The following is a 60,948-nucleotide window of genomic DNA, read 5'->3' as shown; positions in this document are numbered from 1 at the left end:
GATAAGGGAAAAACACTAACGATTCATTATTTTTATTTACTTTGAAATTTATTTCCTTTGTTTTTTAAAAAAGAATTATTTGTGTTGGTGGAAGTTGTTTCTGCAAACTTGTAATTTTAATAATAAAGTTGGGAAAGAATGATAATATCTGCTCTCAATTTACGTGCTATTTACTGCTTGGGTGGTGTGGCAACATGGTATTTGCAACTGGTTTCAGCAGCCCGAAATTCAGAATCAGGTCATTATTTGCTAAATGAATAACAAATGTACAGAGGTCATTCTAATTGTGATGGAAGGTCAAGTAATTATGAAGATATATGCTAGTACATACACGTTCTCCTAACAGCTGACATCACTCTCATAATTCCAAGAACCTTGGGGTGGGGTAAGTAAAGAGAGCAGTTCGTGTTCCTGCCAGTTAAATGGAAATATTTTTCTCCGATTGCTTAAACTTATACACAACATGGATAAGAACTGCCATTTTACCTATTCTTTTTTTTTTTTTTTAAGAGAAAGTGATTGACATTTCAAGGTCTTGATTTAAAGCATGTGGGACATAAAAATTCCTCGGGGAGCTTTTGTTAAAAGACAGAAAAAAGATGCCACCCCCAGGGAATCTGATTCAGTAGGGTTGGAGTGTGACCCAGGAGTCTGTATTTACATAAGGTGCTGGTGATGTGGAAACTCTTTTTTTTAGGGTAACGGAAGGGAAACTTACTGTGTGTGTGAAGTGTGCCTTTACTACCAGAAGGTGGCTCCATAACATATTAAATCAGGTACTTTGCAGCTGACTAGCTGGAAAAATAAAGGCCTGGAGCTTCTCTCAGTTACCTTTTTTGGTGAAAGGGGTGGGTGGGAAGGGGGAATAGAAAAGGGTGCAGGAATATGGTGTGGTAGAAGGAATAGATGTACATTAAAGTAATTTTACAATCATCACTTGTTATTAGCTTCTCTCAAAAATATTATAGCAACACTGTGTTGTTAAAGGAAATCTTTAAATATACCAGAAACACTTGATGTCTAATAGCTATAAAAGGCAGAGAAGCTCTGAGGATCTTCCTGATCACCAAGCTTTCACATCTGGAGGAACAATCTTAGGGCTGTTACTGCTACATTCACTCTTGTTTCATGACAGAATCCCGGTTGTGGGCCACAAATACTGGGTGGGCATGAGGTGATGCCACATATGACGACTTCCTGTTTAACCTGCTGCTGCTTTCTTTTTTTCTTTTTCTTTTTTTTTTCTTTTTTTTTTTTTTTTTTGCGGTACGCGGGCCTCTCACTGTTGTAGCCTCTCCCGTTGCGGAGCACAGGGTCCGGACGCGCAGGCTCAGCGGCCATGGCTCACGGGCCCAGCCGCTCCGCGGTATGTGGGATCTTCCCGGGGCACGAACCCGCGCCCCCTGCATCGGCAGGCGGACCCCCAACCACTGCGCCACCAGGGAAGCCCTGCTGCTGCTTTCTTACTCAGGTTCTTAAAGACACTTGGGTGTGATCAAGGTCTGGGTCACAACCACGTGGTCTCTGGCTCTAGCCCTAATCCACAAAATAACTGACCCCCAGCTCCTGACTCATTCCTGATGTCAGGAATGTCTGAGGTGTATCATATGTGTTCACAAGGCATTATGCTTGGTGACCTCCCTTTCCATGGAGGCTCCTGAATAGCCTGAGCTGCTACAATGATGTCACTCTTCCTCAGGGTAGTTGTTGCTGCTGTCATCATGTTTCCCAGCACCACCCATATTGGTGACATTTCCTCATTCTACTCTGATCCTTATCACATGGTTTGGGGGGCTTGAATTGGGGAAAGGAGGTTGGGAATGAGTAGAGATAAACTCTGCTGTTATGACGCACAAAACAAAGCAGGCTTACACTCCCATCTCATCTTTCATTGATCTGGCTGCTCATTTCAGTTCCTCACCCACCCCACACCCTCCAGCCAGGAAAAAAAATTGTGAATGGGACATCGCTATGGAACTCAAAACATGGTACAAACTCTCTCATCTCCAGGCAATGTCCCTGGAACAAACATGTGTCTGGTTCTAATGCTATTCAAGGTCTGTTCCTTTCCCATCTAGCACACAGACTGGGAGGGAAGTCAGCACAGGGTCCTAGGTGTGGAGCCAGAGACAGCCCAGCCACAGTCTCATTAAGTCAGTGTGTTTCCTCTGAAGCTTTGAGGGTGCCTTCAGTCAAGCGAAATCCAGGCCATCTTGCTCTGCCAACCAGACATGTCCAGATGGAAAGCTGTTTAGGGACTTGCTCTGGGACCATCAGTACTCATTTATGAAATGATTCCGAAGAAAATGAATGATCTTAAAAATTTCCAGAATATAAGGTAGACTCCAAGAAAGGGTAAAGCCTGCAGTCACCTCTTCAGGAATTCAGTAGGGTCCTTGATCAAGTAATGGAGAAAAACATTTCCAGAAAGGAAGACAAAATTTGTAGATGTACTCATAGAAACAGGTTTGGTTGCTTATAATAAAAATGGATGAACAATCTGGTGAGACTTTCAAGTGATGAAAATAATTCCAGAGACAGTCAGGCTGTCCACTTGGGCCCTAGAGTCATAGATCCTTGGAGATAAGAACTGGGAACGAAGAGGCAAGCACCATAGTTTAGAAGGCCATGCATTTAGTCTCTGTGTGCCAGACCTTCTGCATGCTTTCTCACTTTTTTCCTGCTTAGATAACCGATTTCAATGATCTACCTGAAAGACTGTATTTCTCCAACAATTCTTCATTATGCCGGAGTTGTCTTCCTAAAATACAATGTCAACATTGTACTCCCCTTCTCAAAAATCTGCAATGGCCCCTTTTATCCATAGGAAAAAAAAAGGTCCCAACTCTTTAATGTACTTTGGTCATAAACATCCTTTACCAGGTTTTCAAAAATAATGGGTAACATATAATGAGAAGCCACTGGCACAATGATCAAGAGACTGGAGTCACAGCTCTGCCACTAACTAGCTATGAGCTCTTGGGCAGAGTTATGTAGCCTCTAAGCTTCAGTGTCCTTTGTAAAATGGGGATAGGAATAGTAGTTAACTCATTGGGCTCTTGTGATGGTTCAGTGAGAGTAAATGAGTTGTATTTCCCACACATCCCACGTGCTGCCACTCTTGTGTGTTTTCTGTTTCTCACATCTCCCATTCATTGTCATAGCTTTGCTTACATCTTCTCAGCTACGCAATCTCTTTCCCACGCCAAAACCCTCCACCCATTTTCCACTTGCAGAAACTTTTCTTAGAATTCTGGACCTGGCTTCAATGTCACCTCCTCTAATAATGCATCCTGTGGCCCCTCCCCCATCAAATATATACTTCCTTATTGTCCTCCACATGTACGTCTATTATCCCTTCATTCAGCTTCATGTTACACTTTGTAATTCACATATTTGATTCTCTTTTCTCCTGGATCATATATCATCTGAGGTTCATCAGTTACCAACTTTTATTTAACTTTTCTTCCATTCCTAGCACCTATCAAAATGATTTGTACATGATAAACACTCCCTTGGTGGTAAATGCTAATTAAAATGGACTTGCTTTAAAATTTCAGTCCTTCTATTAATTTAGTTTCCTCTCTGTTTGATAAATTTCATAAGACAGTATGTAAGAAAATAGTAACTATCCAAATTGTAAATATTAATTTTTATTTAAAAATTATATGGTTTTCCCTAAGCAATTGTGGCATAGTATAAACAGCCCACTCATAATTTGGTTTCCATTACATTATGTGACAGAAAAATTATTCTCTAATACTTAGAAATTCTTAGCTGGGATTTTAATGCACATTTATTTTTTCATTATAAAAGTGATATAAAAATATTATAAAACCTTGGAAAGGAGAGTGAAAACACAATACACATTCCCACCTAGCAAACGTGAGCTGTTTCCTAAGGCCTTGCTACTCAAGGTGTGGTCTGAACCAGGAGCATCAGCATCAGCTAGAATCTTGTTAGAAATGCAGAATCTCAGGCCCATCTCAGACCAACTCAATCAGAATATGGTTGCTTTGCACATTAAAGGTTAGAAAGCACTGCTCTAAGGTGCTACCTAGAACCCAGCAGAGCATGTTTTACCAAGCATCTCCCTCCTTCTAACAAATATTTATAGAACATCTGCTATATGCCAAGTACTGCACTAGAGGCTGTGTTTTCACCTGGACTGTGTTTCTTCCAGGACTCACTCAAGAATATATGGAGAGCGTGCTGCCTTCTTTTGAAATGTTTTCTTAGACAAACCAAGTAGTTTTGACTGAAAGCTGTCAGGTGTGCAAAACGTCTCATTGTGAACTCGTTCCACTTCTCTTGTTTTCAAGTTCTCACACAATGATGTCTCTAAGTCTAATGTTTAATGCTTTCTTATTCTGTGCCTTCCTTCCATTAAGAGCTGAAAAATAAGAAAAAAAAGTCACTGAAATTAACATTCCACAGTAAAGCTTAAAGAACACTTTTTGTTTGCCTTAGGCAGCTTTCATAAAATTTTATGTTGAGATTTAAAAAAAAATTTTTTTTAAGCTCAAGGGAAGCCCAGAAAGGTGACATTTCAAAAGTAAATCTTGGGATATTCCTTCATAGTGTGACTGGCGGGGGGAGGGGGTGGTGGCGCATTTCATTGACTAAAACAGCTAGGTGACATATTCCCAATATGTACAGCACTACACTGTAGTGCTCTTTAAGAATCAGAAACTATATGATAAATAGTGTAGACGTTCTTTTTAATAACCAAGGCATACTCCTCCACGAAACAAACAAACACAACTTTTGGTAATATTTACACAGCTCAAAAGGCTGAAAAAACAGGCTTAAATGAATGTTAATAATAGCCCAGAAGAGGAAATTTAATAAGATGTCAAAAGAGGGCACTATGCGACAGGAGTTATGTGTATAGGAAAGTAGCTGCATTGCTGATGTGTACTTACCTTGGAGATGAGGCGGGGCCATTCGGTGACAGTATCAGCGGACCTGCGGGTCTGTCTGTACATGAGCCGTCAGTCTTCTCTTGGCACACAGGCTGCTCCTTCCTTTTCCCGTTAAGCCCTCTTAAGTCACTGAGGCGCTGCCTGGCCTGAAGCCCTCCAGGGCCCCCCCGTCAAGGTCAGGGTGTTTTTCTTGATTTGCCTGTTTGCCAAGATGTTCTTATGATTATCCGTGTGCAAAGTTCTCTTATCATTAAAGACCCTATAGCTTACACCGTGGAAAGGGACCATTTGAAAGCGCAGGGAACACTGCAGAAAGCAGAGAAATGGGTTTCTATGCCTACAAGCCTCAGGGCTCGAGGATCTCATTCCAAAATGGGATTTCCAAATAGTGCCACCACATGAACTGCTCCCATAAGGCCACCGAACTTTGATTTCGTGTATGAAAAGGGGGTCATACCACCAACCCCCCCGCCTGCCTTATAGGGATACTCTGAAGAGCAAATGGGACAAAGAATTTGGAAGAAGGTTCCAAACAACAGACAATAAAAATGCAAAGTATCATTATTTCCTTCTCTGTAAAATGGGAATAAGTGGTGTGTACGAGAATCTTAATTAGGTAAGGGTTGAAACACAAACTGTCCTTGATGTTGTCGTGCAAATATGATATACTGCACCTTTCTCAGCCTCTCAGCCTCTTTACCTCTCATATTTCTGCTGCCTATGTGGTTTATTGAAAATGTAATACTCTCTGTGTAATTGTCATTGTGTGTGTGCGTGTGTGTGTGTGTAGGGGAAAGAAGGAAACGTATGGTTGCATTTAACCTCTGAGTGCTGACAGCGTGAAAGGCCAGTGGAAAGACCTGTCCGATCCAAGACCTGACTGGTCCAAGCGTGCAGGCTGCAGCGGCGGCCGTCTACACATTTGAAGGCCGGAGCAACAGAGCGAGGGAGGCCGGGCAGCGGAGGGGTGGGCGCCGCTCAGAGGGCGCGGGCCAATCGGAGCGCTCTCCGCCAGCGGCCAATCACGAGCCGCGTCTCCCGGCAAATCTGCCCGGCAGTGTGGGGCGGGGCCGCCGGGAGCCCGGGTGCCGCAGGTTACACTTCTGAGCGCCTTGTGGGTTACACTTCTGAGCGCCTTCTGGAAGCCACAGGGCAACGGAACCTGTGCGAGGAGCCGGTGGAGGGAGAGCAGGCAGGCCCAGCTTATGTGCCAGCCCAGTGACAGACATAAAAGCGTAAATCAGGCTGAGGATGGTGCGTCCGGGCGCTCACGTGTGTATAGACCCGCCGGCGTGTCTATCTGCCGTGTGGGTACCTGTAGTGTGAGTGGCTCTGGGCGTGGCTGCGCGTAGGACGTTCAGTTTCTGTTAGATTTATCTCGAGGGGCCTACCTTTCCCTGGCTCCAGAGGGGGAACGTAAGAAGTTTAACGGAGCCGAGTCTAAGCAGATTAAGGGAACAGCGGCTGGGCCGGAGAGGGTGCGGACTGCAGGTGCTGGGGGCTAGGGAACCACGTCTTTGCCCCGTCTCCCCCGGCAGAAAGGCCTTTTGGCAAGACTGGTGTGACAAAGGTGGCCCTGAAGTGCGAGAGAGCCCGGGCAATTATGATCGCTGAGTGAGTGGCCCTGGGCTGAGCCTGAGCCGTTGACTGATAGAAAGGGATGCTAGCAGTTAGGAAGGTAAGGAGGCAACTCAGGATGGGGACCATCTGCTCCCCCAGTCCCGGCGGGACAAAGACATTGGAGGTCTGCAATGCTGACTGGATGGCCTCGCTACCTCCTCTCCTCCACAACGTCCCCCTTTCCAATCTGGCAATCCCAGGTATTCTTCTATTCTTACTTGTTCCCACTGTGTTTGCTTCTGCCATTTTAGTGTTGTTAATGGGTTGGGCTGCTTTTCTATTGTGCTGAGAAAATAATTGTCAGTGACCTTAACTAAACCTCTTTCTTATTTCTAACTAAAAACTTAACACTGAAGCAGCTGCTGTAAAGAGATTTAAGTACGCTGCATGATTGGAAAAAGGGACTCGAGAATGGAAGCGCCATTTTTTGTTTGTTTGGGTCTTTTTGTTTTGTTTTGTTTTTACTTGATAGACTGATTCTAAGAACATTACCTTCTTAATGTTGGGGCCAGGGTATGTGAGGGGTGCGTTTCTTGAATCATTCAAAATAAAAAGAAGAGATCAAGGGTAATGAGTAAAAAGTCATTAACAATTGTAGATCTGGATCAACATTAACACTATAAAGTATTTCCTTTCTCATTCATTTGACCCTTCATAGCAGAGAAACAAGAAGCAGATTAGCATTTAAGAAGAGGTTCAGAACTAGGACTTAGTATAAAGACACATATTATTGTTGTTGGGAAAGACAGAAATTGAGAATGCAGGTGCTCATCACAAGCAGGCATTAGGTGTGATGAGGTGGTGGTGTTTGAAGCTTTGTCTATATATATACATGTGTCTGCCTGGCTGATCTAGAACCGAAGCCTTGAAAAGCACTTCTGCACCAGCCACTCGCTCTCTCCTGGGGCTTTTGTACTGTGACATCACTCTCATTAGATTTGTTAAGTGTGTCCTCTTCCTTCCATTCAAAAGCTGGTTAAAGCTTGGTTTCTAGGGAAGCAGGTTTGGACTACAGTGATCTTGGTTTCATGTGCTGGGCAAAGTCCTAGATTCTGATGCTTGGCGAGTACTCCCAGGAGCAGGGGAATGGACCACTGCCAGTCCTTTCTCTCACCTGTAGACATAACAGTTGACTTCACCCCTAGACTACCAGAAAAACTCCCAGCCATCCCTGGGAGCAGTCTGCTTTTTGGTGGCAGACAAGACGACCTCATGCAACCCCAGGTCTTTGCTTTCTATGCATGAGGAAGAGCCATGCTGGTTTCAGATGCAGCCTTTCCTTAGTCGCCTCTTCTTTTGGAGGTCTTCCAGGTTCATTGTCCTCATGGACTCTTGTTGCTTTTGAGCAAGGAGAGGGTTGCTAAGTCTCTTTATAGGTATGATCACTTGTGTTTTATCAGCCATTGACTACAGCTCCTTGGGAAATGCCATATGGTCATGCTTCAAAACAGGTCTTTTCCATGTTTAATCGACGCCTGTGGAGTCATCGCTGAAATGATGCACAGGCGTCTTTTAACATGAGTCATATGTCTTTCTGATGGAATTGTTTTGTCAGGTGCTACAGCAAATAGTATGTGTTTGCAAACAGAATGGCATCTTAGGCAGGCGCTAAATGGCTCTATCATTGGGGCATGTCTGGGTAGGCTGGGGCTTCCTCCTTCCTGTTGTACTTTGGACAGTTCAAACCACAGCAGCAGCTCTGCCCATGGTGTGGCTGTGCACTCTGACCCCATGACTCCAGAAAGGAGCTGGGCATTTGTTCTGCAATCTATAGGGTATCTCCCGATTACTAGAATTGCCAGAGTTTGTAGATAGTGGGGCCTGCTGGAAATTCTGTGGTTAGCCACCGTGGGAACACAGGAATTTGTTCACCCTGCTTTGTGAAGTCCAGTCCTTCTAAGCAAAAAAAAAAGTCCTTGACTCCTCAAAAGATATGGCACTCATTGCTATGAATGCCTTTTTCCCAGCAGTGGAAGGAACATGAGTGTATGTGTGTATATATAAATAAATAAATAAATATATATATATATATATATATATATATATATATAGCTCAAGACAGGAAAATCACATATTAAGTGCCAGCCATTCCCCCTCCTCCCCCACCCCTGCACCCCTGCCTCACCACTGGCTCTCTCTTCCCTACTTCAAGCTGAATATTCCCCGGCTAAGGACTAGCAGTCGAGTTCTGCCAAGACTTACTGAGAGGTTCTGAAATACAGACAGCATTCAGGAAGTGGAGGCCACCATCTTGCTCCCTCCTCCTCTTCCCCGGCATCATCACCTTCATCATAATAGCTATTATTTCCTGAGCAGTCCCATGCAGCACCCACTGGCATACATTACCTCAAATCCTTACACCTCCAAGATGGGTAGGAACACCCTCATTTTAATTATTGTCCAGAGAGGTTAAGTAATTTTCTCAAGATCACACAAGTAGTAAACAGCGGAGCTAATATTTAAGCCCCTATGTAGCTGGCTCCAAAACCCACGCACTGTCCCTGGGCCCCTAAGGAGGCCTTGGGAAGTGCAGAGCAGCTGGGGGGAGGGGGGCGAATTCTCTAACTGAAAACCAGTTTTCACAGACTATCCTTTGCAGCAAATGAAAGAATTTTTAAAACTAGATGTTTTTTGCCTGAGCAATTATAAATCACTATCTAGCTAGATATACACACAGATGTGTGTACATATTATATATCTGTAATATAAATATATAATTTTCATATTTGTGTATATATATATATATATATATATATATATATATATATATCCCTATATATATATATATATACTGGAACCCAGTAAGTTATTCCTATTTGGAATTGGAATCCAGTAAGTTTTCAATTCAAATTTAGAGCTTAGACCTATTCTGTATATGCATGTGTGCTTGCGTGTGCCACCCCACGGTGTCTGTAAAATTGGGTCAGCTCTGTCAGGGTGGGAGTACGGTAGGAGTGATGCGGGAAAGGGCAGGGAAAAGGCAGGGGTTCTGACATTAATAGCAGAACCGGGATGGAGTAAACTATGTCAGATCTGAGTGCATCTGCTGCATTTGCCTAAGTCATGATGGGAGAGAGCAAGTGTGAACTTGCACCTCTCAACAAAGCCTTGATGTATTATTTCACTTCCACAACTGTTAAGAACACCTGTTAAAAACCACTGTCACCCAAACTTATTGGCATATCTTGGAGAAGAACCTCAGAACAATTCTCCCTGCCAACTGTGTAGAATAATTGGAGACCTTAAGGGTAAAAACATCTGGAAACTGCAAAAGTCAGATTTTTAAATTAAAGCTTTGAACTCTACAAACAATTTTGCTGATGTTAGTGAAAACATGGTTTTCTTTATGGACCAAGGGACTGATAGGAAAAAATTTTTCAATAATATATACAGCTTTTCAATGAATTCTTCTCTGTATATTTTAGTGCTATTTCTCTCTTTTTTTTAAATCATGTTTTTTCCCTTCTTTTTAACAAAGGTAAACTGTTTGGTTTATTGGAAAGAACCTTGAACGTAAGGGTCTGGAAATTTGATATTGTTGATTCTGGCTGTGTGTCACTGTAGAAGTATCCAAATTTCTCAGGACTTAGTTTCCTCATTTGTAATTAAGATGTTGGATTAAATGAAATGTAGAGTCCTTTCCAAACTAAAAATGCTTTGATTAGTTGGAAGGGGTTTTTTTGGTTTTTGCCTATTCACCTCTAAACATAGAAGAGTGACTGGGTCATTTTTGTCTGAAGGTCATTTCTTTTATACCTCTTCAGAACAAGAAATGATTTTTGGCATGTGCAATCAAGGAATCACAATTGCCAGAAGGAAGCGAGGTCTTCTCACTTTAGCATCCTAAAATCGACTGTAGAGTAGTTCAAATCGAACAGACCCTGAGTACGTTTTAAGAAACCTCCATGCTCAGGCCTGTGGGAGACCCAAAGGTGGATCAAGCCGTCAAATGAGCTTACATCCTAGTGATAGAGAGGTTTACACACACACACATATATGTATATACATATCTTCACCATACAGGATTTTTTTTTGCGGTACGCGGGCCTCTCACTGTTGTGGCCTCTCCCGTTGCGGAGCACAGGCTCTGGACGCGCAGGCTCAGCAGCCATGGCTCACGGGCCCAGCCGCTCCGCGGCATGTGGGATCTTCCCGGACCGGGGCACGAACCCGTGTCCCCTGCATCGGCAGGCGGACTCTCAACCACTGCGCCACCAGGGAAGCCCTGCCATACAGGATTTAAAAAAACTAATTGGGGTGAATATTATAACAGAGATGTAAATAAAGTGTTACAGATACACACAGAATGGAAAGATTAATTTCAGCTTTTAAGAATAGGAACGACTTTGTTGAAAAAATGGCATTTGACGTGGGATTTGAAAAATGGTCCAACATTTCAAGGAATGTGGCCTGGGGGTCAGGGTTGGGAAGGGGGCTTTCCACTTGAAATAAGCCAATTAAGCTAAGGGATGGAGATATATTGGGGAAATGGCTGAAGGACTCCCTCTGCTGCCCCTTAGTAATGCTTTGTTAATATCTTTATCATTGCCCTTCTCCACACATTGTTATTTCTAGGTATCTGTCTTCTACATCGTCTGTGAGCAACTTGTACACAGAGAACATGGCTTATTTCCCTTTACAATCCTAAGTCCTAGTACAGGGCAGCAGCTCTGTCATTGGTAACTGCTGAGTGGATCCTTAAGTAAGGATGCTGGAGAAGTGGCTTGCAGCCACCATCATTTTCAACTGTGATCAAGGCTAAACTGAATAGATAGGTTAGGTTCTCCTTCTGGGAATGCCGTATGAAACACTCGGCATATTTTCCAATCCATTCCTTGTTATCTCTTGCATAATTTTCCCGTAGCTCTAGATAAGACGCATCCCTGAGCCCCATTAGAAATGGAAATTCTCAGGCAGAGTAAGATGGTCAGAAGGGTCAGAAGCAGATCTCTGTGTCACTTCTGCCCTAGGAACAGCTCTCTCACCCCGCATCCCTTCTGCCTGCCTTCTTCCCTTGTAAAATGTAAGCGTCTCATGTTTCCCGTCTGGCTGCAGCCTCAGCCTGCTCTCATTTCTTGTTCCGCTTCCTTCCACTGACCTGGCCTGTATCCCGACCTCTCCCGTTCCAGTGCCAGCCCTTGCTCAGACCTCCTCACGGCTCTCCAATTCCCGGAGCGTTCTCTGCTCTCATCTTGCTGATGACATTCCCTTCTTTCCTTTTTCACCTTTCTGGAATCCTATCCTTTTCCTATGCAGTCCTGCCTTTGACCACTTGGCAATTTCTATAGCTCTTCTCCTGTGGTCCCTCACTCACTCCCCACATGTGTGACAGGGAGACAAAATCATTATGGGGGCAGGACGTAGGGAATCGTTACTCAAATCCTGCTTCTGGAAGTTGGATCAGGTGCATCTCACAGAGATGGGGACCCAAAAGGGTGCAAGATACATTCTGGAACAAGAAGTTTAGGTGGGCTGCACTTTGGGGATATCACGAGCCATGAGTTGGCCCTAGAGGAGACTCATTGTCCTACAGAATCTGAGGCTGTGGAAAACCAAGGACCAAGCTAAATCTACCAGGACTGACCCAATCAAGAAAAAAACCACACAGAACCAAAATGGCCTCTTAAGTGGGAATAGGTTTTTGTTGTTGTTTTTCATTTTTTTTTCCTCTGGGTGGTCATGGTGAGGAGTAAAAAGAGGCTATGATTTAGTGTTTGCATTAGTAGGTTTCTCTTCTAAGAAGGTTCGTCACTTCCTGAGATCCTTTCCCTGCCGCAATCACACAAAAGCCACAAGGAACTCAGGAATCACCCATGTCTGTAAGAAGCAGAATCATGGATTGGTTTAGAGTATTAATGCTAAAGCCACACTGTCTGTTTTTGAATCCCAACTCTGCCCCTTACGACTCTGTGACCTTGGGCAAATTACTTAACCTCTCTGTGCCTCAGTGTTCTCTGTAAAACAGAGCTAATAATGGCACTACCTCATTTGGTTAGTGTGAAAATTAAATTAATTCATGTTGCACACTAAGAACAATGTCTGTCACAAAACAATGTGTCTTTTAAAAGATTAATCATGATAGTCATTTATTGAAAGCCTGTGTCTGGAATGGACAACAAAAACAGAGGTGTAAAATGCAGTCTATACCCTCAGGTAATTTGCAATCTAGTTAAGGAGCTGACCTTCCAATTAAGCCATGTGGCTCAGTGTTCTCTGTCTGATCAGATCAGGATAACTTGAATGGTCATCCCCTCAAGGGGACTTCGAGTTAAGGGAAGGCTACATGGAGGGTTGCCCAGGATGTGAGTACCAAATGAGTCTTAAATGCAATCTGAGGGCAGCTGATCAAGAGAGCCAGAAAATCCTCTTTAGCTACTTTGTCCTCCCATCCCTAGTTCAGCTGTCAAACTTTGTCATCTCCAGCCATCCAAAGCCTTTGGGAAAAATTTAAGTCTCTGTGACAGGACCATATTGCTAACTTTGCTTCTGCTCTCCTCCTGGCCCCATCACTTACCCTCTTAACCTAGTCATTTTGTTCCCAGATGAAGAGAAGGAATATTACAAAATGCTTTCCTTTAAACAAATCTTTTTACATGTATAACTCCTTCCCCAGCCGTGGAATAGCTTCATAGCCCCTCCAGATATATGCATCACCCACACATACACACAAACACACACACACTACCCATCACCCAACACACACACACACACAATGCGCACACACTGAGCCATGACCTTAGCCTCACCCTCAAGAGATCCCAAATTCTACTGCCTGCTATTGTTTCGCCTTCATAAAGATCCTGCACGACATGCCCACTGACGTTTCAGATCCTAGGAGCCTGCCGCTGTCACCTGCATTGCTGCTGTTTCAGACGAGCTTCTGAGGCTGAGGATTTGGTTTCTGACCCGTGCTCTGACCTGACCTCTACCCTGTGTGACAGGCTGGCTCCACATCTCTTCCCAGCCTCTAAGAGCTTATAACTGCAGGCACACTAGAGGGAATGGTGGTGAAATGCTTTAGCTCCTGTAACTTTGCCTTTGGGAAAAGCACAAACCACTTTGTAAATGCTAACTAACCCTAATTAGAGTTTCAAACCAGGCCTGTAGAGAAGGGATTATTTATGGACATTGTAATAGGTGGGTGTATTTGTGTGTTTGAAAAGAATTTGAACACATGTCAAGGACCAAATTTAAGTGGAGGAGAACTGTGACTAAATCTGAGTATTTACACGCACGTGGGTAAGTAGGAGTCCTTCCACTTTCTCACATCTATAGGAATGTGGGTTATATTGCTGAATGCCCATGAGACTCAAACAGTACCTGGGAGGATGGCATTAGGAGATCTCTAGGTGGCTTCCAGGTCACATGGGTTTGGCTACAGAGGCCTGCACTGCTCTCAGGGGGGTGTCTAGCTTGTATTATCTACGAAAGATCGGCAGTCTTTTTTGGATTCATTGTCTACTAAGCAGTTGACATTTTCTAAGAGAATAACAGGGTTTTAAAAATTAATTTCCAATTATTCTAGAACTGTTGGCTGGAAGGTATTATGTATTCTCTGGGGATAGTCTGTCACTATTTTTTTTCTCTGTACAGACCTAATAAAATCTAAATAAAGAAAAAATAGGAAGCAGTTGTACCTCGTAATGCAAATGTCTTGGAGTGTGAAGGCATCTGCATTAAGGATGGGACTGAGAAATCTTAGACTCTGGCAGACTGAGAGGAATATTTTATGAACATGTACGCTTTGAAGGCTTATATACTGAAAACAACATTCTTAAAATACAGTTGAAGCCAGATGAAAAAAACATGCCGAACAGATAAAGGTGAAGACAGTGTCCCTCTCTCCCTCCCTGGGTTTGAGTTTAAGTGATCGTCCTGGCAGGAGGTGTCCATATAGATCCTCCTAAGAATTATATGTGCACGTCGTGTCAGATTGGCTAAAAAAAATTACTGGTGCTTGTTTGCTCCTTTTGCTTCTTTTGGTTCTCATTGCCTGTACTTTAAAAACGTATTCATTTAAAGGGAAAGTATTTATTCAAAGGATATTTATCAAGTGCCCTTTTGTGTAAGGTGCTGTGTTAAATTAGGTGAATATGGAGATAAATAGGATTCTTCTCCCTGCTCTTCATGAAGTTCTGATCTTAGAGGAAAAGCCAAAATTCAAACACCATGGAGAAAAATGCATAGGGTACAGTAACACTTAGAAAACCAGTACCTATTCCATTACTGGTAGGAGGAGGAAAGCTTGGTAGATTGGGCTTCCAAGAGGAGATGACCCTTGGGTTGAATCATAAAAAGCACTTAGTGGGCTTCCCTTGTGGCGCAGTGGTTGGGAGTCCGCCTGCCGATGCAGGGGACATGGGTTCGTGCCCCGGTCCGGGAGGATCCCACATGCTGCGGAGCGGCTGGGCCCGTGAGCCATGGCCGCTGAGCCTGCACGTCCGGAGCCTGTGCTCCGCAATGGGAGAGGCCACAACAGTGAGAGGCCCACGTACCGAAAAAAAAAAAAAAAAAAAAAAAATTAAAAAAAATAAAATAAAATAAAAAGCAATTAGTAAATATCCAGGTGCTACAGGTAGAGAGAAGAGTGACACAATGCAGAGGTACCAAGGACTGAGAGATAAGGTTTACTTGAGGAAACCCAAGCATCGATTTCATTTAAAGAAAGTAATGGAGATAAAGCTGGGAAAGTAGGCTAATGAGCCTTATGTATCATGCCAAGATTAAACATTGAATGTTATCCCGAAGGCAAAAAGCAGCCACTGAAAGACTTGGTCAGGAATGGATTAAAAGCCCTAAAACAATAGCATAAGGGTGAGGAGAAACAAAATGGCCCATCAGTTATTAGAGATGCTGAGGGATAATATAAGAAATTCATTATTTCTTTCATTCTGTTGACTATATATATATGTTGATTACCTTCCATATGCCAGGCTGTCTCCTGGGCACTGGTGATTCAGTGATGATCAATACAGACACGTTTCCTGCCTTCAAAGACTTACAGTCTAGGGCTTCCCTGGTGGCGCCGTGGTTGAGAGTCCGCTTGCCGATGCAGGGGACACGGGTTCGTGACCCGGTCCGGGAGGATCCCACATGCCGCGGAGCGGCGGGGCCCATGAGCCATGGCCACTGAGCCTGAGTGTCCAGAGCCTGTGCTCCGCAATGGGAGAGGCCACAGCAGTGAGAGGCCCGCGTACCGCATAAAAAAAAAAAAAAAAAAAAGCTTACAGTCTAGTTGGAGAAATGGACATTTAATCAAACAGTCATAATACAATATGCTATGTAAGATGAGAGGTAGAGGTTACTGGTGGAAGAAGCCTATAGCCAGCATATCTTAAGAAGACTTGGGAGTCCAGGGAGGCCCCCAGGAGGAAGTGATGAATATACTGCAGTCTGAAGTATACATAGGAACTAGCCCCCAGGATAAGATCAGCAAGGCTAGGAGTGTCCTAGGAGAGGAAACAATCTGGGTGAAGACCTTGAAGAGAGAAAATGGCCCATTTAACAAACCCAAATGGTTCATTGTAGTTTATTTACCGTAAGCAAGGAGGAGGGGGCAAGGAGTAAAGTGGCAGATATTGAGAAGAGGTCTCATAAGCCATGTTAAAGTGATTTAGCTTTACCTTAACAGGTGAGGGCAGGGTGTTAAACAGAAGAATGACAGAGCAGCTTTGTGTTTTGGAAAGATCACTCTGGCTGCAGTCCACAAAGGTATTTGAGTTGGGAAGTACTGTAACCAAGGAGACCACTTAGGTTGCTGATGAGGTCATCCAGGTGGGAGGTGATACTGACCTGAGGAAGATAGTGACAGTGTAGATGAAGGAAAAGGGACAGACACAGGAGATATATAGGAGGAAGTACCAGCAGGACGTGGCGACTCATTGGAGGGTAAAAGAGAAGGTATAACTGTCTTGGGTAGCTGGGAGGCAGGGGATGGCATTCCCAGAAATAGGAATACAGGAGAGGGAGCAGTTTTAGGGGTGATGGAAGGAAACAGATATGCTTAATTTGGAACATGCTGAGTTCGAGGTACCCGTGGGACATTACAGAATTGGGAGAAAGCATAGTAGCATCCAGTGGAAATGATTTCAGAGCTAAATCTTACAATTTGCCCAACCCCCTACCCTCCCTCACAGCTACTGTCATATTCAATATAAGATGATTTGAGTTTGAATTTAGTGTCTTCATTTTTTTATGTATATATTTTTTGGATTTCAACTAAAATTTTACTTCTTTCAGGAAATCTGTCTTCAACTTCTGGTCCCAGATAAATGACCCTCCCAAGCTCATTTAGTGTTCTGCTTAATCGGCATGAATTCTGTCATTTGTTTCACTCTCTCCCCTACCGTATTGGCAGCTTGGGGTTGGGGCGGGGGAGGGGTTAGCTATGTGCAATACACCACAAACCAGCTGTGAAATGGAAGCTTTTAGTTACATTACCACATTATCAAATACGATTTATTTTACACATTGACATTCAGGGTTACACCAAGAGGCTTAGTAAAAGCAGGAGAATTTTGTAATAGAATGTTTAGTGTTAACTTTTTCTTCTACCCTAAACATTTTCCTGTTTTCCCTAAACCTTTGTATTGTTCTTTCTTTTGTGTTAAAAGGAAAGGTTGTTAAAATATGATTATCCCAGAACTTAGAAGGCTCATCAGGGGATGACCAAGTGCCCTTTGTGAGGTCTTATTTTACCAAAGATGACGCCATCTGTGCATAGACAGAGCAGGGTGATAATTAGCAAACTCGAGGAGGAATTCCTTATTAATGAATTACCTGTACAGTGTCTTATTTGGGTATTAGCATCTATTGGACATTTAAGGAAGAGAAAGTCTTTCAAAGAAAAATAGATACCCAACTATATAAAATGCCTCCCATACATGGGATTGAAAACCCTTTGACTCACATAAATCATAGGCTGTTGGGGCTGATTTGGAGACTGTCTAGGGCAATGAATTACCCTGATGCCCTGCAGAGTTCTTGGGAGGCTTGACTCCCCCTTGAGCCCCGCAAGGACACCTCTAGGCCAGAAGTGGGACTGTCTGGACAGGCCTTTAACCAGAGAAGCTCTACTTGCACTTGTTTTTATATATAAATACTTCATTTGACAACATTTCAGGTCTGAAAGCACCCTGAGAACCTCTGGTTTACTTCACTTTTCTCTAGCTCATCTAGCCAGTTGGGCTAGACCAGCTCTCCAGATTCCCAGGCTGATGTCTGTCCTCAGACAGTGGGGTGCCCCGTGGCTTCTCAGAACATGAAAAATACACTGATCAACATCCTCTGCTTCCAAATGTTCTGCCTTGCTTCAAACCACAGTTGCTTTGTTGCACTGTGAATAATTATGAATTAAATAGGCAACTGATTAAAAATTATATTGGCCACATGGCCCTCTCAGATTTTGCTGACAGTATAATGGCTATAATTCATACTCTCCCACATGCCCCATGGAAAATAATCAAGTATGATGGGTCAAGTTTATCCCGTTGCCTTGGCAAGCTTTAAAGATATTATTCTTTGGTTTGGAAAACTGCAAAGCAGTCCCCTGATCTTGAACCTTGGATCCATGTTGGCCATATTTTGTATATCCTAAAGATGCCTCAGCCTTTCCGCACTTGTCCATATGGGGTCAAGTTCTCTACAAATGCTGATTTTTCCCAAGGACCTAATTTAGGTGCGTGAGATGGGAAGCCCCAAGGAGATGTTATTAAAAGATAATTTACATGGGCTTAAGTTGGAGGAAATCTACTCTCTAGGACTTTTCCTTTTAAATTGTTCAATGCAGTATTTTATTCTAGCTGCTCCTTTAGTCATTCTTTCTCTCTTTTTATTTTTGTCCTCTGTGTTTTCCAACACATTCCTCTTCATTGACCCAGATAACTCAAGCTAGAGGGACAAATAGAGATAAATGGAACTGGTGATGTACAGGTGCTGGAGGAGAGAAGGTGCAGGGAGTGAACTCTGCCTATTTAAAGAAGATGAATGGACCAAAGAGAAGTTTGGGAAAGGATCAGGAGACCTAGGCTCATCTGCCCTAAGCAACTCTCTAAACAGCTGTACGTTTAAGTAAGCATGCTTGCACTTATTCTATACACATGTATTCAGTGCATACTGTATGCCAGAAACTTACTAAATATGGAGATATGGGCATGAATTAGACATGATCCCACCCTCAAAATCCCACAGTCAGCTGTCAGGGACAGACAGGGAGATAATTACCACCAGTGTTCCAAGCAGCACGGGGCAAAGAGCAGTTAAATCTGCTTGAGTCACAGCTCACAGACAAATGATTATGACCTGAGTCACATACAAGTAATTAAAATGGAAAGGCAAGGGACAATGAGATTGTTCCCAAGGACTCTAAGGGTTTTTTGTGGGTTTTTTTTTAAACAAATCTTTTGCTGTATTCAATAACCATAAGGCCCAATTCTCATACATATTTTTACAAATAAGTGTGTTCTTAGCTCAGGCCATAGAGATATTTTAATATGCACAATTGCAATCTGTTGAGATCAAATTTATTGCAATATTCATAGAGATTAAATACCTGAGTCATAATATGATATGCTTTTCTACAAAAGCTACCCTAAACATCTTCAGCCTTTAAGGACATGTTTGTTTTTATGTCTATTCTTAATATTTTTTTATCTTATATCTATCTTTAATTTTTATTCACACTGGAGGCAGTATAAAGAAGTAGTTCCGGGCTTCCCCGGTGGCGCAGTGGTTGAGAGTCCACCTGCCGATGCAGGGTACACGTGTTCGTGCCCCGGACTGGGAAGATCCCACATGCCGCGGAGTGGCTGGGCCCGTGAGCCATAGCCGCTGAGCCTGCGCGTCCGGAGCCTGTGCTCCGCAACGGGAGAGGCCACAGCAGTGAGAGGCCCGCGTACCACAAAAAAAAAAAAGAAGTAATTCCGAATATGGGTTCTGTTTTAGTGGTCCTAGGATCAAATCCTAGCTACTAGTTATGTAACCTCAAATAAAAAGTTTAACCCTCTGTCACACAGTTTTCTCATCTGTAAAATGGATATAATTATAGTACTTATTTCACAAGTGCAAAGTAAGAGGAAGCACAGTCCACGAGACCACCCTCACTCTGACACCAGTTGCAAGTTTGGGGGTCCTCAAGGTCACTCTTAAGTTTGATAATTTGCTAGAAGGACTAACAGAACTCACTGAAAGCTGCTATACTCAATTGCTATTTATTACAGCTACAATCAGCCACATGAAGAGTCCAGGGAAATCCCAAATGTGGAGCTTCCAGTTGCCCTCTACCCTGGAGTTGTGGACAGTGCTGCTGTCCTGGTGTTGACGTGTGACGATATGCACAAAGTATTGCTAACCCAGGAAGCTAGCCTGACCCTTGGTGTCCAGAATCTTTATTGAGGGTCCACATGGCTGATCTCAGCATCCAGCCCCCCAGAGGTCAAGCCTGTTCCCACATGACTCAAAACCCTCACCATAAATCTCATCCTTAGATTTTTTGATGTGGTCCCAAAGCTCTCAGGTAAACAAAGATACTCTTATCAGGTAGGATATTCCAAAGGTTTAAGAGATTACCTCCCAGAGGCCAAGGACAAAGACCAGACCCCTCTTTGGGCAAGGTTAAATTTTTTACTACGCAACCGATGTATTTAAGAATTAAGTAAGATGATGGTTACAATGGGCTTAGAATATTGCCTAGTACAAAACAAGCATAAATTTTTGATATATATCTATTATTATTAACAATCCTTTTTGATCCTACAGCATCATACTAGATACTATAGGAAATCTTTAAAAAAAATTAACAAGGTGTAATTTATAATCTTGGAGGAGAGATATTAAGTTTCAAGTAAAACCAACAAAAGCAGAATGAGGTTGAGTACCACAGTAAAGGAACAAGCAAACTGCTAGGGACCAGTAGAAGGGAGAGGTTACTTCCAGGCAGGGGTTAGGGGACAGCTGCTCTGGGAGGGCACCTGAGCGGCACTGAAGGATGGGGGTTCCGAAAAGGGGGGAGGGCATTCCAGACAGAGGGAACCACATGAATAAAATCAGAGATGGGAAAGCAAGGGCACCTTCGGGGAACAGAGAAGGGCTGCTATGGCCTACTGTAGAAGCAACAGGATGAAGAAATGGGAAAGCACTGGACAGACAGACTGGGAGAGCTTTTCAATGCGCTGTTGAGCACTTTATGCCTTATCTCATAGACTCTGGGGAACCAGTGGCCATCAATACAAGGCCTAAAGAACACCCTGAAGGAGAATATGCTGTCTCTTTTCATATCTCCAGTCTTTGAAACATGCTCCTTCCTCAACCGTATCACTCTCCCTCGCAATACCGCCCACTTCACTTGGCCAATTACAATTCATCCTGCAAGAAGCAGCTCAAGAACTACTTCTGTGCACACCTCCATAATGAAACACGTTATATGCCGTCAGGACCTGTTTTCCGCTATACACAACTGTGTTTTGTCATCTCTGTATACTCAGTGTCTGTATACTTGTAGAGTGGTTCAAAGGCAAAAAGGGAGAGAGCGAAAGAGGAGAGAGACATGAAATCTTGAAATATCTACAAAGAATTTGAAGAACAGATATTTCTAGTTAATTTAAAGAGAAACCAGGACATACAGAGAGAGTAATAGTGCCTAAAGTAAGACAAAGTCTTATAACTGCATGGCAGAGTCTTCTCAAGGTATCCCAAGGCTTTAGTAGTAATAGTAATAATAATAATAATGATAATAATACAACACTTATAAAGCACTTGCTAGGCGCCGGATATGCTCTACTTGATTTATGTGAACCCAGTTAATCTCTGCAACTCAGTGATGTAAGTACTATCATTATCTCCATTTTACAAATGAAGAAATTGAGGGACACAGTAGATAAGCGAATTGCAACAGAAATCCTGATAACAATCCTAGGATTGTAAAAACTTGGTCTTGCCAAATTCATTTAATTGCATCTGAATAAGAGACATTCGTAGAGTTGGAGATTGACCTAGCGTTGGGCTGTAACTTCAGTTCCTTGTGTTGGTTGGAATAAAGAGCAGTGTTCTTTTCATCCGAGGCATACGTTTCCACGCCAGGCCCCCAATGCCTGAGCGCCCATGAGGATGGTTGTGTTTGAAGGACTGCCTGCTAACCTGTTCTGGCTGAACAAGGCACTTTTCTTTTTTTCCAAGACCAAACGTCTAGGAGGCTTTTTATTGACTGAGAACAAAAGCTGCCCAGTGGTTTAAGTGGATTGTGTAGTAATCGCCCAGCAAGGCTCCAGCAGGGAAGACGTCTTTCTGCCTCTGGGCGGCAGAAAGATCAGCAGAGGCTTTTAGCAGGCGTGTGCTTGTCAGAACACTCCACTTCTGGGGTGGGTGTGTTTTCCTTCTCCTTCCCCTGCTGTGTGTAATGTACAAATTTCCTTTAAACCCATCATGTGGTGTGATTTACGCTGCTCCTTGTTGGATTTTCCCTCTTCCTTTTCCCTTTCCCCTGTCAGAGCTCCTGGCCTAGTCCTCCATGACCAGGAAAGAGAAAAACCCTTCTTGTTTTGAGGGGATCTAGCTGAGGAGCTTCCCTGGATCTCAGCCATTCAGCAGTTTGTCAAATGAATCTTAACGTAACCCTTCTCTGTGAAAACTTTCAACCCAAGCTAGGTGATTAGGAAGGTGTTTTTTTCCCAAAGTCCCCACAATAAATTCCATAGAAATGTCCCACAAAGCAATGAAATGCCAGTCATTCTGGAGTGAAGGGTACTGTCACCTAAATGCTAGACAAGAAATGAGCTACTGGCCAACGTGTTCAGTCAGCATAGTGCAGATTCATCACTGGCCAACCTGAGTCAGTGTGAAGGGAGAGAATTTCTCCAGCAATTGGACAAAATTCTCAGATGAGCCAAAAGTAAATAAATACCACTGTCAGGCTTGGGAATGATTTGCTTTTTGCAAATATGGTAAGTTAAATCTATAAGCACATATTCATCTTAAGTGTAGCAGGTATGAAAGGAACGTATCTTCTTTGCAGTGATTAATAATCCTTGTTAAAATAGGGTCATACATTCTTTTAATTCGCTGTTAATGAGTTAGAATCCTTCGATTCTTTAGATAGAAGAGACCCTAAAGCTCACTTCACCCCCCTTCCTAAATTTGCAAAGGGAGAAGTTGAGCTACAGTCTGAACCTAAAAGCTGAAGTTCATACAAGTGGTCAGAGCAGAACCAGCACTGGGATTCAAGGCTCAGAGCTGTGTTAACCACAAAAAAAGAAGAAAAAAAAAAATTGTGTCCTCAACTGAAAGAAGGTTAGAGTGCCCTCTTGTGTCCCTACATGGAAATTCTTCATGTCTTTACAAAATTTAAAATCACTTTAGTCTCTCCATCAATTTTACTGCATTGGGGTGAAGGTCAGACATGTAGCTCTAAAAACAAATCCTGTGATCATTATGTTATCGGAAGTAAGTGCACAATGCATTTGACCTACTTCATCAGTAAAGACAATAACATCATCCCTAGAGTAGTTTTGTGTGGATTCGGGTCTGGCTGACCTAGGTTTCTGTCCCCGGGCAGCCACTGGCAATCTTGGTAACCCTTAAACAGTTGCAAAACCAGTCTGAACCTCTGTCTCCTCATCTGTAAAATACAGATAATCACTGCCCTGCAGGACTGGCAGAGATCAAATGCTATCATGTAAGTCAGCCCAGCCTGACATTTGGTAAACAACAAACAATAAATTGAAATTATTAGTTATTTTCGGACGTGAGCCGCCACGAGGGATCACCAGCAAGTTCACAATGAAGGAACTGAAGTGAGAACACTGTGGAGTGAACAGAATGTCCTTGGGATGCTTTTAGCTCTTGGATGAAGAGGTTTCCATGAGCTCTGGGGGCAGAGGAAGTACATTTTTAAAGAAATAACATGCTAAATATGTGATTCTTCCAAAATAACTTCTTCCTTTAGATGGGGAAGTTTAAACAGAGCTAGGCCTAATGGCTTTCCCACAGATGGAATCTCTTTCAGAGGTAACACCTGGTCTTTGCCACTAAGGGCCCAGCAGTCAAAAAAAAAAAAAAAAATCTCTGCTCTGAAAGAAAAAGTTTGAAAACCGGATCTTGTTTAGGGCATTGGGCCAGTTCTTTAAGAAGTATTTTTTTTATTGAGAGGGTAACCATATTAAAATAAGTAAAGAACAGAGGTGAAAAACAATAGCTGGATGAATTCATTCTTTGATTTTCATTTTCCTTAAACTCCTTATTTTATGAAACAAGCTACCTTAGCTTAAGTGTTCCAGCAAAATGGCACTAAATTGAGTCCTTTTGCCCGAGTGAACTCTCAAAGGTTCCCTCCTCCCTCCAGCAATTCTCACAGCCGTCCTTTTCACACGTGTGGGAGGGAGATATCATTATGTACAATACAAGGAGACTTGACCTTTAAATGTCAGTGGAAGTGTGGAGTCTGGTGATTGTCTGTATCTTTCTTCCACTAGCTCATTGGAGAGTTGAGGAAGACAGTCCAATAGTGTGTAAGCACTTGGAACGTTAATTTAAGCCCACTAGGCTTAATACTTTTCAAAGGTCTTTAGTGCTGATTACCAAGGGAAACACAAAACTGGCCTGGGCTTTCCTTTTCAGATGTGGTCCTTAGTATTCCAAGTCTCTGATACAGCTCATAAGACTCCTGCAACCTGTCACAGAAGCACTTCTATTGTCATCATCCAGTGCATTTGCCATGCTTTGTTTTTCACACCAAATATTGTCAGTGATACTGTGACCCCAGATTCATCATCTCCTGGGCTCAGGAAGAGATACTGACAGAGTTCTCCCCTCCCAAGAGTTGTCCTGGTTTGTCATCTCACACCATGAACTGTCGTTTTCTCTGAATTTGTGATGAGGTTAAATGAATTAATAAGACAAACAGAATATGCACTCAAGTAGCTTTTAAGATGCACTCAATGCAATTTTTATTAAATTAAAATGTAATAGCCCTTAAAATTCAAGATTATGGGTGGACTTAAATCAATGTATTCCCAGTAAATACTACTATGAATATTTTGAAACAAGTTTCTGTACTTTGGTGATTACTATTTCAAGAAAAGAGGCATGTTTAAATATGGAGAGTAAGGTGGAGGGTGGGCTGGTATAAAATAGCCCGGGAGTTCTGGCCCATGCGGACCTTGAGTTTTTAAGATTTTTCATGACTGTTTATTGGGAAGCGGGTAGGGGCGAAAGGAACCCCTCACCTGTGCCCCTCTCTTTGTTTTCACCCAACCAGGGAAAAGGAAAGGAACGCTTGGGTTGGACTCTGTCATCCACATACTTATCCTAGATACCACAGTCGCTGGGAGGTTTATGTGGATTATCGCACCGCAAGAGCAGATAAAAAAAGCCTGCGCCGTTTGCTCGCCTCGCTCATCCTTTTGGGGAATCTGTTACTTCACATAAGACAAATGCAGCACGTGAGGCCGGGGAATTTATTACTGATGGAACGTTCATCCTCGGGCCCTCGTGTGGTTGCGGAGCAGCAGAGCTGGAGCCTCTTGGCGGCGGCAGCGTGCCGCCCCTGCTCGGCGGCGCATGCGCACGCGGCAGTGCCATAGCTGTAGACCCCCGCTGGTCGCGCTGTGCTCCCTTTGTGGACATCAGTCATCAGTCAAAGAGTGAAAAGATATCCCCTGACTCATACACGAAAGTCTCCTATTTGTGTGGATTAACTGAAAATACATTTTGTAGCTGCTGTAGTTACCTCGATAGCATTTGTGAAACAGTTTCTGATGTTCAACTCATTTTCTACTTTATGCTTTTGTCTTTTTACGCAGGGTTTTTCTCCTTAGAATGCCCCTAAATATCTCTGTGTCTTGTTTATCGATGCTTATATACTAGCCCTTGTGTTCCAGTTTTGTTTTTTTTTTAACATCTTTATTGGAGTATAATTGCTTTACAATGGTGTGTTAGTCTCTGCTTTATAACAAAGTGAATCAGCTATACATATACATATGTTCCCATATCTCTTCCCTCTTGCGTCTCCCTCCCACCCTCCCTATCCCACCCCTCTAGGTGGTCACAAAGCACCGAGCTGATCTCCCTATGCTATGCGGCTGCTTCCCACTAGCTATCTATTTTACATTTGGTAGTGTATATATGTCCATGCCACTCTCTCACTTCGTCCCAGCTTACCCTTCCTGTGTTCCAGGTTTTTTTGTTTTATTTTTTGTTTTCTGTGGTACGCGGGTCTCTCACTGTTGTGGCCTCTCCCATTGCGGAGCATAGGCTCCGGACACGCAGGCTCAGCAGCCATGGCTCACGGGCCCAGCCGCTCCGCGGCACGTGGGATCTTCCCGGACCGGGGCACGAACCCGTGTCCCCTGCATCGGCAGGCGGACTCTCAACCACTGCGCCACCAGGGAAGCCCTGTGTTCCAGTTTTAACACCAGCATACCATGAAAAAGATTTTTCATGAAGGAAGTCCATCTCAACCAGAGAGAAGCTTCCTCTTGTACGTTTCCACCTTCCCCTCATCTTTATGTGACACCACTCCACTCCCCATCAAGGTCTGCCCCTCTGGGCCAGGCACTGGGCAAGTTGAGGCAAGGAGAGATGGTCTGGCAGAGGAGAACCCCCTGGTGTGAGGGGTCCTGAAAACTAGGATGGGCAGGACGTGTGTTTGCTCTAGACAGGTTAATATCATGGCACCCCTCACACTGTCACTTTAAAAATATGTATTCGTGGGCCTCCCTGGTGGCGCAGTGGTTGAGAGTCCGCCTGCCGATGCAGGGGACACGGGTTCGTGCCCCGGTCTGGGAGGATCCCATATGCCGCGGAGCGGCTGGGCCCGTGAGCCATGGCCGCTGAGCCTGTGCGTCCGGAGCCTGTGCTCCGCAACGGGAGAGGCCACAACAGTGAGAGGCCCGCGTACAGCAAAAAAAAAAAAAAAAATATGTATTCGTGATTTATAGAGAAATGTTGAGGTGAAATTTTACATCTTTGAAAACTCCGCATTAGGTTATCTCCTCTCCCAGTTCTCTCTCCTCAGCCCTGCTGCCCTAGGATTCCCTCCTTCTCTCCCCTTCCCCTCCTGGCCTCTCAAGCTCCCTCCCCTTTCTCGGCAGATCAGTTTAGGTCCTTCCAAGCTTCTGTCTGCAGACTTGCACACCCGCACCCACTGCTTAATACTGCTGCAAGTATGTCAAAAGCCATTAGTGCCAGAGATGAATATTTCATTTGTGCCGAGCAAACAAAAGATACCACGCTTAGCAGGATTCTCTCTGCATGAACTGAAAATGACTTTTTTATCCTTATCACATGTTCATATTTAAGATAAAGAGTTTACTATGTGCCTTAAAGAGAGATCTCCCTCTCTCTCTCTCTCTCTTTTTTTAAACATCCTGCCCATTTTGTAAGGAGTCACTGGTGGAAACCTACATCAACTGGCACCAAGTTTGTAGATTATCCCACTGATACTTTCACATCCCTTGTTGACGGTGCCCTTCAGCCACCACTCTGATACTGTGCCCCTCAACATAGCTCTCCCTGGAAGCCCACAGTGCTGCCAGAGCCGCTGTCATGAGGCAGGAAGATGCCAGGGAGGGAGAGGAGCTGGTGACAGCCTCCTCGGGAAGTGAGAGCCAAGCGGCAGGGCATTTGGAGTCCAGCTGGACCCATGCTCTCTGAAGGGCCAGAGAGGGGTCCCTGTATATTCCCTGTCACCATTTGAGTCTGAGAGTGGACCCTGGTGCTGAGGGAGTGAGCAGTTCCTAAGTGGCTCTTCTTCGGAAACTCGACGTTGCTGATAAGCTCCACGTGGAACTTGAGATGTACGTTCTTAGTCATTGGTAAAATTAAGTAGTGGTCTCTCCAAACCTTAGAAGAATATCCAGACTTCTTGTTCAAAGGATCTTGAGTCGGAATGTTTTGATTGCCTTGGTTTTAGAACTTCTGAAAAAAATTTTTTTTTAATTTCTTAAAAATCACAGGTTCATTAAAATGCAAACACTTTTAGCGAGACAGTGGCTTTGAGGGCCCAAACCTCATTTTTAAGCTCATTTTCTAAGAAATGCTTTTGAAAGATTTCTTAGGAATTATATGAAGATAGAATCTTCTGGGCTCTGTGTAAATCAAGGCATAAAATCCTCTTATTTTTTCAGAAAAATGCAACCCTTTAAAATGGATTAATACATCACCAGGCTATCTCCCAGAACTCTCCAAGGTGGGTGGACAGTGTGAGGAAGAGCTGTTGTTCAGCTAGACCTCTCAGTTTCTGATCCCAACTCCACCTGAGGGCTGTTCTCTCTTCTTTTCCTCCTTTGGAGATGGGAGAACATTACTGTCTTTCTTTGGCTTGAACACTTACCTTTTCTCTCTCTTTATAAAGCCTGATATTGCTCTCTCTTCTGCTGTTTGCACTGACCATCATTTGATCTAGTTGACCCTTTATTCCAGCCCAGACACCTTCTGGTTATCTGAATGACCCAGCTTCATTAACATAGAGTGTAAGCAAGATTTTTGGTCTTTTGTGTTTGGGCATCTTTAATATCCTCTTGTTGTAGTTTTTGCAGCTAAGATCTTATTCATTTTCCCAGAATAATTTTTTGGTATGTATACTTTACATGAATTTAGAAAAATAAATTGGACATTCAGTACCATTTTATGCAGCATCAGCTCCACTGGGTAACTGGCAAAACGGCTGCACCTGTTTTCTTGCAAGCTGCCTGCATTATTCTGGCCTCACCTGGTATGGTATAGGCTAATAATCAGAGAAAGAATATGAAATTACAAATCATATGACCTAAAGTTCAAACTGAGATAAAATAAACAAGCCCTAACTGAACACTCTGACTATTCCTAACAGAAGATGCATGCACATTCAGTATATGTTTTAAGACCTAGCCTGCAATGAGCCAGACCATCTTAATTTTGACAGAAGTAGTATGATGAAGTCCTGACAAAAATCTGAAGTTTAGATGGCTCTTTTAAAAATAAGCTCAAAATAATAATTGTCTTTAAAAGAAATTTTGCAGAATGATGATTATGTCTATTAGAAACTCTTTATTTTTATTAGTAAAAATACTTCTGTGAAATAGTGCATTTTTTTCAATTCTTTTAAATATACTTTTCCAAGTAAATGGAGCATGTTTTTTTTTCCTCCTGAATATAAGTTTTATCTGGATTTCATTTCAGACGGACCACTCTAGTGTCAACATATACACATCGACGTGCACATAAATGCAACTGAGAGACATTAGTTCCAAACACCTCTGTAGGTATCCCTACTATGAAGTTTTGCTATTTAAACATTTGCTATAACAACTTATAATAAGATTTGTTTTACCTGGAATTCACTACCTGAATGAACAAATCTCATAGCAAATTCACACGTGTGGGCTAGCAAAAACATTCAAGTTGCAGGTACATCCAGGCCAGGAGATGGAGAAATGTGTCACATCCACGGCCCAGCTGCTCTCTCCATAGACTCAGTGGTACATTAGTGCTCTCAACTTGCCACATTACTGAGTAGAAATGTCTTCTAAGAAAGCGAAAAGGCTTTGAATAAAATCAGTGAACCCAAGAGGCCTGAAAAGCCCATACTTGCAAAGGAAAAACAAAGTGATAAAGAATGTTGAGGGAGATGATCTGACATAAAGCGGTCATGCTCACGTCCTTAAGAACTGTGCACTAGTATTTTAAATGTTCAAGAAATACAGAAAAAAACTTCTGAAAGTATGACTTCAGAATACTGAAGAAAGCTTCAGGAAGACTCTGGTGTTTGGTGTTTTAATGCTTTCTATTATAGAAAGATTCGTTGTGGATGGTTATATAAGTGTTTGAGTGTTTTACTGGTATTTATTAAAACTGATAGGGTTTTTTGAAGAGTTGGGGAAGTATTACTGTTTCTTTCCATTTCAAATAATGGATTATAGGTTTTCCTTCTCCAAAAATCAGCTATCCAACATGCCTTTAACAATAGATTGGATTTGGTTTTTTTGTGTTTGTTTTTCTATAGAAATCACTTGTGGATGTCTAATTCCATGATGTTAAAAGTAAAAAGTTCAAGAATATCCTTGGAACTTTCTCTCTTATATTTTCAAATTGCTTAGTCACTGAATTTATTCATTCCTGTTATTGACACAGGAGCAGACTAGAGATTGTTTATAATTATACTTTTAGTGCCAATTTATACTTAGCGTACATAATACTGTGATTTTCATTTATTCCTTTTGATGTTAATTTTGGATGAAACCTAAAATAAATCCCTTAAACTACAAACTTCCTTTTTCTCAGTTAACTGCCACAGCAGATCCCTGAATATGAATGTTTAATGAGGTTTCACAACATTATTTAAAAACTAGAATTATTTGTTTCTCAGGTTGTGTCATTCAAGTAGAAGATAACACAAATTCCTTAATAATGAAATAATACTAATAATATGTTTGAGTTCGTTCTGTTGGCCAAGGACTCTTCTGAATGCTTACCTGAGTTAATCGCTTAACCTTCACCACAAACCATTGATGTTGGTACTATTGTTGTCCCCTGTTGACAGGTGAGAAACTGAGGCACAGCATTTCAGTCACTTAGCTAGTAAGCAGTGCAGCCAAGAGTATGTATCTAGGTAGCCTGGCACCAGACGCCATGCTCTTAACCATTGTGGGAACTCTCCATGTAACTTATCCGGAGCTACAGTGTTTCATTAAGCTAGGGCTCAGGACTTACTATTGGTAAATCTCTTCTTGCTAAACTGGCATCTTGTACACTACAACTCTGGGTCCTTCAGGGCTATGTAGGTGGAGAAGTGACTTGCTGGGCCTGGAGAGGCCTGGTAGGAATATTTTAAAAATAACTGGCTCTCAACCCATTAGTGTTCTAGGGGCAGGGGATGAGAACAGAACCCTCCAATATCGACTCACCTTATGGATGGTGTCCAGTGGGAAACAGTCACTGGTGGCATTGACAGACATACCAGTTAAGGATAAAAGAAGTGCAGGGTCAGAGATCCAACCCAGACATGTCAGTTGTCCATTAGGCTACCAGGGAGCTCAGTCTGGAGTCATATTTCTCAGCCTTTTTTCCTTTATGGCCAAACTAAGGAGTCTTTTTAGCTATTTCTATCCTACTCCTGCTCACCATCCCCACACCGCCAGCGATGAAATTTTAATACTACAGATACACTGTACGGTATATCTGTTTAGGTACTCTCTTTATACTTTGAACATAAAAAGAGTAAGATTTTTTCATTCCCCTGAGAACCAATTTTTTGTTCCCTTGGGGTGGAGTCACCCAGTTGAGAATACGTGGCCTAGAGACACCAATACATGGAATGGTGTGAGTAAACACAGGGTGGGAGGGTGGCCTTCAGTGAACAGACTTGGAGGGGTTAATGGGCTTCAAGGTTAAAGGGCCCACCAAGGGCAGGGTGGTACCTGAGGGAAGTGAGAAGAAGAGATTTTCTTAAACATATGAGGTCAGGCGTTCTTTTTTTTTTTTTTTAATAATTTTATTTAATATTGGAGCAGAGTTGATTTACAATGTTGTGTTAGTTTCAGGTGTACAGCAAAGTGATTCAGTCATACATATACATGTTTCTATTCTTTATCAAATCCTTTTCCCATTTAGGTTATCACAGAATATTGAGCGACTTCGTTTCTTTATGTTCTCTCTTATCCCTGAAACAGAGATACAAATTGACCTTTAAATGAAAGTTTTGAAACTCCTGGATGGAATTAATTGCCCCTACTTTCTGGCATGTATTTCTGTTAAACCACTGGTTGCAGGATGGGGTTTGGGTCTCCTCTGCTAGGCAGCGAGTCCCGAGGAGGATTCCGGCCTCCTCCTGTCTGTATCATCGGGCCTAGCACTATGCCTGTCACACCGTGCTGTCAGTGGACATTTCCAGGGATACAGGGTTTTCCTTGGGAGCCTGTTTCCCTCACATCCTGGTTTGACAAGTGGAGGTCAGGCGTTCTCTGACCTGGGTCACCATCCCCACCTCCCCGGATGCCACCCAGAGGTGTGATAAAGAAGATTGTCTCTCTTTCTCATGTTCTTCACTTAACTCTTGTCTCATTCTTCCCTCCATGGCTCTAAGTATAGTCACCTCTTAATCTGAAATGCCATTGTGTTGTGATGACGTGTATCCTTTCAGGGTGTGTGATTTGAATTCTCTTCGTTTTATTTAGAGACCAGCTTCCCAAGAAGCTTGCTTTAAACTCTTTTTAATTGAGTTCAGAAAAATGGCTACTATTCCAAATTGCAAGAAATGCAAGGATAGTGAAAGTGCTTTAACTAAAAACTGTTGTGTGCTCACTTGAGGTCTCCTAACTCCCAAATAGCAAACCTAAGAAAGAGTCAAGCAGCAATTGGTATTCCAGATAAGGAGCCAACTGGCTGTCCCCAGTCCTCACAAAGCAGCTCATTTTCTCCTACTTGGTCCCTTAGATTATCTTGTAACCTAATGCTGTCTAGAAGGAAATAACCCTCACACTGGATAGACATCCTGCTAACCTTTTCTCATTCAAATATCTCTTTCCTTGTGATTTTGCTGCCTCAGTGACTTTATTCTGAACTCTGTGACCCAGTGCACGTCTGAAATGCTCTAATTAAACTTAAATATCCTCATCTATTTACTTACTAGAAGGCATGATAAAGAAGCAAGGCGCCCCAATATTTTTCTTCTCTACAAAGAAGTGGTGATTATTCAGCTGGTCAAAGAGCAGGAGGCATTCCTAGAACACAAAGGATGGTAAAGAGAGCTTCTACCCAGATATGGGAAAGGCGATCCACCAGATTATTATTTGAAGATTTGAAAGTAGTAGAAGACCCACCAGAGAAATTGATCCCCGGAAGTCAGAGAGCTTGTTAGCAAAGGATAATCTTACATTCATGGCAGTGAATGTCAAGCCTGGGTGCCTGATAGAATCACCAGGCGAGCTTTTCAAGTCTTTTATTCTCAACTCCCACTCCAGAGAGATTCTGACTCGGTGAGTCTTGGGTGGGATCTTGGGCACTGGTGCTTTTTAAAAGCTCCCCCAGGGAATTCTGATGTGCATTCAAGGTTGAGAATTACTGCTTTAGATTACAAAATGCTTTCACATACATTATCCAGGGTTTTGTATACATAAAGAGAGGAAATTGAGACATTTTAATGCCTTTTGATTGTATAAAGAAACAGGAAGAGACAAGAGTGGTAATTGTGAAAATGAAAGGATTGCAGAAAAAACAGTTTTCAAAAATTGGAGGAGGGCTTCCCTGGTGGCGCAGTGGTTGAGAGTCCTCCTGCCGATGCAGGGGACATGGGTTCGTGGCCCGGTCCGGGAGGATCCCACCTGCCACGGAGCGGCTGGGCCCGTGAGCCATGGCCGCTGAGCCTGCATGTCCGGAGCCTGTGCTCCGCAACGGGAGAGGCCACAACAGTGAGAGGCCCGCGTACCACAAAAAAAAAAAAAAAAAATTGGAGGAAAAAAACCTTACCTTTGTAGGGCGAAAATTAGGGATGATATCAATCCATGGAGTGTAGAACATTAAGGAGAGGCCTGTATGTCCATATTTCCTGCTCTGTATGGAATATTCTTGAGATGACAACAAAAGTTCCCTACCCAGAAAAGTCTGAAAATAGTCATCCAATATTTGATGACTATTATTTTCTAAAACCTTATTTAGTCCACTCTGTAAAAGAGAAATATTAGAGAAGTAAAACATTTGTTATTAGGCAAAACGTTTGTTAGAAAATATCACGTTAATATTTCCATGTGCATTCTGGGGTTGTGCACACGATCTGCATGTAGAGACAGACAGAGTGCCTCAACAGTGATCCTTACAGCTTTTGGATGGTTATAATGAATAATTCTGCAGGTGAAAGTGGCAAGTAACAACCTTGGTTGTAGCTAAAGGATGATGTAGAGCCAACTCTGGGCTCTCAGATGAGGGGGAATAGAAGTCACGTCACAATGAGGCAGAAGAAAGTAAGCTGTGATCAGAAAGTAGGATATTGCGTTTTGCGATTTTAGAAGTGGGCGATGACAAAGCTGAGGCTGTGACCAAGAGAGTGAGTGACATCTACTGTCAACAAAGCAGAGGCTAAGCTATCATCTCCATGTCAACCAATAAGATGGAGATGGAGAGGAACAGCGCTTCAGGTGCAGGAAAGAAAATCTTCCAGACCCTAAGTATCTAAGATAAGGAATTTCAGTTAATCACCCCTTCTTCCCTCTAGTTTCCAACTAACAGAGAAGGACTTATAATAAGAGTAACAATAGTTCAGCACTTAGTATGTATCAGCATTGTTCCAGGCACTTTGCATGCATTCCAGTGTTCACAACAATTTTTGTGACAATCGATACTATCATGCCCATTTTACAGATTAAAAAACTGAGACATAGGGTAGGCACTTGCCCAATATGGGTTATAAGTGTTGGCAGACAGAGTTGGGGTAAGAGAATATTTTATGGAAGCTGTCAGCAAAAGTAAGTGCATAGAGTCCAGGAAGGAGCCTGGTGAGAGATGAGACTGAAATAATACATCGGAGCCATATTGAGGAGAGTCCTAAACCCCAGTGTCCAGAGTTTGAACCTGATCTGTATCTTGAGATGATTGATTTTCAAATATGGACAAATTGGAGAGAGGCTGGACTGAAAGGACAAGTTAGGGTTCTTTTGGTCCTGATTAAAGGACTGGTAATGGGGAGGGTGGCAGGTGAAGGTTAAAGGAAGAGACATGTTTGATGTCTGTTGTAAAAGTCAAATGCAAAGATTTAGTACCTGGTTGGATGAAGGGGGTGAGGGAGAGGGAAGAATTTAATTAGAATCCGAGGTTTCAAGTCTGAGTAACTGAGCAGAACTTCACGAGAGGCACTTTGTAGGGGTGAGAGGGACAGCATGAGTAGCTGGACTTTGAAAATCTGTAATTTGTTGTGTCAGCAGGCAGGCGTGGATGGAAGACCACAGGAGAAGGCGGAAACATAAATGTGGAACTTAGAAGAGTCTGAGCTAGAAATGAAACTTTTGGTGTCGTCTGCCTAATGGTGCTGTGGTAAAAACTTGGGAAGTGGATGAAATCTCTGAGGGTGGGAGAAGGAAAGAATAAAGACCCTTGGAAAACATTTAAACTGGGGAACAAGAAGGAGGGAGAGGAGCCAGCCAAGGAGAGTGGTAACAGGATAGGAACACCCAAAAGTGTGCATCGTGGATCACAAGGGAATGGAAGCTTCCAGAAAAGAGCTGACTTAGCAGACCCTCAGAGAAGCTAAGAAGAATAAAGCCACTTGGAGTTGTTGATTCCAAGGTTATAAGGATCAAAAGTAGCAATAGAAGGATAGGAGGTGGCCTCCGACTGGAAGGAGGGAGTAGATCAGGGGAGACAAAGGCCACACGACTGGCCTCTTTTTCAAGAATTCAACATCTGGGAAGAAAGAGAAGATAGTCACTTGAAGGGGTAAGGCGTGTAATGGAAAGTGCTTTGTTTTGTTCTTAAGATAAAGAGGACCACTTAAATCTATTTTAGACAGTGATAAAAGAGCCATGGAGAGGATGAGTGAAGATGCACAGGCGCTGCCAGGTAGTAGCAGCAAAACACTTCCCGTGGCAGAAATCACAGCAGGGTGAGGTTCTAAACTATTTTCTAACCTTATCATAAAACAAGCCAGAACTCATGGAGCAGAGATCCCTACCAACTCCACACAGCAATTCTCTTCGAGAATAAGGCAAGGACCAATGGAGCAGGGGTTTTTCCACCTCTTCTGGGGGAAATGTGTGAATTTAACCCATACATCCCAGGGCAGAGGGGGAGAAGTAGCCCTAAAGACAATCTTTAAAGAGTGAAATAACTTCTTTCAGGTGTAGGGAGAAGAGGAAACTTTGATAATAAATCTGGAGTGCAAAATATTAGGATTTTCTTTTTGTAAGTATTATTTGTAAGTATAACTTGTAAATATTCTGGTGAGGGTTGGGGCATTTTTATCCGGTTTTTTGAAAAAGAAATAGTTAAATGCACTTAAGTACCTGAATGTTATTCTCTCACTCTATGTGAGTGAGGCCAAACACTTCCTGGAAAAAAGTAAGTAGAAAGGCAAAAATATTGATAGTGGTTAATGAGTGAGTGCTGGCTTTGACTGCTGGAGGCCTCGGTAGGACAACTGCTGTAAACCAGTCAGCAAACGGCCTGTTCCCTTGTCCTGTCTCTTCCTATCAAGGGGACGGAAGTGGGAAGTGCTGGGCATCCAGAATGGAAAAGGGAGCAAAGAGAGAAAGAGAGACTTCCGGTTCCCAGGGAACGTGCACACCCTCCCTCTTCTGTGCGATGGGCTGGGTACCCTGTGTATTCAGAAATGGTCCCTGGGGCCCCACTGCTGTCACAGTGCCACAGAATCCTCAGACACAGAGAAAAGCCTCAGAGGTTGTTAGCACATCTCCCTCTGGACATGAAACTGGACTCAGCACCAATAAGAGAATACCGGAGAGGATTTGCTCTCCTCCATGCTTGGATAATGCCTATTCCCTGATACCCAAGGAAGAATTAAGTACAATGCGAAACTCACACTATATTACACACTCAATCCTGAACAGCTGGGCTGCTGATTAAATCTAAAAAGAAGAGAGAACTGGCTGTTCTCCATCTATACATAATGTATTCGTAATAAATCTCTTGATGAGGAGGTATGAAGATCTCCTATTTCCGTGCAGCCCAAGGAAGCAGTACATTCGGCAAGTATCCAGTGAGTCTCATTAGCAGAGACAACCAGTATGGAAGCTCCAGGGGGACTTGCCCCACATTTCTATTAGTAACGGCATTTTTTTTTTAACCTTAAATATGCTAGTAATTCTCTTGCTTGCAAAATTCATTTTGCCTAAGGATTGATAAATATGCTTTTTCTTAATAGTTACTGAATACCCTCCATGTTCTAGAGACTACATAAAAATAAAGCATCGCTTGCCACCTTTTTTTTTTTTTTGCTTTATTTCTGAGAAGATAGAACAGTGAAGCCATTCCCAGAATGATTTATTTTCAAGAAAATGGAAGTAATAAAACATGAAACAGTAGAGTTGTGTAAAATCCTATATTATGTATGAAATGCCTACTCTACAATTTAGTGAAAAGGATAACTGGTGACAGTCAAGAGTATTCTATATGAATATAAGAATTTTGATTCTGGTGTGGGTGGTAGTGATTAAGAACAAGGTTGGTAGTGTCAGAACATGACACTTTCCTCCTAGGTTTTGCCTGCAAAGTGCAGCCACCTGTGTGGAGCCCCCCAGGGTCAGGGCCAGTCACCAAGCCAACCAAATAATAATGGTTGACACCAGATAGAAACCAATGACAAAACAAAAGATATTTGTTAAAGATAATTTTTACTTGAGTTACTACTGAAATATTTTCTCACTATAGTTAGAAATGTGTCTCTCGTGGTCACTTAGACTTTATAACAATAAGATCATCTCAGTGTCTAGGAGGATCCCTACCCTCTTTAAGGAAGAGAAATACAACATGCATTTGATCATTTAATAGCAGATTTGTCTTATTTTATCATTTAATAGCAGATTTGGCTTATTCAAAAAGAGGGACGTGGGCTTCCCTGGTGGCGCAGTGGTTGAGAGTCTGCCTGCTAATGCAGGGGACACGGGTTCGTGCCCCGGTCCGGGAAGATCCCACATGCTGCAGAGCGGCTGGGCCCGTGAGCCATAGCCGCTGAGCCTGTGCGTCTGGAGCCTGTGCTCCACAACGGGAGAGGGCACAACAGTGAGAGGCCCACGTACCGCAAAAAAAAAAAAAAAAAAAGGGTATTTATTAATTAATCAATACCTTATACCAGTAATGTATGAAATTATAGTTTTACCCCAGGCTTGACAAGCTGCTAATAAGACTATGTTACTCTTATTTGTGTTTATTTCATCCCTAGCAAGCTTGAAAATTTTTGCAAGTATCTGTTCACAATATTCTGCGTGTGTGCTTGGTTCTAAATTTTTGTTGTTGTTTTCTTATCAATTGGATTATCTGTCCCAGCTCCAGTCTCAACCGCTCTCCTCACATTTATTGCTTCGTATAGGCTCCCATGATTCATTCAGTTACTGGGTAGACGAAAAGTCCCCAGTGGGGCCTGACCAAACCCCAGCTATCAAACGCCTCGCCAGGATCTCCTTGGTAAAGAAGCTCATGAAGAAATGGTCTGTGACTCAGAACCTGACATTCCGAGAACAGCTGGACGCTGGGATCCGCTACTTCGACCTGCGTGTGTCTTCCAAGCCAGGGGATGTCGACCAGGAAATCTACTTCATTCACGGGCTTTTTGGCATCAGGGTCTGGGATGGGCTGATGGAGATTGACTCGTTCCTCACACAGCACCCCCAAGAGATTGTCTTCCTGGATTTCAACCACTTCTATGCCATGGACGAGGCCCATCACAAACGCCTGATTCTCCGGATCCAGGAGGCCTTTGGGAACAAGCTGTGCTCAGCCTGCAGTGTGGAGAGTATGACGCTCCAGACGCTGTGGGAGAAGAAGTGCCAGGTAGGAGGGAACAGAGATTAGCTTCCAAGGGCAACAACGGAACCCTTTCTGCTTTTTCTGTGTCACCAGCTCTAAGGCAGCTCACTCCAGGGCTCTTGGGCCAGAAGGCATAGATTGTTTGGGATAATAAAGATCTGCACACCAGTTCCTGGGCTCTAGGATGGCTCCAAGGGCTCCCCTGGGCACAGTTGATCTGGGATTAACTTGTTTGGCAATGGCCTGGCCAGAACCAGCTCAAGGCAGAGTTGTGAAATAGGACCAGTTGGCCATTACCATTTTTCTGTCTCCCATTGTATCTGTTTTCACACTCCTAGTTCCCCTTAGGGATCGTCTGTCCCATCCTGTCTTCAATTCAATATCAGATAATCCCTGCCAGATATTGTTTGATAGCATTAGTTGACAAAGGCACGTGAAGTGATTCGTCTCAGAGGTGTTAGTTAACATTTTGAAAGGCCATCGCCACAGAGTTTGGGTCAGTGGGGAAGACAGTTAAGGAAGGAAGAACCCGGGAAGGGATCAAGGCTGGAGGAGCATCCCTAAGTTGAGAAGAGCCCCAAACCCAGACCCATGAAGGACAGACTCAGGAAAAGGAGCGCAGGCCTCAGATATATTCTGTTCTGCTCCCAGAGGATGGTGGATAGTGAGAGAGGAGAGCTTCAGGAATGGTCAGGCTCCAACTTAGACTCTCTTTAAAAAAGAAAAAGAAAAAAAGTACCTTTCATGCACAGTTGCTCCCTTACTCATAGATGCATTAACCAAAGCATCTTAAAGAGGCAGTGATTTTTGAACTGAGGGAAGAGCTTTTAATTAGAAAGCAATGAAAGATTATTCATTTGCAAATGTATGGTGAACACTAAGTATGCGCCGAGCTCCATTCTAAGCACTTGGGATAAATCAGTAAATAAAACAAAGATCCTTGCCCTAATGGAGATTTCATTCAGGTGGACGGAGATAGATCATAGATAAGAAACATGATAAATACATCATAGAGAATGTTAGAAAGTAATAAGCAATGGAAAAAGAAAGCCAAGCACAGTAAGGGGGAACCAGGGATCTATGAGTTGGAGGGTTGGTCACAGTTTTAAATGTGTTGATCAGGGTAGCCGTCATTGAAAAGATGTCATTTGAGGGAGTGAATCTGTTGGGGGAAGAGCTTTCCCAACAGAGGAACCAGTCAGAGCAGAGCCCCAAAGCAGGAGGGTCCCTGACATGGTTGAGGAAAAGCAGGGGCCGCGGGACTGGAGGGCAGAGCAGTGGAGGAGGTCAGAGAGATAATGGTTGATCGGGGGCCCTTGAAGGCACTGAAAGGACTTGGCTTTTACTCTGAGTGAGGAAGGTTCTGGGAGGGTTCTGAGCACAGGGTGTTGTGGCCTGACTTAAGTTTTGATGGTATCCCTCTGGTTACCAGGAAGAGCCCTGGAAAGACAGAAGGGAAGTACAGAAACCAGTGAGGAAACTAGTGGGAAGTGGCCAGATTTGGAATCCACCAGAAGTTAGACCTAATAGCGTTTCCTAACTGTTGGGATGTAAGGATTCCAGGATGACTCCCAGGCTCGGCCTGAGTAATGGCAAACACCAGGTTGTTTTGCACACCCCTGAAAGTGCTAAAGGTCTTTGAATCTACGAAGACTAATGAGTTAACTCTTAGTATCTGTTAAGTTTTATCTAAGCTATTTTTCTTCACTAAAACTTTTGTAAGTGATATTTTGCCAAATATTTATCACACCTCTCCCCTAAACCTAAGTTCATATCTATTCAGACTCGCAGGTCAAATTTGGAGAGATTTGGGCTCCCCTGGTGGCACAGTGGTTGAGAGTCCTCCCGCCGCTGCAGGGGACACGGGTTCGTGCCCCAGTCTGGGAAGTTCCCACATGCCGCAGAGCGGCTAGGCCCATGAGCCATGGCCGCTGAGCCTGCACATCTGGAGCCTGTGCTCCACAACGGGAGAGGCCACAACAGTGAGAGGCCTGTGTACCGCAAAAAAAAAAAAAATTTGGAGAGATTTTTCCCCAGTGGAATCTCTCACTTACAATGCTAAATAGTACTAGTAACAAGAGCAATAGCAGAACATTTATTGAGCCTTTGCAATGTACTAAGTACAAGGATTAACTCATTTAATCCTCTCAACAACACTATGACATAGGTTGTCATTATTATCCTCATTTTACAGATGAGAAAACTGAGGCAGGGAGCAATTAAGCACCTTGCCCAAGAGAACATTGTCAGTGAGCCACAAGGGCCAGGACTCAGTCACAGGCTGTTGGGCTCTACCGAGTTCCCACAGCCTTCAATGCTCTCCCAGGGCTGTTCACACATCTTGGTGATTTTCACAACTAGTGTCATAGACGATGCTACTAAAAACACTTTCTCCTTATTCAAGAGCCCTTATTATCAGAAGGTCTCAGAGGGTTAGCAGAATGGGAGACAGGGAAGATCCGTGAGAGGGCTTTTGAATACGAGGATTCAGGTAAGGTTAAATTTGAGTCCAGCTAAATTTATAAACAGGTATCTGTTACAGTTTTATAATTTTGTGCACAGATAGTATTCTGGATGGGCTGCCACATTGCCTACTAAATCATTTAGAAATTTGCAAGAGAAACAGGTAATTTCAGGAATAATGAATCATGTGGACAGTGAATTTCTAGCAGAACAGTAAAGATCTTTTATAGTTTTTAAGTATGGGCTAATCTGTGTCATTCAACAACCAATACCCCTAAAATTATGAAGGAAAGAGCCTGTGATGATGTGTCAGAAAAAGGGAGTGTGTCATCAATTTGAATTCCAGGATTTCCCATTCCCCTTCCTTTTCCAGAGGTTTCCCTGCTATACCTCTTCTTAAAAGCTAAAGAGATCTCCAACAGAGCCCTCAATCCTCTGGCCCCCTGCTGGGGCAGTGCCATACTGGTGGTTAAACTTTAAATATTCATTATGTAATGAGCTGCCTTGCATGTAACCCCCAGAGTATTTTATTACTACAATTTAATAGAAAGAAGTGTACTGCCATTCAGTCACATTTCATTTATTCAATATGCAGTTATATCACAGCTCACAGGTATGTACTGTTATATTAGTGGTTATGAGTTTTGAGGGTACAGTGAATTCGAAGATTTCATCTACAACTTGGCAGTATTTAGAATCTTAATGAGAAGGTAAGAATATGTGCCACTAGTAAAATATAAGACAACTGATATATACAATTACCAGGCAAAACTGCCTCAAATGTACTGTATGAAAAAAAGGGTTTTGTAATCCATCAATTGAAAAATAGTACATAGTATAAATCTGCATCCCAGGGGCCCCTGTAAAAGAATGATCAAAATAAGAAGAGGTCAATTAAAGAATAATTCTTAAAGGAAATGAGATTTTAAGTCTGAGTCTCGAGAGAAAACCTGCATATGAATTGCTGAGCTGGAGGGAAGAATATCTCAGACAGAAAATACAGCAGAGCGAGGTCGGGAGTCAGATGCAAAACACAGGCCCTGGGCAAGACTTACTGCCCCCCAGAATTCTGTAGAATGAGGGCTGGTTTGCTAGGCCAAGCTCCTACTGTAAACAGAAATTCCCGCTATAACCTTTAGGATCAGATTACTTGAGAAGGCTCTTGAGGAAAGCCATAAAGCCCCTTTTGTAGAATGTGTCCTTTTTGTTTGTTCTCCAAGACCGAGTGAAGAACAGCGCTTTCCTTTCATCCCCTGACCCTCTGCTCAGGGGCCAGGCAGCATGGGAAGTGGTCTGACAGGCCCTGTCGAAGGATCACACAGCCTCCCACCTCTCCCACAGTCCATCTCACAGCCCAGCTTTGCACACGTACAGATGCTGGAGACCCCAGCCTTCCAAACTAGCCAGTTACAACGCCAGCAGGAAATCTTCCCCAATCTCCCAGGCAACCTGCTTACGATGAGCCTGTGATTAACCTCATTAACCCATGTGTTTACTGCCAACATCATTAGCAGACAGTCAGACATTACTCAAAGCCATTAAAAGCAACAAGAACAACTAGCCTGTTCAGTGCTTTGAGCCTGGTGCTCCCTAGCTCTAGGCCTTTAGGAGCAGTTAGGCTAAATAAACCCCGGAAACAAGACACACATTCAGAGCTCTTGCCCTTGGGTGCCAGGAGAATTATGCTGTCAGGCCAGCTAGTCGAGGATTGCGGTCCAGGGAGTGTAAATACACACAATGGACATTCCTCCAGGGAAGAATCGCTGGTACCCGGGAGGAGAAAAAACATAGTACTTCTGGAAACCTAAGCATCAGAGCTCTGAATTGGGACAATCGAAATAGCAATTCCCTGTCTCTCTGCTGCCTTCAGAAACTAATGCCGTGGATGTGGCTTGCTAATTATTTGCAAAATCACCACCATCCTGAGAGGTCCCACTGGAGACCCATCCGGTACCCGAAGTCTTCCCTGCCTCACGTAGCTCACTCCCTCCCTCTCCCGGAAAGGGCAGTTTCATTCAGAGTCAGCACACACAACTGAAAACCTACATCCTCCCAAATTCAGTTCAGTGTATTGATCTCAACCAAGAGCTAAGGGTCAATTTCGTGAGCATAGGAGTCATAACTTACAGACAGGACTAGCCGCTGAGGTTCTCCACCTGGGGTCCAGAGATTCCCAAGGGGAGTGTGTTAGGGTAGAATTTAATAAAGTCTGTGAATTTGGACGGGAAAAGCACTACATACTGACTTTTAACCTCTAACTGAATATCAGTATAACCACTGATTATGTGTGAGCAGTCACCCACGGCAGTGTTGGCAGTGTTGACACTCCCTATGACTTTGTCCCCATAGAAACCACAGATATTCATTTAGTGCAGATATCTTGAAATATTGTGTATACTCATCATTTACTCAAAATTATGGAACTTATTAGACTTAAAACAAAATATTTTTATTTAATGTGTTTATTATGAAGCGCATACATTAATTTATTTATTACAAATTTAATTATTATGTTGATAGCTATATTTCCATCTCATTGATTTTCTTTGTAATCCTATCTATTTTATTTTAGACATTCATCTAAAACAATCTGAGAAGGGGTTCAGGAGTTTACCATACTTCCAAAGGTGTTCATGACCCCCAAAACGTTAAAAACCTTCAAGTCAGGCATATAGCAAGTGCTTAAATCTTTGCTTATTAATTTTTCTAAAAAAATATGTATATAAAATTTTTTGAATGTCCACGTATGTTTGTATTTGTGCGCCTTTCCTCCTAGCAATCAATCAGTGTAAAGCCGAGGAGTTAACACTCAGCTTGTTCATGAACTACCCTCATTTATTTGTTCTGAACGTTTCAGGTTCTCATCTTCTATCACTGTCCCTTCTACAAGCAATACCCCTTCCTATGGCCTGGAAAGAAGATCCCAGCACCCTGGGCAAATACCACAAGTGTGCGCAAGCTCATCCTCTTCTTGGAGACCACGCTGAGTGAGCGCTCTCCCCACGGATCCTTCCATGTGTCTCAAGCGATCCTCACGCCCAGAGTGAAGACCATCGCCCGGGGCCTGGTTGGCGGCCTCAAGAACACACTGGTCCATAGGTAAGAATTTGCTTCCTTTTCACAAGTGAGGGTTAAAAAAAATGCTTTTATCTTGATTCTCTTCTGAATAAACAGCAAACAGCAGTAAAACCATATACTTTGAAGATTTAAAATAACAAAACGGGGCTTCCCTGGTGGCACAGTGGTTGAGTCCGCCTGCCGATGCAGGGGACGCGGGTTCGTGCCCTGGTTCGGGAAGATCCCACATGCCGCAGAGCGGCTGGGCCTATGAGCCATGGCCGCAGAGCCTGCGCATCCAGAGCCTGTGCTCCACAACGGGAGAGGCCACAACAGTGAGAGGCCCGCATACCGTGAAAAATAAATAAATAAATAAATAAAATAAAATAACAAAACAAACCCCAAAAACCTTATATTTAAAAAAGTTGTGTACTTGAGGTGTCTTGCATTAACCGTGGCCAAAGTATCTCTAAACACTCTGTTCAAATGCACATATTATAACATAAATACCCTCTAAATTTCAATATGGAGGCAAAGCACTTTTAGCCACCACCGGTCCATTCACGTCTGGCTGGAGATGCCATCATGTTCCTGCCCCTGCCCTTGAAGCTGGCCCAAGCACTCACTCTCTTCAGCATTAAATGAGACTGCTGTGCCAGGCAGTAGGGATTCAGAGATGACCCTCCCGGGATTCAGGGTGTCCTTTCTCCCTTCCTTAGTGACAGTGAGTCCTAAGAAGCAGCTCAGGATGCCACCTACCATGCCATAGCTTCAGATACTTCCTCGGAGCAGAACTGATCCTGACTGTACAATTAGACAGGAGAAGCTCCAGAAACGTTGTGTTAGATGATGTTCTTTATCCTGGACACCAATAAATGATAGGTGTTGTCAAGGAAAAGGATGGCTTGTGTATAGGTACATGTATGTGCGTATGCCTATGCCTATGTATAAAGGGAATGTTATAAACACATTTGGCTAATAGGGCATCCCTCGCAACCCAAGCTGAGGAAACCAGTATGTTTGGATAACAAGGGATATTTACAAGAATCACTTTGGTTCCTGAGTTCCAGGTGCTGAGCACCAGAGTTCAGATAATGAAAGATTCATCAAAAAACGTGTCCCTGTCTATTTAGATAGTTTGGATAGCGTGACTTCTGATAACAGGAGTTCACCTGGCAGGAGTTTGGATAACGAACTGAGAGCTTCTGATTTTGCTGGCCATGAACAGAATCAGAAACCTCTTTCTGTGTGGCTCTACTAAGTTTTCACTGAATTACCTGTGCTTAACTTGGGAAAGAGAGTTTCATAAACCAAGACCAGAATCATGAACTTTCTTTTTTATAGTATATGCTCATATATCCATACCATTTCCTCATGCCTTTGGTAAATTTGTAGATTAACATTATTTATTTATTTATTTATTTATTCAGCGATGAATAGGAGCTAGGTCCAAAGACACAAGATGAATAATCTAGTCATTGCCCCCATAGACGTACATTCTATCGGGAAAAATAAACATGTAAATTTCTACATAACACTGTGAAAATCACTATAACAAAGTCTGTGCAGAGAGCTGTACTTGTAAGGGAGAGGAAGTCTTTAAAAATAAGGATGTGTTATATCTGTATAGTGTATTCTGAATATAGAGCACCGTCTTGCAGATGATTTCATTAGGTTCTTAAAGTAAGCCAGCCTCCAGGAGGGCACGTTGTCTAAAGCATGTTATTGTCCCCACTTCAGATGGGCCCAATGAGGTTAAGTGACCCAGACCCCCAATGCTGGTAAGAGTCAGTATTACATCTCATCCGTGGACTTCTGATTGTTGGACCATTGCCTCTTTCAGCGTCCAAGCACTGACTTGTATGTAGCACATTTCAGTGCCCTGTTCCTTTCTGCTCCACTGGTCTGTAATTGTCTCACTAGTACCTGAATCTGGTCAGCTCTTACTGGCTACAATTCTGAACCCACAAAGTCACAATGCTTTTCATACTCGTGAGTTCCTGCATCTTTAATCTGGCTGCAGATGAAGCACAAGGCTCTTCCACTGAGAGGTAATGATGGCGCACGCGCCCAAAGCCCCAGCATCCTAGCATGCCAGAGCCTTAACCTGCTGGCTGCAAGCACACATCTGGGAGATTGGGAGGATACTGGGGCATCTCGCCGCCTGCTGGTCACAAGAATATTACAGAGATGCATTAGGATTCCTAGGCCTCCACATCAGCTGCTTTGGTCAAGTTTGTTCCCAAACACCAGCACATGTGGCTGTCATTTCCCCTGGGCTATTGAACAAGCGTGTTGACTTAAAAAAATATATATACACAACGTGAGAGCTGCGAGTTAAGTTTTATTGGGGGCAGAAGGAGGACTGAAACCCAGGAGACAGCGTTTCAGATAACTCTGAGAAGCTGCTCCGAGGAGGCGAGGGGGGAAGCCAGGATACATAGGAGTTTTGCAACAAAGGGCAGGTAGTCGGGAACGTCAGAAGATTATTGCTAATTGAAGAAAACCAGATATCTCAGGTTAAGGAATTTAGCGCTTTTCTACGTACGGAAGATGCAAGATTCTGGGCTCACGGAAATCATTCCTTTGATATGCACCTCAGCCTGGTGCCAGTATCCTGACACATCCTGAGTTTCCTCAGGGCTCACCGCAGGGAGTGGCTGCTGTCTGATGGCTGCTAGATGGCAGGGATTCTTTTCAGCCCTGAGTTTCCTCCGCTCATGTTTGAGGGGTATAGTCATTGATGACTGCGACCTCCTTTGTTTATTGATATGGCAAGAAATATTTCATTTCTCAAGCATAAGGAAGAAGCAGTTGTCACGGGCCTTCCCTGAGAGCCAACACCCAGAAGGTCTGTCGTAAGGCACACGGGGTGCTGTCAAACTTGTCCTGGGCACCAGTTATCAGCTTAACCGAGAGGAAAAGACAAGGTATATTTTCCTATAAATGGAGTGGTGGTTTTCTCAGCAGGCAGTTAACCCCCCCTTCCCGCTAATTCTTAAGTCAACTTTGGACTTGAGATTTTGTTTGCTTGAAGCCATGAAAAATATATCCATTCTTATCTCCATTTCATTAAGATCTTCTTGTGAGGTTTTGTCTTGGTCTTTCGTCTGGAACATATTTCTCTGTCTCCTCTTTTGCCTGACTCTCTGTGCCAACCACCTCCCCGGTCTTGAAGGAGTGACCTTGTGTAGGTGATGTCCTGAGGGCCCAGAGCTCGGGGCACAGGGGGTGTCCCCTGTGTGGGCTTCATGCGCCTACCTGCTGTGGTGCAGGGGTAAAACATAGCCATTCTCCCTGAATTTCTAAGATAGTTTTCCCTAGATTCTTAGAAACCTTGCACTCCCACTGAAATCAAATGAAAGCAAATTTTGCCTAAGCCTGAGGGCCCAGCAGCATGGGGCCACAGAAGGGGATACAGACTGAAACCAGAGGCCCAAGGTTGAAGCCTGACTTGGTTCCTGTTATGGACTGAATTTTGTTCCCTGGAATTTCACATGTTGAAGCCCTAATCTCCAGTACCTCAGAACATGGCTATATCTGGAGATAGGGCCTTTAAAGAGCTGGTAAAGTTAAAATGAGGCCATTCAGGTGGGCCCTAATCCAGTCTGACTGGTGTCCTTATAAGAGGAGGAAATTAGGACACACAGAGACACTGGGGATGGGTGTGCACAGAGAGCAGACCCTGTGAGGACACAGGGAGAAGGTGGCCATGTGCCGGCCAAGGAGAGAGGCCTCAGGAGAAACCAAACCTGCTGACACCTTGATCTTGGACTTCCAGCCTCTAGAGCTGTGAGGAAATAAACTTATGTTGTTTAAGCCACCCAGTCCATGGCGTTTTCTTACAGCAGCCCTAGAAAACTAACACAGTGCCTTAAAAACAGACTGCCTGGGTTTCCCTGGTGGCGCAGTGGTTGAGAATCTGCCTGCCGATGCAGGGGACACGGGTTCGAGCCCTGGTCTGGGAGGATCCCACATGCCGTGGAGCAACTAGGCCCGTGAGCCACAACTACTGAGCCTGCACGTCTGGAGCCTGTGCTCCGCAACAAGAGAGGCCGTGATAGTGAGAGGCCCGTGCACCGCGATGAGGAGTGGCCCCCGCTCGCCACAACTAGAGAAAGCCCTCACACAGAAACGAAGACCCAACACAGCCAAAAATAAATAAATTAATTAATAAACTCTTACCCCCAACATCTTCTTTAAAAAAAAAAAACAAAAACAAACAGACTGCCTTTGACAAATTTCCTGAGGTCTCTGAGCTGTGGTTTTTCTTACCAGATAAGTGGGGTTAATAGAACCGCACGAGATTGTGGAGTCTTAACAGGAAAGCGTCTCCCACAGTGCCTGGCACAAGACAGGCATGCCACACCCGTCCCTGCACTGGACCAGCCCTGCTCTCAGTGGGCCTCTAAGCCAGGGGGAAGTTTCTGAGCTGCTACTCTGCAACCCTTGGGATTCAGTGCCTCACATCCCCACAGCAGTATCTGACTCAGCCGTCTGCACTGATCTCTTGGTAAAGAAATCTTGGTAAAGAGGTCTTGGTAAAGAAATCTTGGTAAAGAGGTCTTGGTAAAGAGGTCTTGGTGAAGAGGTCTTGGTAAAGGCCAAGAGTTAAGAGAATAGAGAGGCCCATGCTCACAGTGGGTTCTGCATTTCCTGGTTATTCGATCCTTGTGTGCAATCCTGGTTATTTGATCCTTGCCCTGGGGAAGGCTGACATGACAACCCGAAGCTGACACAGAGCTCTTTGTCATGAGAGGAGACCAGAGGCGCTCGTCTTTCCCTCTGCTCGGCCTCCAGGCCTCCAGGGATCCTCCACGGGCTGGCTCTGGCTGGAGCTGGAGGTGCCTTGACCAAACCTTTAATTCTCATTTCCCCGTGATGACCAGAAGGTGGTGCCAGAATTTCATACTTAAGCATGGACAAGCAGATTTTTTAAAAGAAGGCTGAAATGCATCAGGCTCAGGGCTGCTGTGGCCTTCATGTGGGCCACTCTGTGTTCCACGTCTCTGTCTCCAAGGGATGACTGCATTTGTGACCCTTCCCTCTCAGGACACATTTTGTCACCTAAGCAGCAGGATGTGACCACTTTAGGAAGTTTTCTTACCCCCACCCCCAAATCTCTACCATTTATAATTCCTTCTCTGGTCCCCAACACTTACAGAGTACTTATTATATCCCAGGCCCTCTTCTAAGCACTGTACACATATTACTTTATTTAATTCCCCCAAATCTATATGAAGTTTTATTATTATCCCCATTTTACAGGGGGAGAGACTGAGGCACAGAGAAACTGAATAACTTATGGTCAAATCAAGTGTACTATTAAGTTGTCAGGAGTCCCAGTTAAAAATGGAAGTACCCCTGTGATATTGGCTTGTTAAGTCATAATCAGCTATGAATATAAAAACGCAAATCAATTTGTGAGATGTGTTTTAGCCCATGGCTGATCATAGAGTCTGCTGAGCGAGGGAAGAGACCCAGGACTGATTACAGTTGTCACGATAAAAGGAAAAGAAAATGGAGGACAAAATGCTTCAAGGCCTTGACAGGGTTGCCTAGAGGGAGACTGAGAAGTTGAATGTACACTCAGAGGAGGGAAGGCAGCTTCAGAGGAACAAGGCAGGGAGAGGATGACAACCAAGGACAGTGTTACCAAAAGAAGAGAAAGAGGCCATTAAGAAATAAACTTAGCTTATTTTCAGTTTTTACCCAGAGAAAATCCTTCCTAAAAAAAACCTCCAGTCTCTTAACCAAAACATAAGCCCTGATTTGTGTCTTCCTTATAGCATCCTCAATGTCGCAAGTATTTAGTGAGCTATTGTTACCATGATGCAAAACTGAGTACTTCATTACTCCCTCCTCTATACCACCCATGGTATTTTACACTTACTACTAATATAGGAACTATCACATTAAACTGTCATCGTTTGTTTACATCTATGAATTGTGAGCTTCTTTGGATAACATTCTGGCTTTCACATAGAAAGCCCTCAAATTATAACATGAGACTGACAGACTACATTTGTAAGACAACTGAGCAAGCATTGGTCCAATAAGAAGCCACACGTGCTGCTGGAATAACTGTATATCCATATGGCAAAAGTGAACCTTGGCCCCTGCTTCACACCATATATAAAAATTAACTTGAGATGGATCTTAGATCTAAACATAAAAGCTAAAATTATAAAGCAGGAAAGTATCTTGTGACTTGGGAGTAGGCAAAAGTTTCTTAGACAGGTCACAGAAACCATAAAAGAAAAAAAGATAAATTAGACTCCATCAAAATTAAGGAATTCAGCTCACCAAAATATGCCATTGAGAAAATTAATAGGCAAGCTACAGGCGGGGATAAAATATTCAAAAAGCATATCTGACAAAAGGCTAGTATCCAGAATATATAAATAACATCTACAACTCAACAATTAAAAGAAAAAGAGCAAAAGAGAGAATGGGTAAAAGAACTGAGCAGATGCTTCCCAAAGAAGATACACAAATGGCCAATAAGTACATGACAAACTGCCCAACATCATTAGTGATCAGAAAAAAGCAAACTAAAACACTGTGAGATAACTTTACACATCCACTAGAACAGCTAAAATTCAAAAGATTTATAGCACCAAATTTAAGAGAGGATGTGAAGCAAACAGAACTCGCATACTTTGTTCATGGAATGTACAATGGAACGACCTCTTTGGGTAAAGATCTGGAACTTTCTTATAAAACCAAATGTAAACCTAACATATAATAAAACAACTTCACTCTTTGGTATTTACCCAAAAGAAATGAAAATAAATGTCCACAAAAGAGACTTGTATAAGGATGACCATAACAGCTCTATTCATAATATCCAAAAACTGGAAACAGTCGATTTATCCATCAATAAGAAAATGGATTAAATTACAATATATTCATAAAATGGAAGACTATCCAGTGACTAAAAAAGAGAATAAATTGCTGATGCATGCAACAACATGGATGAATTTCAAAACCATAATGCTGAGTGAAAGCCTCACACACAAGAATGCATATTGCATGGCTTATGTGTAATTCTAGACCAGGCAAATATCTGTGTTTTTTTAAAAACAACAACAACAACAAAGTATAATTATTGCCTCTGGAAGAATGGGGTTAGGGATCGATGGGGAAGGTGAATGCAGAACCTTCTGGGGTGCTGGTAAGGTTCTGTACCTTGAGATGGGTATGGGTTATATATATACATTTGTCAAGACTCAACCAGTGTTCACTTAAGATTTGTGCATTTTACTGGGTATAAACATTACGTCAAAAGGGAAACAGGTTGAAAACAAATACTGAACCCTAGATCTGCATGCCGAGATATTGAGGGGAATGTGTATAGATGTCTGAAGTTGGAATTTGTCAAAAATATAAGCTGGATTGATGGACAGATACATGGTAAGCAAGTATAGTAAAATGTTAGTGGTAGAATCTAGATGGTGGATAGGCTTACTGTAAATTTCTTTCAGTGTTGCAATATGTTTGAAAATTTTCATGATAAAAAAATTTCATGGTACAAAAAAATTAAAGAACTCACCAATAATTAGGCTCTTGATCTTAGTTTTTCAAGGTCCTGTTGACATGGTATGTCTTTGGTGATTGAGGCGAAGAATTTCTTCTTCCAGCACAGAAACCCTAAAAGTACCGTTCTCTAATGGACTAGACATCACTGGGTCCCTGAAAGAGATTTGAGCTTAAAGGGACAAATTTGGTGAGGGTGGAGCTTATGCCTCTCTTGACACGCTTTTGTTACATTAACAGAAATGTTTTCTTTCCCGTTTCTAAACGCTACTCTCTGTTCTCTCTTGCCCCATCACTCTCCTGTGTAGGAATCTTCCTGCCATACTGGACTGGGTGAAGACTCAGAAGCCTGGAGCCCTGGGTGTCAACATCATCACGTCTGACTTCGTGGACCTGGTGGACTTTGCCACAGCTGTCATTGAATTGAATGACCTCCTACAGGAGGATAGAGCTTTGGCTAAATGCTGATTTAACTTGCTATTTAACTTAATATTGAAGTTGTTGATCCAGGCTAGAGTTCTGAAGGGTTTCTTGTTAAGTTGGCCCCTGGGCAGTGATGGTGAAGGGAGTCAGAGGAGGGGACATTTTTTTTTCCCCTCCTCACAGGGCCATTTGGATAAAATTACAGGGCTTTTAATTGCATTTTTCCCAAATGAGACTTTGTAAAAACTTAAGTCCGAGGGAAGAAAGCATGTTTCATGTGATCAAGGTCAGCGTCTCCCCAATGGCATATGATGTTGAATGTAATATGGAAATGGGGTTTCCAGGTTCCACTGGGGTATTGAGTGTCCCCTAATTGGCCCAGTTCCCTGTTGTCTTCTGGGATGTTGTGTTTGAGCCAGAGAGAAGGCTGAAGCAGAAGGGCATTCCTGATCCGAAGGATGGCTCATGGCAGGCGTGGACTGCCCTGTGCAGTGGCTCTATCACCAGCCTGGGGCTCTGAGCGGAGAAAGGTCAAGCACCAGTTTTCTCTAAGCATGTTAAACGTCACCACTTCTTCCCCAAGAGTAAGACGTATTTATCACCAAGCTATTTCAGCCACAAGCTGTCTTGCAGTGCTTGTGCTGGTAATTGGTCACCTTCATTCTTTAGATAAACCGTGCATACTGTCCTCGGCATCAGAAACAAGTGGGTTTGGAGCTGTTCTGTAACTCCTTGAAAACAAGACTACCTCGGGGACATTTAGGATGATGGTGTGTCCTCCAGTGAGAAATACCCAGTGTTGGAACACTTCCAGTTTGTGTCTTGATTGTTCTATTTTCTGCAGGTTGTTTTGAGCCTACTAATCACCACTGAAGGAGGGCTTTGAAACTCAAGAGGGGATTTTTTTATTATTATTGATAAGAGGTGCTTATCTATAAAGAGCCCTCTTGTGTTTTATTTATTTATTTATTCTTTTATTTATTTATAGGTTAAGTATCTTCAGTGCTTCTTACCTCAAGAGCACTCACAAAGGAGCTTCCTGAACTTTTCTCACCCAGGCCAGATGCTGCCACGGTCCTCCTCCCCTCCACAGGACCACGCATCTCAGGACCATGAGTGACCTCTGACTCTATTATAGATGCTGTAGACGTCCTGCCCCCCACCCCACCCCATCATGCTGGGGACGGTGTTCGTGTGTGCGTGTGGTCCAGACCCGAGAAGCCACTACCAAGCCGTGCACTGGAACAGAAGATGGAATGGGTCATGAAGAGTTCTCGGTTTTTGAGGAAAACCCTCTAGAAGAGGGATGAAAAGGAAGGTGCTAGAAAGAATACTGGCCCCAGGAGTGTGTGTACTTCAGTGCTCCTCAGAACTCTCTGAGAATCCTTAAGGAAGTGTCATCTTCTGGATCCTTAAGGCTGAAAGATAACACGGAATCCCGGACGGCTGTGTGCATTTATACAGGTGGTTGGACCACCTCCCAGCAGCTTCCCACTCCTGTTCTCCGATGCTCATGGCTGGATTTTGCATGTTGCCTGCCATGGGGATGTCCTAGCTGAGCTGTTAAGAGCACACACACACCCCTGACACTTGGTCTTCCAGCCTTTACATTGCTTAAAGTAATTTAAGCCCCAGCTGAGGACGTCACAACGCAAAGGCCTCTGGTTTAACTGTTCCTTCTCTTGCATTTGAATCCCTCTCCAGAGATGGTTCTGGAATTTTATTGTCAGTTTTTTTAGGGCCTTCTCTGGAAAGGAGTGAGAAAGTGAGTACCCTCACTTTCTTAATTTTCCTTCAATTCTGATATTAAACTGCAGTGACAAGCTCTGAAATTCCCTAGCCTACCCTCAGGGTTTTATTTGTGTTGTCATTATTTCATTTTGGTCTTGATTTTAATACTTGGTCAATTGCTAGGGACTAGATCATTTCCCTTCTTTAAGCCCTTTGTTACTTGGCAAAGAGATATGGAGGCAAGAGGAGAATTTTTCTGCTCTGTTTTATTTGAGCCTTAGCTTTGCCCAGGTGCTATGAGGCCAGGTGTGTTGACAGGTATCTACACAGGATGCCAGTGACACCCAAGGGCTGCTGACTGTTCAGTGAAATGTTTACGTGATTTTCTCCTTTAGTGTTAAAATATATAGTTGCACTTCACTTGGGTTGTAACATTTAAGTGCACCTCGGTGTTCATGACAAAAAAGCACAGAAAACCATACCAAGGTCGCATGCATGGAGTCTTGCTCTTTGTGGAGGGGGCAGGCACTCACTTCTTCCTGTTGCTTTGGGTCGCCAGCCTGGCCTGCACTCTGAAATTCTGCACAGGAGTTCTGGAAGATAGGAGGAGGATTATTTACAGTTCACCCTTGGTAAACACCCCTGAACTGGCAGAATTTCTGCCCCAAGACCAAGTTGCTTAATATATTGTAAAGGATGTGCGTGTTCTGCTCCTTGACCTCAGGCCAAGCAGGAGACTCAGTGATGGGACTGAGGGAAAAGACACTTTAGGTCTATGACTCATTCTGCAACTGCCAACAATAAAAAATTGTGACCTGATCACATCACTTATTCTCACAAGGTCTTGGGATTTTTCGGATCAAACAAGGCGATCGTATTTGCTCAGAATGAACTTCAAGATCAGCGAAAAAGCTACCTGATTGAGCAAAAGAGGACTTTCGTTTCACAGGATTTGGGGCCACGTTCATTCTGAAATGTAGACTGTTTTTCTTGGGCTCCCAGGACCACTTCCCACATGGCCACACCTCCATGGCTTCGTGGCAAAGGGGACAGTCACAGGTTGCAGTTAGTGTAGAGCAGTGTTTAAAGGCTTGAACTTTGAGCCTTTTAGAGGTACCACCGCGGTTTCATGGGTACAGAAGATATTCTTAGGATTGGAGAAAGAGGTCAAGGTGGAATTGATGGAAGGGAATGATAAATTATTGAAGATTAAACTTTAAATTAACGGCAGATCTAAAAGGGTTATGCCAAAAATACTACGTATTTGCTGTATTAGACTCTATAGTAATTAAGTGTAATTATTTTCCTTAGTGCTGAGTCCAGACCCCTGCATTCTTTTTTTTTTTTTTTTTTTTTGTAGTACGCGGGCTTCTCACTGCTGTGGCCTCTCCCGTTGCGGAGCACAGGCTCCGGATGCGCAGGCTCAGCGGCCATGGCGCACGGACCCAGCCGCTCCGCGGCATGTGGGATCTTCCCAGACCGGAGAACGAACCCGTGTCCCCTGCATCGGCAGGCGGACTCTCAACCACTGAGCCACCAGGGAAGCCCTCAGACCCCTGCATTCTTGAGAACAGTTAAGCCACAGCCCAAACCCAGGATTTTTATATAAACGCAAACAAAAGCACAAGATCTGAGCCCAGGTAATGATCACCCTTAAGAATCCTACTTCTTCTAACATGACCTTATATTCGCATCAAAAAGTTTATCTTTCTGGGCTTCCCTGGTGGCGCAGTGGTTGAGAGTCCGCCTGCCGATGCAGGGGACACGGGTTCATGACCCGGTCCGGGAGGATCCCACATGCCGCAGAGCGGCTGGGCCTGTGAGCCATGGCTGTGGAGCCTGTGCGTCCGGAGCCTGTGCTTCGCAGCGGGAGAGGCCACAACAGTGAGAGGCCCGTGTACCGCAAAAAAAAAAAAAAAGTTTATCTTTCTGTTCAAGAAAACAATGTAGTGGAGCATTCTGGAATTAAATGCATTTCATGGTGGGTCAGAATTTTCTACTTTCATTTTTTCTGAAGTGCTGCCCACAGAGACATTATTATTACATACAATCCAGCTAGGGGGCTTAGTGCTAAACTAAAGGTGGAGAAACAGAAGAGATTAAGCCTGAGACGAAACTTTTGCTTCCTAGGAAGTAAAAGCACGATACAAATTTAGGCCATCTTACAGAATTAGTTCATGCCACAGATGAAGTTTTTGTAATGGCCTTCATTGGCTAATTGCAGACTTTTGCTGTTAGGTTCTGGGAAGTGGAACGGGCTAATGATGGGGGCACAGCCATGAGACCCCCCTCCCCTTGCAGAGCAGAGAAGTGATCCTGGGCTAAATCTGCCTTGGTTCTTTCATCTGGAATAAAAATGCTGTCTGCTGTTTCGCAAACCACAGTCAACTAGCTCCCGCAAAACATCAGGTCCCTAATAATTTAGGTGAAATGCCTGTGCGCAGCACGTGTACAGGGGCAGTAGTCTTCCTTGTGTGAGATGTGTAGAGAAATGCTACTTGGCTCGTTTATCAAGAGAGTGGCTTAGGACGACAGACTTGTCCACCAGTGGCACCTTTAGTGACCCGTCAAATGAGACGAGTAGGGCTGAAAGCAATATCTGAGCTAGGGAGGTGAGCTTTCCCAAATACATGCTAAATAGTCACGTTATGCCAAAAGGAAGTAAATAGAAACTGAAAACGTAAAACGTCCAAACTGACAGGAAGTTTATTTTGTACGGCACAGAACGTGGCTGTCCCCCTGAATTCCGCCACCTTCCCTGTACATCTCGCCCCTCTGCCTCAGACTGCTTCCAAGTATCTGCTACCAGGGCAGTGTCAACTCAGATGTTGCCTTGGGACACACAGGAGTGAACTGACTGGGTGATAAGTGAATTAGCTGGAAACTTTACCCTTAATTCCAAATGATAGTGAACAGCTCTTTACTGCTCCGAGAGCTCCACTGTCCCCTTATCCTCTGGCTTCCCCAGAGTCCTACGAGGAATAGTGACAGTAATGGCACTGTCATCGCTGAATTGTCCCTAAACCAGGGGAATAGTGTACAAAATGCTATTGATGTTGGCACAGTCTTAGACACTAAAAGTATTCTAAGATAACTCTCTCCTGCAGTGGATATAGTGTTCTAGTCTTTTCTCCAACAAAACTTGTTCTTAGGACTTTTCAAACTTGTTTCTAAGCCTCATAGTTTGGATAAAATACTTTCCTTCCCTTCACTGGGAATCCAATCCCACAGTCTACTGGAGTACCCCCCATCAATAGTCTACAGGCATTTTCCATCTCTTTCCCTCTCATCTCCGTCATAGAATATACCACTGCCTCCTCTTGTCTCCTGGTCATACTTGATCAGCTGCTAATTACTGTTAATCACAGGATGCTGGCAAAACTTACAATAAAAAGCACATACGTTCACTGATGTGCAAATGCACTCTTACCACAGTGGTTTTTGCACCTTACTCTCCTCAAAGGCATTATTCTGCACCCCTACTCGCACCCCATCAATAGAACTTTACCTGATTGGAGCCCAGACCTGGGGCCAGTACTTCATTCAAATAGTTGGGGCTTGCTCACACACTCTGAGCCCAGCGAGAAGCACAGCATTTTGAAAAGTCAAATAAGCCTTCCGTAGCTTTGTACATTTGCAGTTTTACATTTGTTATTAGGTTAGAGCACTAATAAAACTTCAGTCATAAATCTATCATATCAATATGATAAATCTTAGAATATATTCTAGAAACAGTGGTACCTTACTGCTATTATACTTACTAATTTCCACCCTCATGGTAATAAGTATTACATGCAGATCATGTATGCATTATTTGTATTGTGTATATGCCAACTGTAATACTTAACCTCACTGATTAGAAGATACAGAGATTGTCAAAGTGATAATAAATCTTGGTCAATTCAGATGATAACGTGAATCTGATAAATGCTCTGTTAGATATCATATTTTGTTCTTTATGCTTGTTTTATATGACAATGCATGCTGTTTGCTAAGTAAAAAAATACATTATACCAATTTTTAAGGTTAGAATGAAAATTTTACACATATGCTGCTTGATACTCTGAAATGTGTTTTGTGGCATAATTATCTTATTCATATGCATTTCGCATGGCTTTTTTTCCCCCTAGGAAATATTTGTTCAAATATATCTCTCTCCACGTTTCTGGTAACCTGGATTAAACTGCTTAATGCAACCTAAAACATTGTAAAGCCAGATTACCTCATTTTAACTGTGAAAAAAGTTTAGTAGATATGATGACATGATATCTTTTCTTGTATTTGATTTGAACTACCTAAATAGGCTTAAACCTAATAATAAATATAAAACTTTGGCAGGCAGTTTTCCTTTGTTGGTATGCAAATTTTATTATTGGCCCACTTCTAATTTTGTTTTAAAAAGTTACAGACTCAACATCAATAAAATACCTGATTATATTATATTGGATGAAGACCCTCTCAGCTTTGTCTCACACATACTGGAATTAGTTGCACAGGCCTGCGATTCCCAAAATGAGCTGTGCATGAAATGTACACAGTCTTGTCACCCATGCTTTTCCAAGCTTCACCCTCAGCACTTCAGCTATTTGTACTAGGCCTAGGCTCGGTCCTACTTACATTCATGTTCTCATTTGACCAGCACCTCTGGCCCATGTTACTCTGAGTGGTCACCAAATGCCCAGAAATAGAACAACGTGGAGATTATGTGTTGAGCATACAAGGAATAAATAAAAGTGGGCCTACAGTTTCTGTTGGCAATGAAGGTTTCAATATTTTCCTCATTCCTAATTCTTTTTAAGAGAGTATCTGAGGCCACTTAGTTTTGGTGAATTTCTCTTTTCGCCCTATCCCCTACAAAAATAATGAGCTGAGGTGAAAGTCCTGTTTATGGATTTAGCAGAAATCAAATTAATTCTAAGTAATTATTCATTTCATATAGTTGAATGTTAGAACAGGTAGTTAGGGATAATTGTATTTCTATTCAAGTTATCATAGCAAGTGAAGAACATAGTCATAGAATTTTCTGCCTGTGTTTTTAGTTATTGTGTAGTAAATCTACCATACTGTACTTTGGTTGGCTTTGATAAGCACCATTTCCAGTCATTTCCATTTGGTTTTAGTAAAAAACAACATAATGTAGACAGGGCTGTGTCCAAACATAAGCGAAGCAGGTATAACCTGCGTGGTGAAAGTGCAATGATTCTACTAGTCTGACTCAATTTCTGAATATACACTTGGGCTGAAACATTGCCCCTATGACAATGGAACTGTTGCATTATATATGAACCCTTTAATATCTAATCACAATTTGTCATATTACAGCTGGGTTATAAACATTCTATTTAGCACAGGAACTAAGAACAGGCATTTCAGAGATGCATAGACCTGGGTTTCTATCCCAACTAGAGCATGCCCTGGCCATGTGATCTTAGGCAAACTAATATCTCTAAGTATATAGGATACAGGACTAATAATACCTACTATGAAGGGTTATTGAGAAGTCCAAACAAGAAAATATACGGAAAGCAACTAGCACAGAGCCTGGCACATACTAAATACTCGAGTAACTATTAGTCTTAATACTAGGGTGGGGACTTTGCACCCGCCCCCTCCAAAGAGCACCCAGCACAGCCTCTTCTACATGGTTGACTGCTACCCATTGTGTCTACTGATAAATGATTTAACAGAAACCAATTAATGAGAGAGAAAGCAGATACATTCAGACAGTGAAAGAGAAAGTTGCACAATCCCTGGACCAAATATATTGATACATTGCTCAGAGAGTGGAATTCATACCACTGGTGGTCTGCAAAATGATGTAAGGTGGAAAGTGACCACATCCTAATAGCATTAATATCGTTAATCACTTAACCATTCTGATTAGTTGAGGGGAAAGTCTCAGCTTAGTGACAAAAATCTCTTTGACTCTTGTTTGTTCAGCAAAAACAAAAAAGATAATAGTATCTAACGAACATTAAATATCATTTTGTATTGTATTTATCTTTTGGTTACCTTCTCTCTGTAGCAAAGTGATCCAGGGTTTTTCAAGAGTGATATAAAATTTCCTTTCAAAATAAATTTAAGTTTTAAAAAAAATACTAGAAATACCCTTAAGGAGCTTACAGAAGAGCAGGGATAGGAAAAATAAGTAAGCATGCAATTACAATACAGTGTGATAAGTGATACGAAAAGGTAGAAGAGATTACATACTGGCTTCAAAAAAGTTTTCCAATGTAAGTAACCTTGACGAATAAGTAGCAGTTAACCTCATAGGGTGGAGGTGTGGGTGCAAAGGTGGGCATTTCTGTGATAAGGCACAGACACAAAAAAGAGCAAACATAGATATGCAGATAGTTCAGTATGGCTGGAGCACAGACATACAGGGAATAAAGAATCAGTTAATAGACTGGAGAGGTAAGCAGGGCCTGATCTCAAGAGGTCTTATAACCCATTCTAGGAGATTTGGACTTTATCCTGAGGACAATGGTGAGCCAATGAACATTTTCAGCACCTTTACATTTTAGAAATATAATACTTGCTGTAATGTTGACATCGATTTTGAGAGAAGATGAATTAAGCAGAGCTAACCTGATTCCTTTATAGCAGACTCCTCAGAGCCTCTGTTAATACATACTGTGAATGTGTGAGAGAATTATATAGCATAAAGCCCTTTCCAAACCTAAAAAAATTAAAAATAATAAATTTAAGTTTTTTTAAAGAGTCCACTGTGAAGAAGCTATGGGAATGACCTACGTTTACGATCCTTTCCAGCCTGAAAAGGATTGCAATTGATTCTACCACACTTTTGCCAAGAATTGGGTTTGGCTGGACTCTATTTGAACATCTTTACTAAATAAATAAATACATAAATAAACTACTATTTGAGATAGGGAATCACTTCTTTTTTTCATAAGGGAACTTTCTTCGTGTTTCCTGCAGAGGGTCTGCACTCAGACCATCTTCTCTCCACGTTGTCCAGGCAGCAGTTTAAACTTGGGGGAAAGAGGTCCTGGAGTCACTCAGTCCCACAGATGGCTGTACCCGGTTAGCACACAATGCAGAGAGCAAACCCCATTCCTCCAGCTTCAAAAGTGACTCCTTTTCTGTGACTCCCTGAGGCTGGGATGCTTGGATGTCCTGGATTTTTCTTGTGTGTGTGTGTGGTTTTTTTTTTCCCCAAAGGAATTCTTCTTGCTCAGCAGCCTGTTCTTTGTTTACCCCTCTGCTAATCTGCTCAGTATGACTAAAAGAGTGTTATTATCTTTAAGGCTTGAAACCTTTCATTCTCAAAGAGAGTGGAGGGTTGCAAGGGAGGGACAGTGGCCAAAGCCCATGTGCCTCAAACCTCACCCAGGATGGCCTGGACAAGTGCCAGTAAAACAAAGTGCTGGTAGGCCAGGGTGTTTGCACAGCTGGGCAGTGTTTGGGGACAGCAGGGGTGGGGAAGGGGGACACAGAAGTGTCAGCCTCTGTCCAGTAGCATCATGCCATTGAGAGAAGCCTTAGGCAAGCAGATGGATTTAATCTAAGGGAACTGCTGTCTAAAGACCTTCCTGCCTCCATCCCCAGTGGGTGTGTTCTCAGTCAGGGTGCAGAGAGATTCATTTCTAGATCTCTGTGAAATATAGGACATTAGATTGCCTTTTACAAAAGCGTCCCCCACCAGCAACCTTGTGAGTGTAGAACTAACTTGCCAGGCATGGTGGGGAAGCTGCGGCGGGGGTGGTGGAACGCTTTAGTAGAGCCAGAATGT

General features: G+C 43.0%; 1 protein-coding gene across 1 annotated transcript; it reads left to right on the top strand.

The window, feature by feature from the left end:
* Positions 1–6,074: 6,074 nt before the first annotated feature.
* Positions 6,075–51,795, top strand: PLCXD2 (phosphatidylinositol specific phospholipase C X domain containing 2). The gene is made up of 4 exons (XM_082625252.1): positions 6,075–6,745; positions 37,546–38,006; positions 43,303–43,544; positions 51,350–51,795. The coding sequence occupies exons 1-4, from the start codon at positions 6,586–6,588 to the stop codon at positions 51,507–51,509; spliced, it is 1,023 nt and encodes a 340-aa protein (XP_082481378.1). The 5' UTR covers positions 6,075–6,585; the 3' UTR covers positions 51,510–51,795.
* The last annotated feature ends 9,153 nt before the right edge of the window (positions 51,796–60,948 follow it).

The sequence above is a fragment of the Mesoplodon mirus genome (genome assembly GCF_964341445.2).
Source record: "Mesoplodon mirus genome assembly, chromosome: 6".
Classification (NCBI taxonomy): Eukaryota; Metazoa; Chordata; class Mammalia; order Artiodactyla; family Ziphiidae; genus Mesoplodon; species Mesoplodon mirus.
Note: the sequence above shows the minus strand (reverse complement) of the source record. Positions and strands in the feature narration are given on the sequence as shown.

What these genes read in the sequence shown, in the direction of transcription:
- PLCXD2 (XM_082625252.1), top strand. Translation starts at nt 6,586, where the DNA reads ATGCTAGCAGTTAGGAAGGTAAGGAGGCAACTCAGGATGGGGACCATC. An exon ending in TTCCAATCTGGCAATCCCAG is followed by an intron (nt 6,746 to 37,545) that starts GTATTCTTCTAT and finishes TGCTTCGTATAG; the next exon opens with GCTCCCATGATTCATTCAGT. An exon ending in AAGAACACACTGGTCCATAG is followed by an intron (nt 43,545 to 51,349) that starts GTAAGAATTTGC and finishes TCTCCTGTGTAG; the next exon opens with GAATCTTCCTGCCATACTGG.